The following is a 69008-nucleotide window of genomic DNA, read 5'->3' as shown; positions in this document are numbered from 1 at the left end:
GAGCCCCGACCCTGGACACACACTGAGCCCCAACCCTAGTCATACACTGAGCCCCAATCTTGATCACACACTGAGCCCTGACCCTGGGCACACACTGAGCCCCGACCCTGGTCACATACTGAGCCCTGAGCCTGGTCCTGTACTCAGCCCTGACCCTGGTCACACACTGAGCCCCGACCCTGGTCACACACTGAGCCCTGACCCTGGACACACACTGAGCCCTGATCCTTGTCACACACAGAGCCCTGACCCTGGCCATACACTGAGCCCCGACCCTGGTCACACTGAGCCCTGACCCTGGTCACACACTGAGCCTTGACCCAGGTCACACACTGAGCCCCGACCCTGGACACACACTGAGCCCAGACCCTGTTCACACACTGAGCCCTGAGCCTGGTCCTCTACTCAGCCCTGACCCTGGTCACACACTGAGCCCCGACCCTGGTCACTCACTGGCCTTATCTTTAGACTAGGCTGAGTCCTATCCCTGGCCTTTTCCTGAGCCCTAACTCTGAATGTAGACCGAACCTGTCCAGCAGCTGAGTCCTTATCTCATTCAATTATCCCAAGAATGCCACCCATCACTGGGGCACTCCGATGAAAAACGGTTCACTCAATATAGCTGTTCTCTACTGCTGTGTCCATGGCCTGGAGCTCACATCTTTAAAAAGCAGAGAAGTGTCATCTTCCTTGTGAAGGATGACTGGACAATGCTTGCTTTGCACCTGATGAATTGAGGAGAAATAAGGGCAGGGAGAGGAGGGGGAAGAGAGGAAAGTGAGTTTCTAGAACATTAAGCTGCTTTTTCCATAATGAAGGGAGCTCTCACTACCAACCTGGAGCTCCCTGATAACCAGATGGGAGTGCGGGAGCACCGAGGGACGACCCAGAGCTAGGTGTGCTCTGCTGCCTCTAGGAGAAAGCTTATCCCCTGGGCCTTCCCACAGCCTCATCCAGGTGGGGTCCTACCCAGTGCGAAGAGGTCTGAGGAGACCAGAGAAGCAGGACCAGCCCAGCTCAGACCTTACTGGTGCCTACTGGCTGGAGGTGGCTGGACGCTGCAAGTCAGAGGAGGAGGCTTCTGTAACTGGCGCTCTGGGGATTGGTGAAATAGCTACAAATCCTATCTGATTTGAGGATTCCTTTATTAAGAAATACAAAAATCATCCTCCGGCCCTATAAAGATGCTCTAAACTAAAAAACAAATCGGGGCACCGGGGTGGCTCAGTCGGTTAAGCTTCTGCCCTTGGCTCAGGTCATGATCTTGGGGTCCTGGGATCGAGCCCCACATCAGGCTCCCCGATCAGTGGGGAGTCTGCTTCTTCCTCTCCCTCTGCTGCTCCTCCTGCTTGTGTGCACTCTCTGTTAAGTAAATAAATAAGATCTTAAAAAAGAAAAAAGCTGGGTGAGCGCCTTGACACTTCCAGTGAGGTCGGCCACCTCAAAGAGCAGGAGGGTCAGGCAAAGTGCCCTCCTCGTCCCTTTGCTCCCCACCAAGACCTGGAAGGGCACCCCCTCCCCTTGGAGAGATTGTAGGTATCATGACCTCCACTCTGGATCTGGGAAGATGTTGGAACCACGTGGGCAACGGAAGGCGGTTGAGGGCCTGAGAATCAGTGAGAGACGTAGCCACTCAATGCACATCCACCAAGAACTTGTGGCAACTCCTGGGAGCGTGTGGATTATTCCTGCCCTCCAGGGGCTTGCAATCCGCTGGAGCAGACAGCTGTGTGCGGAACATAAACCCCAGTGCAGTGATGAGGGTGGATCTAGGGCATGTTCTGGGAGGGCAGGAGAAGAGAGGGCATGGTAAGAGATGCACTGAGGGCAGCTGGGAGCAGCAGAGGAATCAGACTTGCACACCTGAAGGAGGCCCTGCAAATGACTGAGCGCCACCTGGCCAGGTAGTGGGGACGTGGGGAGTGTGGGGAGCCATGAGAGCCCCCCGCCTGACCTGGGAGGGGGCTGGTCGCTCTGCTTCTGCTGTTTCCATGTGGGATACCAGCCCACTATTGTCAGATCGTTTGTTTTTTTTTAAGACAATTTTCTTTAGAGCAAAATTGACGGGACTTCCCCCCCCCACCCCAAGAAACCTGGGACTCTGTATTTTTATGTAAAATCCTCTTCAGAACCAAACCAAACTATGTGTGGGGAGCCAAACAGGTGTTCAGGCCACCAATTTGCAAGCGCTGCGTGAGAGGAAGAGAAATGCCCAGGGAAACTGGAGAGTGAATGGGGGTCAGCTCAGCCCGAGCGGGGGGTCCCGGGGCTAGAGAGGTTCTCAGAGCACCTCGCTCCTGCAGCTTCCAGCCTGCAGCCAAGGAGCCCCTCTCTGAGGAAGGCTGAGGGAAGGCCTGGATGGGGCTCTCCACTGAGGAAGGGAGGAACCGGGGACACCCAGCTGGGGAGTGGGCCAGACTGTATTCCACGTCTGGGGTCCCCCTGGAAGATCCCTCCTCTTGCCCATGCCAGATCTGGGGTGAAGCCGATCCTGAGAGGTGTTGGCATCTTGTCTCAGGGATGCTGCGGTGTGCCACCCATTAAAGGAGTGTTAGGCTGAGCACCCCTAAGCCTTGTCCTAAAGCCACCTCTTCACTGGGTAAGCTCTTGCTTCATGCTCCTGGCTCCTCTCACAGAGATCTCCTCTGCGCCCCGCCCCCCCATCCCTTGGGATCACAGGGATGCATCCACTCCTCTCCACCCCACACAGGCCCAACACTGGGCTTATCACTCCTGGGACTCATCCTTTCTTGTTTGCTAGTTTTATGGATTGAAATCTCCATGCTTACCTTGGGTCTCTGGGACAGATCATACCTCTCGACAAGGTCCCTGGAGGGAGCAGTCAGTCGTGGGGGCAAAGAGAGATGGTGGCAAGACTGCAGGCTGTGGGCAGGGGCCAGAGTTTTGTCTTGGCCCCCGTACTCCTGAGTCACCAGCGAACTTCTTCCTTTCCCCACCTCTCCAAAGTGTGCGAAACGTCACAGCCTCCTCTGGGGCCCTTCCCATAATCAGTGGGCTTGGTTCTGTCCCTACAAAGGTCTCCTAGGAGGGCCCTACCACTGGCCCCAGAGAATCCTCGCAGAAGTTGGGATCCGTCGGCTTTTATCCACTGTTCCTCCGTAGGCTGTGGCCTGTAGTGACCTCAGCCCTGTGTTGCCCTCTTGAGGGTGGAAGGTGGGTGGGGCACAGCAAATGGCAGGTGAGCTGGTGCCTGGAGACGGGCTCTGTGACATTTGTAAGATGGCAGGCGGCGGGGGGGACGTCCTGCTGGGTCTGCACCACCGTGTGCTTGCCCGCAGCGGGAAGCTCCTGCCGTCCACGTGATCCGGCGGGGATGGGAGGGACAGCAGCCTGAGCAGGGACCTGAGAGCCTCAGGCAGGTGTGTGAGCTTGAGTGTTCCTGGCAGGGAGTCAGATCTGATCAGGCTTGGTGCCTGGGCATGGACAGCACGGGCCTGAAGTCACCCACCTCGGTCTCCTTGGCTGCCACGGCCCGGGACAGGTGAAGTGGGACACGTGGGTGTCAACAGTGGCTGTGCTCCTCTGGGTAGCCGGCCTCCGGGGCAGGCAGGTGGGCAGAGTCAGGTCTCTTCAAGGTCTCGGCTAGTTGACCCGGAAGGGGCCAAGGGGGCCCTCGCGTCCCAACCCCTGCCCTGGCATGAAAGGAAGGTTGGGTGAGAGAGCATTGCAGGAGGGATGCTTAACCTGTTAGGATATGATGACTTTCGGGGGCTTCAGCGTGTTACCTACCGATGTGCTCATCACGTGCTGCTCTTGTCCATTCATTCACGCCGGCCGCTGCCGTGGGCGCCTCTCCTGCTAATGCTTCCCTGAGCCCTCCTAAATCTATTCTCCAGGTGCCCGACCAGACAGGAAAGCTGGGTTCCTTCTCCGCAGGCAGGAGGATGCCCTGGCTCTGAGGAGGGTGAGGGGACCCTTAGTCCCTTGCTGCTGCCGGTCGCATCTTTCCCAGATGGCGCCAACACACGGCCTCTGCTGGAGCGAGGTCTCTCTCTGCTGCCCACTGAACGGCCACCCCAGACATCTTTGTAACCACCCCCAACCTCCTCCAGCTGCCTGAGTTCTACTCCATTGCAAATGCATTCCATCTCCAGCCCTCCTCCTCCCAGAAACCTTTTCTACACCCTATAGTCCCTAACAAACGCCAGTTCAGCCCAGACCAGAAAGGGGTGGCCATGTATTTGGCCGAGGGCCTCATCTTCCAGACTCTGCTGGGGATACGAGAAGGGGAAAGGTTCCCCTGGACCTGGAGCTATATTCTGCTGGTCATCTCATCCTTGGCCCAGAGCCACAGGGAACAGGGTTGGTTGGGGGGTTGCTTCTAGGAGTCCTGCCTACTGCTCCCGGAGGCCTGAGGGGCTGAGCTGGGGGAGGCAGGGCCTGAGCCCTGGTGAGCCCTGGTGAGCCCTGGTGAGCCTTGGTGAGCCCTGATCAGTTGTACCAAGGGAAATCTGCACTCTGGCAACATCTCTGCTCTCAGGGGTCCTGCCTGGTCCCCTCAAAGCATGTGGGAAGCATGAAGTGTCCATTCAGATCCCCTTTCTGTCCTTAGGAGCTGGTCATTTGGAACAGGATACTATACGTCTCTGGACCTCAGCTTTCTCCTCTGTAAGCTGGTAACAGTCTGAGTTACTTGGAGGGGTGTTGTAGAGCAGGGGAGGCCATTTACACACGGTGTCTAACACACCAAAGAGTAGGCATTCCATAAACAGTTGCTCTTAGTGTAAAAAAACACTAGCAATGTCAAGTCCCCAGTTTCTGACTGTGCAACTTTGAACAAATTCCTTGTGTGTCCGTTAGCATCCTCGCCTGTAAGGTGAAGATTGTGCTTCATCCATGTATTCAGTAAATAATTACTGAGCGACTTGTGACATGCTGGGCATTACTAAAACTGGCATTTACTGTTAGTTAAAAGATGTGGCCCAGTGCCTGGCATATATGAGGTCGTCAATAACTCAGTTTTCTTACACAAGTCACAGCTGGACGGTGGCAGGTAGAGAGGGTGGCACGGAGGAAGGGGACTCAAGGGTGAGGGTGGAAGACTGGGCCTGCCTCAGATTCCCAGACTCCTTCCCACACTTACACTTTCCCCCTTCAGCCAACACGGCCTCACTTTGCCTCTAAGCGAGGTGTTGGGGAGGGTGCTGGGGCCTCTGAAGAGTTTGCTGTCCTTTCTGCCCCTTGGTCCCGTCAGACCACTTAGATTGTCCGTTGCCTGTAAAATGGAGACCGTGGTGTCTCTTTGTTCTCAGACACTGGGGACGTGGCCATGTGCCCACCTCAGTAAGAGTGGTCTCTTCACCAAGCTGTTCCGCCGCCTCATGCTCCTGGCTCCTCTCCCGGGCCCACACAGTCTGGACCCAGTGTCACCTCTGGCTTCTCAGCACTGGAGCCCCCCCCAACCCTTCCCTGCTGACTTTGCCCGGGCCGCAGCCACACCGGACCAGGTCCTCTCAGGGGAACCGTGGGTATGTGTGTGCATAAGACCTGACACACGAGGTCTACGATCAAAGTTGATCAAACGAATCCACAGTGGATGCTCCTCTGCAAATGGGGCTTGTTCATTCAACCCTCCACCGTTTATCCAACTCATAATCCATTTGGTGCCAAACCCCGTGTCAAGGGCTGTGGCATTTACGTCACCAATAGCCAAGCTCGCCAAAGACTGAAATGTCATTCACAGGTTTTCTGCTCTCAACACCTCCCCATCCCCACCAGGCCACCTGACTCCCAGCCCCCCAGCCCCCTCCTTTACTCCCGGAGACTAGAGCCCTGGCTCCACCAGATTTTGGCTGCAGCAGAGGTCAGAGTGTCGCGCCACTGAGTTTGGGGTCAAATCCTGTGGGTAACTCACCCAGTGCCCTTAGACAAGTTACTTAACTTCTCAGAGCTTCATTGCTCTCATCTGGAAAATAGGCGTGAATAAAACTGCTTATCTCGTCTTTGCTGCACGGAGTAACTGAGATAAGGCACACGCTTAGAACACTGGCCGGTACAGGCTCGGTGAACGTGAGCTGTTTAGGACGGTTGTGACGAGCACAACTCCTCTCTGTCACGAGCACCCACCTCCCTGCCCTTCTGCACTGTTTGGCACAAGCCTGAGCACCTAGTAGGTGGTCAGTGAAATAAGACTTCCCAGAAACGGGGACATCTGATGGACCTGCTGGGTGAGGAGACCCGGAAACTGGTAGAGGTTCGAAGGAGGGGGGTAGCAGCGAGGGGCTGTCCCTGGAGGAGCAGACAGGGTCTCAGGGCTGGCTGTGTCTGTCTCAAGGACCGGGAGCTCGTGACATGTGGGAGCCGGGCATCCCACAGTTCAACAGCTCTGACGGCCACGTGCTGTGTTTGAAGTCCTAATAAGCAAGCCACGGGGATCCCACCCCAGTGTCGGGGAGGCCCACCCTGGCTGTGGCATAGTTACAAGAGGAGTCCGTTACTCCTTTGTTTTCCAGAACCTATACCCCCTTTTCCTCTTCCAGGAACCCCTTGTGCCTTTGGCCCACATGAGGCAAATCGCCAGGTGGTGAGGTGGGGGAGGGCTGACCGAGGTCAACCGTGGCCAGGGGTAATCACAGAGCCGGAGTGGCTGGGTGGCTGCGGGGGAGGCTTCTGGGAGACGGTAGGGCCTTGCCTGGGGGTCTCTCGGAAACCTCTGGCTCTGGGCCTCGGTTTCTTCCTCGGTGAAATGGGGACCTTCTGTAGGTTGCTTTTCCCTGCCCGTTGTAAAGACCAGAGACTAAGTCTAGGAACAATCTTGCCATCGGGGAGGAGAAACAGGTCTGGGAAGTGGATGTCTTCCCTCAGGGCGAGGTGTGCTCAGACCTGGGCGGGGACCACCTGGACTGCAGGACCCAGCTGCTCCTTCCTCAGGGGCGCCCCTGGGGTTCATAAGCTGAGCCACGTCCTGTCGGTGAACTGCCTGAGTGGCCTGGGGCTGCCAGAGAGGCTCAGACCCCTGGCTCCCAGGCCAGGTCCGGGCAGGGTTAGCGCGGCCCACACACCTCTGGATTTCCACCCCCGAGGCGGCACGTGGCTAGAGCTAGACTTCTGACCTCAGCCCAGGCCTGAGGGGAGATCCCCACACTGCAGTCGCCCACCCTAGGCCCGGCCCACATCGCGGGGAGCATCCCTGGCCACTGCTCCAGACTGGCCTACAAATTCCCTGGGTCTCCCCACTGCTGGGGCTGGACAGCATCTGCTCGGGCCCCTCCAGCGGGGGCACTGGTGCTGCCAGGGGCAGAGACCCCCTCCCAACGGTCCTGGTGGGCGGTAAGCCTGCCTTCATCGAAATGTGTGGCATGAGGACCCCACAGGGTGTCCTGTCGTGCTGCTGCCACCACCTCCCTGCTCTGAGGGAGGGGCCGTGTTTCGAGCTGAAGCAACCTCCTGGCCTCAAGCTGCCCTGGAGGGGACAAAGCAAAACAGTGACCGAGGGATGGCTCCCAGTTTATAGAAGTGGCTTCTTTCCTGCGTGGGGGATGGCTCCTGAAAAGCACTGGAATCAGGTTGGTGGGGGGGGGGGGGGGCGGTCACAGGGACCACAGCACATGCCCAGTGCCTTGGCGCTTACCAAGTGCTTTTGCATTTTCCTATCTTGTCGAAGCCCCACAGCCGCCGGTGAGGTAGGTGAAAACGATCAGCCCCACTTTACAGATGAGGCGGGTAAGCTCAGAGAGGCAAGAAGACTCCCCCAAGGTCACACAGCTGCTGGATAGCGGGGCCAGGTGCAGCCTGGAAACCACAAACTCACGGGAGGCACAGGCTCTGTGACTTTGGGCCAGCTACTTAACATCTCTGAACCTCAGTCTTTTCGTCTGAAAAATGGGGATAGTAATCCTTTCTATCTTACCAGGTTATTGCGAAGATCAAATGAGACAGCGCTTATAGGACATACTCGGTAAGGTGGCGGCACAGACCTGGCAATGACTGTGAGCAATGATCAGGATTAGTATCCCAAGGATATTCAGATGCTGTCCCTGTGGAGGCCACACCCCAGAGGACACCTCATTACCCGTAGGCTCCCGTCTCGTCTCCATTCACCGTATCTGAGAGCTGCTAACGTGGGTTCGGGGTCCTTGTGTGAAGAGGCAGGGCCCAAGCAAGGCGCTGGATTCCTCTCTGGCTCTGCCTGCCTGGAGGAGGAGCTGGGGAACCTGCCTTAGCCCTGGCGGACAGCCCAGGGGGGCTCGCGGCCCTCTGGTCAGCACCGGGCCGTGTCACGTGCTGGCTGAGGCTCTGCCCGGAGTCTTCCATCCCTGGAGGATGGGAACTGAGGATCGGCCGTGGTTGAGTCTCTCCCAGCCAAGCTCTGTCCAACCCAGCCTGCTCCTCCAGGGTCTGGGGAAGCCCAGCTCCGCAGCACGGAGGCCTGGCCCAGGGGAGCAGCTTGCTCCTTGTCCGTCGCCTGGGTCACCCTGAGATGGAGCAGGGGTAGGGTGGGGCTTCCAGGGAAGTCTGTCTTTGGGAAGCAGGAGTGAAAGTCTGCCTGGGAGTAGTAGAAGGCATGGTGGGGGGGGTGGGGTGGCTGGTGTCAGTGATCCTGGGCCCAGCTGGGGTGACGCCAGCACCTTGGCCATCGCTCCCTGCCAGCCTGTCACCTGTTGTTCAGTCCCCTCCAGGACAGCCCCAAAGGCCTCCGCTGTGCTTAGGGGCCGGGGAGCGAATCCCAGGGGAGGCCTCTCTCACCTGTTTCACACGCCCCTGGATAACCCTTTCAGGAACCCTGCAAGGAGGGAAGGGCGGGCGGTTCTGGCCGCCCAGGGGGTGCCTAGAGGGGGAGGAGGCATCTCTGCATCTAAGACGAGCTCTGTGAAAGCTCTGGGGCCTTTGGGGCTAGATCCTTAGCATTTTAAAATTTTATTATGACTGCGTTTGTTTAAATATATATATATATGTATATATATATATATTTATAGCTCTATGTGCCCACTGCCCCCCGGGCCCCTCCCAAGCCCCTAGTTTTTCCCCTTGGCCTTCTGTTTGGCAGCCGTGTAGGGCAGCAACGTCTGAGTGCTTTTGTCGGACACCGTCTGGGTGCTACTGTTCCTTGTGACCCTCCGGGTCTGCTCGGGGGCGGCGGGGCCCGGGCGGCAGCTGGTCAGCGGAGGGCGCCTGGGCTTGCAGGGGGCGGGCGGGGGCTTGGGGGCGCCCACCGGGGCCTCGGGGCGGGGGGGCTCTGGGGACAGGCCCGCCTCGGCCGCCGCCCCGCCATCCGCCTCCTCGTCGTCGCAGCACAGGGCGTGGTAGAGCACTTTGTCGCTGAAGCGCACCCTCTCACGGGTGCCTGGGGTCCGCTGGGGCTGGCCCTTGGCCGGGCCGCCGCCGAAGGCCTCCTCGCTGGAGGAGTCCGGGGTCTCCACCCGGGGCCCGTTGGGGACGGGCGTGCCGCCGTTCATGAGCCGGTAGTCGGGGCCAGCCCCCGGCCGCGAGGGCTCGGCGCCGTCCACAGAGTCCGATGGGGTGGACGCGTCCAGGAAGGAGCAGAACTCCCAGCTGTCCGAGAGGATGTCGGCCGTGACGAGGTCCAGGTGGCCCATGTCGAAGGGGCCGCCCACGCCCGCCTTGTCGCTGCTGGAGGTGCTGCTCACAGTGGCTGTGGTCCAGTCGTCTGGCTCCAGTTCGAAGTCGAAGTCTGAGGTTAGCTTATCGATCTGGCTCACCACCTGGCGGGGCCAGGAGAGAGGGGTGAGGGGCCCTGGCCGCACCCCGCCAGGTGCCCACCCACGACCCCCGAGGTCTCGCTGCACCGGGGTGAGCAGAGCTTGCTTGGGCCATCCCCCCGCGTCCTCTGCTTCCTCAGTCTCCCCTCCTGGCCCTGCACCCATCCACTCACACACCCACTCTCCCAAAGCCACAGGCTGTCCTGGGTGCAGCCCCGGTGCTCAGAGCTCGGTTTTCCCTTGACTGGGAGGTGGCCTTCCACAGAGGGCTGACGCTGCAGCAAGGCCACTCAGCGGAGAGGACAGCGGGCCATACCCCTTCATAGAGGAGAGGATACGGGGTGCCCATAAGGAAGACCCTCCCCAGGTTTTCCAAAGCATCCTGGGCCACCCTGTGCCGCCGGGCCGCGCCTCTCCCCCGGGGACACCCTGGAGCCACCTCCCTCCTGCCCTGCCCCTGACAGTGGAGATCAAGCGTGGCTGGTGGGGAAGGAATAGGACAGCATCACTTGGTGAGCAGAGAGGAACCCCGGCCCTGGCCGAGCTGGCCAGAGCCAAAGCCGCTCCTCACGGGCACCGGGGGGGCAGCCAGCTGCGGAGGGCACTGTACCCCCCCGCCGCCCCTGCCTCCCTACGGGTGGCCCGCCTCGGGACGCCCCCTCAGCACAGAAACGCGGTGAAGGGAGACCCTACCAGCGACGTCGGGAGGGAACAGAGTAAGAGGAGGAGGAATGATGATTCAGAGCAAAGACAAAAATGGCAAAACGACGACAGCAAAGCAGAGGGACGGGGAGACCCAAGGACAGGACATACACAGGGAGCCACTGGCCCAGGACCCCTCCCGGCACCTTGCTGGGGTCTCTTCCTGGGGGCAGCGGCCAGTTAATGAATTAACTACGAAGTCTAACAAACTTTTACGAGGATGACTACTGTCGGGGATGTGCGAGGAGCTCGTGAGGAGTGGGGTGGGGAGTGCCCCAAAGTGCAAGACCAAAGCAAGGCCAACAGCCACGAGCCAGGAGGCGTTGGGGTCAGCGGGACGTTTACTTGGTCAGGAACGGGGGCGGGGGCATCCGACAGTGACCTGGTCATCATTTTCCCTCTGAGCCTCAGTTTCTCAATCTGTAAATGGGGATGCTGTGCGAAGGGTTTACTTCCAAGGTTCCTTCCATCTCTGATATTCTAGGACTCTGTGTTTATAGGGATGACTAGGGAAGCTGTTTGGGGCTGTCCCTGCCTAGGGGTGCCCATTCCACATGGCCCCAGGCCCGAGGGGTGCTGGGAACACTTGGCTGAAGCCTGCAGAACCGGGGGAGTCCAGACACTTGGGTTCCAGATTAAGCTTAGACATCATTCTGTGTGTCTTCAGGTAAGTCACACAACCTCTCTGGGCCTCAGCCACTTAAGCATGGTGACCCCAGCCCTGCCATCCTCACCAGCGCCTCATGAGGGACAATGAGAAGGGCAGTGAAGAGTCTCCGTGGGGCTTTGGTGATAAAAGTGACATCGTCTCCCATCTCTGAGAACCTACTACGTGTCAGGCTTTCTACCCAAGAGATCATCATCTCCTGAGCTTCTAGAAGATGGGCCAAAGTCACCAGAAACTAGGGGGAGCCGAGGCTCCCACCCTCCCCCGAGGGTCCCCGTAAGACTGCACACCACCATGAGCTGCTGCTGTGATTTCTGGGCTTGGGCAGGCAGTGGGGACAGGGCCCCATTCTCCAATCTGGCCACCCTCCCTATGCCCGCCACCCGCGAGTGACTCCCCCTATACCTCAGAGAAGCTCACATTCCCCCAGGAGCCCTTGCTTAACCGAAGACCCACTTGAGGGGTGGGGAGCCCTGGCCCAGGGCAGGGGGCTCTCAAACTGGAGTGTGCGCCAACCTACTCCCCAGAGTCTCTGATCAGTAGGTCCCGGGTGGGGCTTGAGAAGGAGCATATCCGACATGCTTCCAGGTGCTAGTTCAGGGGCACACTTTGAGAATCGCTGGCCCCGGGGGCCTGGGGATTTAAGCCGGTGAAGAGATAGCACCTCAGGGCATTGCCAGCCTCAGGGGAAGCCCTGTGTCTCTGGGGCAGTCACATCCTCCAATGAGTCTCCCAGATCCAGCTGAGCCTGAGTCTGTGGCTGTGGCAGCACAGGGACACGGCTAACAGGACTCTGGGTGGATGACCAGCTGTGACCACAAAGGGTTGGCTGAGGCCAGGCCAGGCCCAGAAGAGGGGCTCCTAATGCCCCGTGAGGAAGATCTGGGGTGCATAGGGCAGGACCCCCAAGGCTGTCAGGCTTGCACACACTCCTGTCCACCCAAGAAGTTCCTGCTGGCTGGCTGCTCAGGCAGGCTTCACGTTCGGGGCCCTTCTCTCCTCCATTAGGTCGTCCTTCTCTGGTTTCATCCTGGGAGTGTGGACGGATGGGACAGAGGGAGGCTTGGTGTCAAACCCCAGGTAGGCCGCATCGCATCTAAGGAGCTTGAGGCAGATGATTTTCCTCTCTGTAAGTCTTGAGTTTCAGTTTCCTCCCCTGTAAAATGGGCTGACCCTCCTCTCCTCACCAAGGTGATGGGGACTAACTAGATATGAATGTGGTTTACACTGCAGAGTCCGCACAGCCCGGCACTTAAGGACCCAGCCTCTGGAGTCCGCCCTAGCATCTGGTCCTGGCCTCACGGCTGACCGGCCCTGTGGCCTCAGCCAAGTTACCCAGCATCTCTGTGCCCAAGTGTCTTCATAAGGGGGATTTCTAGTAGCTCCTGCTTGATGGGGCTGTTGTGAGGATTTAATGGCACGATGCATGCAAAGCAGGTGGAGCAGCACACACTATCAACGCCCTCTGTGCACCCGTGGGTGCTAATATGTGACCCAGCCCCTGGCACCAGGCCCAAGAGCAGATGGGCATCAGCTCTTTACCAATGGAGTGACATTCTGAGGGGGACAGTTCCAGCGCCTGTGGTGGAGGAATGGGACATACTGGGCATTTCAAAGCCCAGCACGTGGGTGACATCTACGTTCCCTAAAGCAGGTCTGTCTCCAGACAGAGCAGAAGCAGAAGAGGTTCTAAAAGCCGAACGGTAATGAAGCTCGAAGCGAATCTGGCCCAGACCGTGAGGGACGGGAGCACCCACATGATGAATGACCTGAGTGAGGACCAGAAAGTGGAGTGATGGGCCAAGGGTCCCTGGACTGCACGCAGGGCCCCTGTACCTCATTTCATGGGGCCGGTGGGGAGGGCAGAGGGCGGGCAGGCCCTACCTCACCTGCCTGTCTGCTCCGGATGCCTTGAAATCTGTGATTTCTCTCTGAGATTTAATAATCATTTTGCCTGCGTGTAATTTGGGATTGTCTTGGAGTGCGGGGAAATAATTATATATACAGAAAGAAATAGAAGGGGGAGAGAGAGAACGGAGAGAGAAATGACAGCATAAAAATGACAGGATCACAGAACCTCAGAGCCAGGGGGACTGGAGTAGCCATTGGCTTCACCCCGTCACCATGCTTGCTGGCGGGGAGGCTAAGGCAAGGCCCAGCAACTGGGAGGAGCAGAGCTGAGGCCCCGGGTCAGGAGTCCTGGCACCTTAAGGACAAGAATTACTGGATTTGGGGGGTGGGGCAGGGCTGAGGGCCGGGACAGACCTGCTGGGGGCTCCAGGCCCCATCTCAGGGGCGTCCCCAACCACGGTCCTGCTCTCAGCCGTGGCTCCCTCCCCTGACTGTACCTGTCTGGTGGCCGCTTCCTGTCCAGTTCCCGCTGCATTCGAGGCACTTGGTAATCAGCCTAGAAGGACCGCAGCACCCCTCGGCCTCCAGCACCCCCTGCTCCCCAGACTCCTGAGCCTCTCAGACACAAGCCACTCCCAACGCCGGCCACGGGCCCTTGGCTGCCAGTGGGCAGCCGCCACTGCCAGGCCTGCCTCCTCGCCAGCGCTACGCACTGCACCGGGCCCACGTCCGCCCCGGGCCTCACCCGAGAGGCTCCCTCCTTGGCTACTCGCCCCATCTCACTCCCAGAGGCAAGTCTTCCCTGCCCTTCCATTGCGGACAGGGGCCCTGTCATAGGCCCTGAAGGTATTCTGTGCCTTTCCTAAAAATATTTTCCAGTTTTATCACCGCTACACTTTTATGTGCAAATATGTTAAATGATTGACATCTCCCCAGGAGACGGTAAGCCCCATGAGGGGTGGGACTGGGGACGTCTTGCCCACCACGCCCCCCCCCCCCCAGATTGGCGCACTCATTACAAATACAGCCATTGGGTGAGTGGGTGAATTGAGACGGGGCTTATAAAACCTGCTGGGGGCTGCTTTTCTGAGGAGTTCCACAGCCCTGTCCCGCCTGCCCCACCCCTCCCTCCCGCCCTGGCTGAGGCCCCACTTCAAGGAAAGCACATCTGCGTCCCCTAAGGTCCCTGAGCCAGGACGGAGGGCCCGGGAGTTCTGGGACTCCCGGGTCCTCCATCCTGGTGCCTCCCTCACCTCTGGCCCCTTCACCTCACTCGACAAGCTGCTACCTCCTCCCCTCCCTCCAAGCTCCCTAGGCAGCTGGTTATATAACTGGGGATCTGCATTATTTATGACCACTGATTATTTTTTAATTCTGTGATTATGTTATTTATTGTCTTCCTGGGGGGGGGGGGGGCTGTGGAGCTGGGCAGGGGGGAGAGAGGGGACTGTGATTCATGACTCTCATCCTGCAATTTGGCCTAATTGGCCAGGGAGCCTTGAAAATCTGTCCAAAGGAGGAGAGTGCAAAGGGAAAAGGGAGGAAAGGAAGGTGAGGGGAAAAAAATAATAAGAAAAAAATCTGCACAATTCTTGCTGAGCTGCGGGTGATGGAGCTGACCCACTTTGGCACAGCTCCGTGGTCCCCAGCCTCTCCTGCCCCAGCTGCTTCCTGGCCAGGCTACATCCATCTCGTGCCCGCACGGCCCTTGCTTCCCAGGCCACCCCATACACAGCGCTCAGCCCGTGGGACTGCGCAATTGCCAGCGGGCCTGCCCCCCGGGGAATATCAGGTGGGGAGACCCTCCAAGGCCACCGCTAAGGTGAGCAGCTTGTGACCACCCGAGAGCCAGTGATGACATAGCAGACGCTGGTGGTGAGCCCGAGGACCATTTTCAAGCTCCCACACTGAGTGACACCTTGGGGAGGAGGAGGAAGCCAGGTAACTGCTTAGGATAAGCTCAACATCTGGGAGGGCAAGGATGAGAGTCTCTACCCCCGCCCTTGGGGGGGCCCCCCTGGCTGGTGGGGAACAGGGAGAGCAGGGGAGAGGCAGATTCCCACCCAGAATGACAAGAGGAGGTTCCTGGGGAGCATGTTGGGATTCTCACCGAGGATTAATCCGAATTTCATACCATGGCCCGCAAGGCTCTGTGTCATCTGACTCTCTGCTCTCTCTTTGACCTTTCCTCCTGCTTCTCTCCTGCTGGTTCACTCCACTCCAGCTGCCCTGGCTTCCTTGTTGATCTCGAACATGCCACGTACACTTCCACACTTCCTCCTCAGGACCTTTGCACTAGCTGCTCCCACTGCCTGGAAGGCTCTTCTCCTACATATCCATTTGTCTCGTACCCTCTTTTCCTTTGGGTCTCTGTTCAAAAGGCATCTCAGTGGAGATTCCATCCCCTTGTCACTGTCACTCTCCTCCCCTTTCCAAGTCAGAGAGGGTGGCACTGCCTACTGCAGGAGAGGCCGAAGGGTGCTGGCCAGGAGGCCTGGCTCCTGCCTCTGCCCACTCTGATCATGGCTAAGAAGCCGACAGCCCTCCAAAACAACAAGGTTGTACCCAGAGTAGGGGGCAGGCCAGTGTAAGAATGTCTCATTAATAATACCTAAAAGACGGGCTAGTTTTGTGTCCATCCCTGTGCTAAGTACTTTATAAACAGCATCACGTTTCATTCCTAGAGCAAACGTGGGGTTGGTTGTGGAGGCATAAAATTCAGTATCCTCATTTGCCCGAAAATGGAAGCCCAGACAGGTGAGGTAGCTTTACCAAGTTCACACAGCTAGGAGCGGGGTGGACCGGATTTGCACCAGAGGTCTCTGGCCGCAAGAGCCCACGCTCTTAGCCTCTGGGCTGTACTGCATCTCTACCTAAGTGAAGATGCACAGAATTTTGCGGAGCTTTGAGAGCCTGCTGGGATTGGCCTGGCATCCTGGAGTGTTGGGGAACCTAGGAGAATGAGGGCTAATTAATGATTGACTGTGACATCCCTCTGCAGCCTTTTTTTTTTGTTTTGTTTTGTTTTGTTTTCAAAGCACTTTTACATTCCTCACCTCACTTAGTCCATTAAGATACTTTTTCCACCCATGGGACAGAACCTGCCCCTATCCTGTGGGGAGCCGGTGAGAGGGGCAGCAGGGGTTTGGGAGGGCGGGGGAGGTTTGGGAGAGGGAACCCCAAAACCTTTGGCTGTGTGCTAGACCCCCTTGCCACATGCCAAGCCCCAGATAAACCCTTGAAGAGCACTCTGAGATGGGAATAATCAGCATCCCCGTTTCAGAGATGAGCAGGCTGAGGCTTAGGGGTTTGGGGAGGAAAGGCTTTGTCTCTCATCTTTCTATGAATTTTAGGTTGTATGCTCAAGAGGATCATGGGAGTCTGCCAGGGTCAGTGGTATCTGGGGCCAGGGAAGTGAGCAGCAGGAGGAGGAAGAGGATGGCCGAGGGGTAGAAAGCTGGCCTTGCTCCTTCAAGCGAGCATCCTGGGCTGCTCCCTGGCAGCCTCACATGTGCATCTTGTCTTCACATCTAAGCGCTTTGCTCTCCTGAGAGGGAACCCGGCTCAGTGAGTCCTGAGCTGGTAGTGTCTGCGGAGGGGGGTATGATGAGTGAAGAAGAGCCTGCCACCCTCTCGACCTTGGGTCTATTTAGGCCCAGTGGAAAACCGCCATACAAAGGGACTGAGAAGAACCAGCTAGATCCAGCTTTAGAAGCCCCCTTGGAGGATCAAGAGCCAGAATCACAGGTTCCAGGGAACAGAGGTCGGCAGCCCCTCACCCCAAACCAAGGCCTGGCCCTCCCAGGGGGTAACCCATGTCCCTGACAAATCCCATCCCACAGGAAGTCAGCTATGGGGTCTCTTTTTCTGCCCGGGGCCTCCCAGAGCCTCACCTGCCTTCCCTGACACTCACTTCTATCCACCACCCCGTGTCCAGACCTCGCCTGGGGGGTGGGAGAGTTCTGAGGCCTGCCCCCCTCCCAGCTGGGTGCCATTGGCAGCGGGCAGGCGGTGGCATACGGGGTAGATGCTGGTTGCCATAGCAACCTGCCAAAGTCTTAGGTGGAGGCACATGGCCTACAGGGTGTATAGGGGGAGGGAGCTCATCTTTCTCTGTCCGGGCTCAGGCCTTTGGGCAGCCTGTGAACCTGAAGTTCTGCTGTTCGGGACACGGGGTATGAGTGTTTGTGCTGAGGAGGGCGAGAGGGAACATCTAAAAGATCTGCAAATAAATCCTAGTGCTTCTGATCCCCCTGCCTCATCCCCAGAAGGGCAACCCCTCAAAGCATCACAGCAAGAGAGTAAGCTATCATCTCCAGAAGACCTTTGCCAAAATGCCAAAAGGTCACCTGCCTGCCCACCTGCTCCAGCCTCAGAATAGGCTACAGGAACCTAAGTTCTAGTTAGTTCTGCCACTGGTAGGCTGTGCCACCTTGAATAAGCTCCTAGCCCTCTCTGGGCCTCAGTTCCTTCAAACAGAAAATGGACAGGGCTGGTATGGATGACCTGTGAGATGTCTTTAAGTTCTGGATGACTATGCCCGGGGCGGGGGTGCGGGGGAGCGACAGGGGAGGCGGATCTTGGGAGATGCTCCTTGGGAGATGCTTGATTGGGAGTAGGTTCTGGGCTGTATGATTTCCAGGCTTAGAATCAATCCTGGCTCTTTTCTGGGTGGGCTCCTTTCTTGGCATAGGTCCCATGCCCCTGCCCAAGGCTGAGACTCTGGATGGCTCCCACCACCCTGAGAGACCCACAGAGCATCTAGAAAAAGATGGGGTGGGGAAAGATGAGGGGGCCTGGGGGAGGAGGGGTTACTCCGAGGCATCTGGCCTTTGGACCAATGGGGTTGGGGGAGGAGGGGTGGCTCAAAGGCCTCTGGCCTTTGACCACAAGGCTGATTCTGGGCTGAGTGGCTGCCCTGCCCCACCTCCAGTTCATGTCCCAGCCTCTCCACAACCCCTCTGCTCCGGATACAGCTCCGTTCAAACATCTCCTGCTCCTTGGCTCTCAGGCCAGGCTGGGGTTGGCACCCACCATCATCTCCTCTCCTCGGTCCTCCTGGAGACCCCCCGCTCTTGCACAACTGGCTGGGGAAAGCATGAACCCATAACTCCCGTTAAATCACTCTCTCTGCTCTCTCTGCAGGGGCCCTGGTTACAGGGAGTTGAAATTTGCCTAAAGCCCACCTGGCTGGCATAATGGCACCCAGTGGGCAAATTCAGGCCAGCGGCTCAGAACGCTGGTCATGCATTTTGGGCTTGAACACAGCCCAGGGGGCAGGGCTGAGGACATGTGTACCTCATTACCCCAGCGATGTGGGAAGCAGTAATTAAACCGAGCTCCGCTTAGAGAGACAGAAAGGGACACACATCCCAGGATCTCTCAGTGACTTTTCAAGCCTTGGCAAAAACATTCAGAACTGTGGCCAGGGACACATGCCTTTAGACGAGACTCCTGCCCTCCACCGACGTCCACAGGAACTCTGGTTTCCACTAGCAGCCCCCTGGACTCGTTCCCATCTCAGGACAGGGAGGGCAGAGCTGGCTTTAACTTCTCTAGGATCAAGGGTTCTGAGTGGCTGTGTGATTTCTGGAGAATGCTCCTAGCTGGACCTCCTTAGTAGGGTCATCGGCACCCCCGCAGAGCCCCTTCTGAGCAGCTCAGAGTCTAGGAGGCAGATGGCGGGGTCAGAAGCCAGCTTGGGCCCCAGGAGAGTATCTCCCACTAAGAGGCTATGGTGGGATTTAGTCTATATTTGTCACCTTGGCAACCCTGAGTGCTAACCACAGAAATGTGGTCCCACAACACGCTGCCCAAGCCGACTCTACAACACCAGGGCCCCTCTAGTCCTGGAGTATGCGGAGATTTCTAGCAAAGCAGATCTGGGGAAAGGAGAACAAGGAGAAGGAAGCATCCAGCAAAGCGACACATGTGCACACAGCTTTGAGTACACACACACACACACACACATACACACACACACACCGAAACACATATGTGAGTCTGTTTTTGTGCCAGGCTCAGGAAAACTGGTCTGGGGTCGGTCTGGCCCCTCACTCACCTCCCTGAGCTCCTTGGCCACCTCCTTGAGTTCCTGCAGAATGCCCTCGAGCTGCCCGATGACCATCTTCATGCGCTGTCGAATCCGCTCCCGCTGGCCACCACTGCTGGGGTCGTCACTGGGCTGCCCGAGGTCCGGGGTGCCCCGAATGTTCATCCTTTACCACGTCGCTGCAGGCCTGCCCATATTCCCCCCAGCCGGGCACTCGCTGCGTCTGCCTCCACAGAGCCCCCCTCGGCCAGGCACAGCTCCACATCTTAACGGCCCGCCAGCCCACCCTGGCCCTGGGTGGCCCTCACCCGGCCCCTGCCCCCTGCCCCGCCGCCTCCTCTGCCTCTGGGCGGGGAATGGGACACCCCGAGGACGACAGAGGATGACAGAGGGGATCGAGGTGAGGACACAGGAGAACAGGGGGAGGGCCTTGGGTCTCAGGAGTGGTCTCCAGGACTTGAAGCCACGACGAGACAACGCCGAGCTGATCTCTGGCTGATCCCAGACTCAGAGACAGGGGGATGACTCTGCAGGGACTCGGGGTAAGAGATGCCCTTGGGATGGGGGAAGGCGGCTGTAATCCCTCACAACTCCTGGGCAGTTGCAAAGGCAGAGGTCTCCGAGAGCGACTGACACCTGCAGAGGGCCGTGGCTGGGGTGGGTCTTCCAGATGTGGTTGTGGAGGGGGTCCAGGCTGGGCAGCTCCGCGAACCGAGCCGGACGGACGGGAGAAGGGCAGCCCCCTGCAGAGAGAGCAAGCCTGGCGTCAGCCCTCCCAGGCTGCAGCACCAGCCGGCACTGCCGCTGCCTCCCTCCTCCCGCCGGCCTGCACCCTTCGTCGCGGCAATGGGGTATTTTTCCCCCCTTTGTGGGGAGGGCTGGTGGAGGCACCGTCCGCGGCCTAGCCCCTCCCCTGGAAGGAAATGAAGGAGCCCCTGCTTTCGAGGCAGAAGTCTTCAGCCTGCCGGGGGGCGCCCTGCCCCAGCCCCCCCCCAGCAGCCGGGCCTGCTCCGCGGGTCTGCGAGCCGGCCTGCCCGCCGGTGCCCCGGGCCGACCCTCCCGCCCGCGGCCCCGCCTTCCCTCCGGAGCCCCGCTCCGCGGCCCGGACTCACCTGCGGGGGGCGCCGGCCTTCCTTCCGAGCAGCGTCGGGGGCCAAGCCCCAGGGGAGGTCGGGGGGCCCCCCAGGCTCCCTAGGGCGGGCTTCTGTGTCTGGAGTCTGCCCCTGGCCGCGGGGGGGTCCCCAGGGGCGCCGCGGGAGACATCGGGGCGGTGGGGGCGGGGCCTCCGCGCTCCCGGGACGCGGGCAGGACCGGCCTCCCGCAGGACGCGCGGGGGCCCGAGGCCACAGGTGCCCGCGCGTGGGCCGGCGTCGGAGGGCGCGGAGGGCGCGGGGATCCCCCAGCCCACGCGGGCGTCCCCGGGCTCGGCTCGGTGCGTGCAGGTCCGCGGGGGCGGGCGGGGCCGGGGCGCGGGGGGCGCGGAGGGGGGAGGAGAGGGGAGAGCAGGGGGCGCGGAGGGGAGGGGAGCGCAGGGGTGCGGGGAGGGGAGCGCAGGGGTCACGGAGGGGGAGGGGAGCGCAGGGGTGCGGGGAGGGGAGCGCAGGGGGGCACGGAGGGGGAGGGGAGGGGAGCGTAGGGGTGCGGGGAGGGGAGCGCAGGGGGCACGGAGGGGAGGGGAGCGCAGGGGTGCGGGGAGGGAGGGGAGCGCAGGGGGGCACGGAGGGGGAGGGGAGGGGAGCGTAGGGGTGCGGGGAGGGGAGCGCAGGGGGGCACGGAGGGGAGGGGAGCGCAGGGGTGCGGGGAGGGAGGGGAGCGCAGGGGGCGCGGAGGGGGAGGGGAGGCGAGCGCAGGGGGGCGCGCGGCGGGCCGGGCCCGGGCGCCCGGGGCTCGCAGCCTCCGCCGCGCTGCGCTCTCCGCCCGGCTCGCCGCGTCGCCAGCCCCCGGGCGCGGGTGAGGCTGCGGGGAGCGGGGGGCAGAGCGGCGCGGGGCCGGGGGCCTCCCTCCGCCGCCTCGCCCGGCCCTGCGCTGCCCGGCCCCGCGGGGCCCCGCCGGCCTGGCCCGCGCCCTCGGCCCCTCGGCCCCTCCGCCCCTCCGCCCCGCGGCCCCTCCGCCCCTCCGGCCCGAGCGCCCCTCGGCCCCGCCGCCCCTCGGCCCCGCCGCCCCCGCCGGCCCGGCCGCCCCCCGCCGCCTCCCGCAGCGGCGCCCGCTCGCCCGGCCCGGCCCGGCGCTGGCGGAGAAGGGCGGCCCCGCGCGCCGGGAGGGAGCTTTTAAAGCGACACACACGCCGCCCAGCGCCGAGCGCGCCCGCCGGGGGCTCGGCTCCGAGTGACGCTGCGGGCCCCGCGCCCCGGGCCGGAGGCGCCCTCGCCCGGAGCGACCCCGCGGGACCCCGGCGCCCCCCCACCCCGCCCCGTGACCCCGCCCCCACCGCGGGGCGCCCGAGCGCCTCTTTGGCCTGAGCCTTCCGCACCCAGACCTTCCCCTCTGCCCCTTCCCACACCCCAACCCACCCCAGGCCTCGCCTGGAAGCGGAGAATTTCAGGAATCTCAGAAATCTCAGAACACAGACAGGCTTTACTGAGCACCTACTGCGCGCCGAGCTCTGCGCAAGGCCCCGCGGGGAGCTGGAGGCCCTGGCGACAGGTATGCCCGGGACACAGCTCATTGCTTCGGTTACTCTGTGCATTGGCTCGACATTTGTTCCACGTATTCGGCGCCTTCCCGGTAGGCCCCACGCTGGACTCTGGGGCTTCGGGAAGGAGAGGCAGCATTGCTTACAGCTTACAGCTCCTGGGGGAGTAGGGGGGGTCAATGCAGGACAAAGGCAAGTTCTGGAATAGATGGTAAGGGATTGGGGAGGGCGGGGAGCAACCCGGGTCAGGGGCTGGCAGGCTCTCCCAGGAGGCAACCCTTGAGCTGCATCTGGAAGGAGAAGTAGGAGTTACCCAGGTGACTGTCAGTATGGGGGAGGTGGGGATGAGCGCTCCTGGCAGGGAGGAGAGTTAGGGGGGAGGCTCCGAGGCACAGGGGAGGGGAGGGGAGTTTGAGCCAACTGTGTCCTTTGGAGATGCCTATTTGACAGCTGGAGGGGGTGGGGTGGGGGGAGTGGGTTGGAGGAAGACCAGATCCTGGAGAGACTTGGAGGCCACAGTCAGGCGCTAGGATTTCCTCCCAGGGGCAGAGGGGAGTGATGATGTCAGGGAGGAGTCTGTTCCTGCTCACCTTCTCAGGAGATCCCTCCCGTGGTGTTGTGGACAGGAACGCTGAGGGCCAGGCCACAAGGAGGAGACCAGTTAGGAGGCTGTTGCAAGAATTCAGCTGGGTGGGGGGTGGGGGTGGGAGCAGAGATGGAGTGGATGGGATGCTTTGAGAAAGAATTTTGGAGAATTGGACAGGACTTAGGGACTGGCTGAACTTTGAGAGGGAGGGAGAGTCCAGGATGCCTCTTACAGCTGACGGCTTATAGCTTGGGAGACTGGGTGGACGGTTGTGCCGCCAGTTTCATGAGAGAGCAGTGGGGAAGAACCGGTCTGGGGTGAAAATGAGCAGTCCAATTTGGGACACGTGGCGATACTCCAAGGACAGTCAACTGTATGGACCTGTTATGCCCGGCCCGGAGAGGTTGGTTTGTTTTCAATTGAATCATCATTGGAGGCGACGAGATTAAGCAGGACGATTGTGTAGACTAGTACCAAAAGCAGTAAGTGTAGGCTGGAACTTTGGAAAAGAGCCCCCGAGTGAGATGGAGCAGGAACAGTCAGGGAGTTAGGAGAATAGAGAGGATAGGGCATCTTGCAGGCCAGGGAGGACGGGGTTCAGAGGAATGCATGCTCAGCCGTGTCAAAAGCTGCAGAGAGCTGCTGGGAGAAGGAATGGAAAGTGCTCACTGGCCTTGGGACTTAGGAGGCCACCGGTGGTGTGGCAGGGGCAGGTTTTTGGGGGGGTGAGAAAGAAAAGGAAGGTGGCAGGAGCCCTATCATTGGGCATTGGGTGCTGAATGGTTCGTGAGGAACAGAAGTGAGTCTAAGTGACACTTGGCTGCCCATTCTTCATCCCCCAGACTCTGGCAACCACCCTTCTTCTATTTTCTGTGTCCGTGAATGTAACTACTCTTGGCACTTCACAGAAGTGGAATCCTATAGTCCCACCAACCATTTTCATAGAAGCTATGATGCTAAGGATAGCCAACATCAAAAATGGGCTGAGCCTGAGAAAACAGAGGAGTTTCTAGCTTAGGTCCACAGGACCATCTGTGCACGTCCAGGATGGGGGAGTCGTGTTCGAACTGGGAGTTATTAGGAGACAGTGAGCTTGGTTTCAGAGGATGAGATGGAACTGCTTAATACCTACTTGATTCTGGGTCTCAACAGTGGAAGTGAGTTATTTGGGAAAAGGGAGATGACATTTCTTCTGCTGCCTGGGTGGATTGAATGTTGAGGACCCCCATGCCGTGGGGGGATCCCCAGGAGGGCAGCCAGACGGAGAAGCAGAGGGACTGGTGTATATGTCCTGTGAAGAAGGGGTAGGCTGGTCAGAGCAGACCAGAGAAGAGGATCGTCAGAAGATGTCTGATTATAAATCTCCAAAGGGCGACCACAGGCGAGAGACAATAACTAGGCTCTGGGTGGTGCCCAGGCCTGCCTTCCTCAGCATTTGGAGTCTGACCCATTCTCTCTTCCTTTCAACCTCCCTGGGCACCTGCCCAGATGTCCCATCCTTCAGAATTCTGCTTAGATCCATACTCCCTCCCCCTGCCACCTCCGGACAGCCTTGCCTAGTCCTTAGTTGGCAGAGAGAAACAGAAGCATTTTTTTTGGCCCTTAACCGAATGTTTCCGAGGATGTTCATTTAATGTGCTAGCTGTGTGACCTTGGGCAAGTCACTTAACCTCTCTGAGCGAGGATAAGGAGCCCATGAACATTTTATTTTTCCCTCTATTGGCTGGCTTGCCAAAAGGGGAGGGGGAGCTGTTTTTCTAACGTCTCTTTGACTCGGAAAAATAGGGATGATAACAATACCTACTTTCCAGGGTCATTGTGAGCTTGGAATAAAATAACGCGTGTAGAAGTACTTGGCCCAATGCCTGGCACCTGGTAGGTGCTCCGTGGATGGTAGCTGCTCTCAGCTCTTATTAACGGCTTTGTGTCTGAAAGCCTTATTTCTCTGTGAGGCTCTGACTCCCCAAGATGGTGTCTGTTTCGTGTCTGCCCCCATCTCTCGCATGGACCAGTGTGGTGGACTGTAACAGTTAGTGACTTTTACCTCTTTAGCCTGTTTCCCATCACCCTACTTCTGGCATCCCTTTCCTTTGGGAACCTCCCCGTTGTCACCGAGACCTAGTGGGCTGCCCACTGCTCCCACTTTTCCTACCCCATGGCCAGCAGGTGGGCATGTGACCCAGACTGCGCATATTATAGAACCTCACCCTCTAGCGTCAGGGGTCAGGGATCGGCCCAAGAGGTAGGCAACACTACCCAAGCAGAGCCCATCAGACTCTTTCCCCAGGATTGATATGTGGGTGCTAGGGGAGGGAAGCCTTCTTACTGGGCCGCAAAGGCTGCTGACAGCCAGGAGTCCAGGGTAACAGAGTGGGGAGGAGTTTAGAGAGCATGCTAGGGGCATTGAGTCCCAATCTTGGCTTTTACGGCCTGGCAGTCTTTCTTTCAGCCCTGGGAGCTGCAACAGCATCCTGCCCATCTCAAAGAGCCAATAAATCCCTCTTATTGCTCCAACTTGTTTGGTTGGGTTTCTGTCTCATACAACCAATAAGAAGCTGACACATTCAGGGAATATTAGCAAACAGGTGACTGGCTAAATGATCAGATTCTGGAGAGGGTGGGATGTCAAAGATCCTGAAACCCAAGGGTTGGGAGCTGTTGCCCTGTAGCCGTAGAGGGGAGAGTGGGTATTTGGGAGGTTATTTATATCAGGCAGACTTGGGTTTCAGTTCCAACTGTGCCATTTACCAGCTGTGTGATCTTGGTCAAGTTCCTTACTGTCTCTGAACCTCAGGTTCCTTATCTGCAAAATGGTCAAAGGAATAGAGACTGCATAGGGTTGCCCTGAGGATGGAATGAAGTGACGAAGCACCAAGCACTGTGTCCTAGGTGGGGGCACAGGAGACAAGAAAAATGGTAGCTGTTTTTCTTAGCTCGCAACCCCTTGCCACTCATAGCATAGGACTGAGGTTGGCACACAGGTCACAAGGGAACCACGATTCAATCTGCAAGCTGAATGCTCAGAAGGAGTGGGGCCTGGCTTTCCACTAACCACGTGACTCGCTAAATCTTCCCAAGCCTCAGTTTCCTCCTTTTTTTTTTTTTTTTTTTTCAGTTTCCTCTCTTTGTCAACACTTTCTTGATGGATATCTTGAGGGCTAAATCCACGTAACATGTTCAGCACAGGGCTCAGTAGGTGTTCCATAAATATGATTGTTATCGATGTTTGCGGCCTAGGGAAATTTCTGAGCACAAAGGTAGGATCAGTGGATAATGTTACAGGCGAACTTTCCATGAGAAAATCCCCAAGTAAAGGAGCGTCCGTATCTGAATCTCCCAGGAAAGGCCATTTCGGAATGAGGAGGGAGGACATGTGTTTTTCTGTAGCTGGACGGTGGTAGGGCTCATATCGGGGAAGCCATATCTGGGAGCATTCCTGTCACCTTCTTGCTCCCTGTGATCTCCCCATCTAAGACAAGGTTTTCTTTTTTTTTTTTTTAAGATTTATTTATTTATTTATTTATTTGTTTATTTATTTATGATAGACACACAGAGAGAGAGAGAGAGAGAGAGAGAGGCAGAGACACAGGCAGAGAGAAAAGCAGGCTCCATGCTGGGAGCCTGATGCAGGACTCGATCCCAGGACTCCAGGATCGTGCCCTGGGCCAAAGGCAGGCGCTAAACCGCTGAGCCACCCAGGGATCCCCCAAGACAAGGTTTTCAAAAGATTTTTCTACACTGGCTGCCTCTTCTTCCTCACTTCTGATTACTTCAAAAAGCTTTATCACCTGGTTTCAGCTGCCATTGCATTGTTGGAATCACCGTCACTGAGCAAGATCTTGTTCTTGCTAAGACCAGCAGACACTTTTTCTCCCCTGTCCAAGGTGACCGCTTTGTGGCCCTAACCCTGAGAAGCTGGTCCACCCTCTGTTCTATGACATTATAGCTCATTTTCAACTGATTGTCTTCCCAGGCCTCTGAGCACTGCTTCTCAGTTGGCCTTTAGCATTCTTCTTCTGGGGCGCCTGGGTGGCTCAGCGGTTGAGCGCCTGCCTTGAGCCCAGGGCGTGATCCTGGGGTCCTGGGATCGAGTCCCACGTTGGGCTCCCTGCATGGAGCCTGCTCCTCCCTCTGCCTGTGTCTCTGCCTCTCTCTCTCTCTCTGTGTCTCTCATGAGTAAATAAGTAAAATCTTTTTTTAAAAGAGGATCCTACTTCTTCTGGTCCCTGGAATGTTGGTGATCCTTGGGGGTTCTCTTTTTTTTTTTTTTAAGTTTTTTTTTAATTTTTATTTATTTATGATAGTCACAGAGAGATAGAGAGAGAGGCAGAGACACAGGCAGAGGGAGAAGCAGGCTCCATGCACCGGGAGCCCGACGTGGGATTCGATCCCGGGTCTCCAGGATCACGCCCTGGGCCAAAGGCAGGCGCCAAACCGCTGCGCCACCCAGGGATCCCTATCCTTGGGGGTTCTCACTTGGACTTTCTTCTCACTCCATACACCTTCCCCAAGGGAAGTCTTCCACATTCCCTAAAGGTTTCCGACCTCCAGTTTGTTATTTCCAGAAGAAACTGTTCCAAAACTTCAGATCGTATTGCTACCTGCCTACTGGACATTTCCATGAGGATATCATGCAGGCACCTCAAACTCAGTGTACCCACATCAGAACCCATTGTCTTCCCCCTATCCCCCACCAAATGTAGCCCCTTTTATCACCCCCCATCTCAGAGGATGGCGCCACCCTGCAGCCCACCATGCAAGCTGGAAACCTGTGATCATCCTAGACTCTCACTTTCCCGCATCCCTTGGAGCGCTAAGTCCTGTTCATTCTACCCTCTTAACACTGTGTAGACAGGTATGTTCTCTCTGCTAATGGCCAGGCCCTGTCTTGAACCCCCTGGCCCCTGAATTAGCTGATGGCCAACTAATGGGTCTGCCAACCTTCAGATTTATTCTGTGGAGTCCACCGTGACTGGTATCAGTTTTCTGATCTCCCTGTTTACGACACTCCATGGCTTCCCATCCCTACAAGGCAAATCCAGCCTCCTTAGTTTGGTGTTCACCTCTTTTCGGGAGTTTGCCCTTGTTAGTCTCTGCAGCCTCCTCTCTGTAGCCTCTTGCTCCCTTGGCTTCTGCCGGGAGCTCCTCATGCACTGCTCCCTTTATACTTGCTCTCCTCTTTGCCTGGAATGCTCCCCTGCTTCACCCTTTTCCTTGACACCAACCGCCAGAACTACCTGAAACATTCCCCCAGCGTGTGACGTCTCTCCTCTGCGCCACCACAGATGCCTGGTCCTCCGCAAGCGCTTGCCATGTTGCATTGTCATTGTGAGTCTGACCCTCAGAATGAGCTGCCAGAGAGCAGACACCTCCAGGTCCTCCAGATCCAGCAGAGTCTGCTGTAGTCAATTCTCCAGCTATATTTTTTGAATATTGAATCTCTAAAATACCTGTTGTCTCACATCTTCATTAAACAAAATATCCTTAAGGTGGAAAAAGCTGGACGGAAAGAGCAGGGCACATAGCTCAGGGGTTTCCCCAACACACATCCTGAGCCTTCCCACCCCTGAACCTCTGATGCTCAGACCCTGCCAACAGCATCAGTCTGCCCACAGTATGGGCAAACTGTGTTGTTATCAACCCCTCCTGCCTTCTGGAGAATCTTATGCTGTCCATTACCCTTCACTCTCTGCCCTCCTGTCAGTTAAATCATACCCCCATACAAAAAAAAAAAATCCTACCCCCTGCACACACACCCCCACCTCTTTCTCCTGGGCCCTTTCCATCAGCATTTACACCTGCTTTCTAACTCTTCCATCTTAAAAGTAAGATCTCACTTCCCTCTCCAAGAACTGGCTCATCTTTCCTCTCTCCACAGCCAGACTTACCCCAAGAGTTGTCCCCATGCCCGGCCTCTTCTTCCCCAGCTCCCACTCACTCCTCTTCCTTGGCAATCTGGCACCCGCCTGTACCACTCCTCTAGCCAAATGTTAAATGCTGAGGTCACCTGTGACCTCTAAGAAGCCCCACCCTCAAGTCCTGACCTGACTTCCCACTACATTTGGTAGTTAACCACCTCTTTTGTCGGCCACCTCTTTCTCCTCAGCTTCGGGGGGCACCAAGCCTTCCCGGATTTCTGTGGGGGGCGTGGGGGGCATATCCACCACGGGCCCCAAGCTCCCTCTGTCTTTCCACCCTGCCCCCGTCAAACGCCGCAGTGCTCCAGGCTCAGCTGTACATCCTGTTCATCCTCACCCCTGTCTCGTCCCCCTCTGTCCTGCCCCCACCCCCGCCCAGCTCGTGGCCCCTCATCCCCACATGGCATCTCCAGCCCAGACTCTCTCCAGGTTCCAGACTCATGGGATCCTCTGCCTCCTGGGGAGCTCGGATTCAAAACTGAACTCGGGATATCTCTGAAGCAAGCCCTCAGCTCCTCTATCTCAGCAGCTCTTACAGAAACTCTGGGAAGCTTCTTTTATACCTTCCTCTCCTCACACCCCCCCCCCAACATCAAATCCACTTCCGCTCGTTCTGCCTCCCGCGTGTCTCCCAGTCTCCCTTCTCTGCTGCCACCGCCGTGTCTGAGACACTGTCATCTCTCCACCAGGCAGTGAAATCCACCCCTACCACGTGCTCGCTGGGCCTTTCAAGGCATTAGCCCCGTGGCAGCCACAGGGATCTCAAAAAACTCTGAGTCAGACGTATCATTCCCCTGCTTAGAAACATCATGTGTCTCACATTTTCCTAAAATCCCCAATGCGCAGGAGCCCCTGGCTGGTGTGGCTCCTGCAGCTCCCCCCCACCTCCCCGCCCTCTGTCCTCACCTCCCCGGACTCCCACCCATCAGCCCTGCTGACCTTTCAGCGCCTGGGATGCACACAGTCCTCTAGGCCGGGCACCTGCTGTCCCCTCTGCCCGGGGCACTCTCCCCCACCTTCAAGCAGCTAATGTCCGTTCATCCTTGAGGTCCTGGCTGAAAGGTGGCTTCTCAGGAAAGGCCTATGCGCCCCCCCCCCCCCCCACCCCCGTGACACCGGGTCCCTGCTAGGTTTCGGATCCTGTGGCCGACTGTGGTGCAAGGGCTCAGCAAGTCCCGACAGGCAGCTGAGGAAGTTCAGGGCCGCCAAGCAACTTGCTTAAGGCCACGCGGCCCATCAGTGGCTAAGCCTCCTCTTAGCCCCTTTTGGACGTCTTGGCGCCTGTGCCGCCGGCCCCACAACACGCAGACTCCTTTACCAAACCAGGGGGCGCGCCTCCTCCGAGCTGCCTGTTCAGTGGCCGAGCCCAGAGGCTCCAGGGCAGAGGCTGCGCCGTCCCAAGCGTCCCTGTGCCCTGGGCCTGGCACCTGGCCAGGCGAGGACACGGAGTCCCTGGGACGGGCCTTCAGAGAGTGGCCTGCGCCGCCCTCCCCGCAGCACCATCACTCTCCAGCGTGCCGGGCGTTGAGCCTTCTTTCCCTTTCCATCCTAAGCTAACTCTTCACGGAAACTTTGACTACAAAGAGAAAAGCAATAATAATTACTTGGCGAGTAATAATCGACAGAAGCGCAGAAGGAAATAAGACCCAGCCTATAGGGGCAGCCCGGGGCGCTCAGCGGTTTAGCGCCTGCCTTTGACCCAGGGCCTGATCCTGGAGGCCCGGGATTGAGTCCCACGTCAGGCTCCTTGCCTGGAGCCTGCTTCTCCCTCTGCCTGTCTCTCCCTCTTCTCCATCTCTGCCTTTCTCTCCCTCTCTCTTTGTGTCCCTCATGAATGAATAAATAAATAAAATCTTAAAAAAAAAAAAAAGACCCAGACTATAAAACACAAGAGCCTAGAGATGGTTGAGGCCAAGAGGCTGGGCTCCATATGGTCTCTTGGGGATCACTGCCCCTTTGGCCCTTGGGCGTAGTCTGGGCTCAGTCCTGGCTGGGGGGCACCTCCCTGGGCTCTCTCACTGGCTGACAAATCTCTAAGGGGACTGGGATCTCCAGTGATGGGGAAACAGAGGCCCAGACAGAGGAGTGGAGAGTGGGCTTCGGTGTTCAGCCCCAGACCCAGATCACACCTGCGCTGGCTGAGCTGGTCTGTGTAGCCCCTGCCCCTGCAGGGGCTAGCCCTGGACCTATAGGGGGTAAGAATGGAGGGGAGGGGGCCCAAGTGAGTGGAGGCAAATGGGCACAGCTGAGCCAGAAAGGGGGACTGGGGGGGAGGGGAGGGCCCGCGGAGCAGGGGGCAGGACGGAACAGCAGGTTCTTGTCAGGCACACAATTTAATTCTGAGGCTGTATCCCTCGTGCCTGAGAGATTTTCAGCTTGCAATAGTGTCATTTACAGATGGATTTGCAGTGGTGAATTACAAGTTTGTAAGCAACAGCTTCTCTGACGCCTCGAAAAAAAAAAGCCTTATCCCTCTGCAAATTATAAATTCATAACTAACACTTTTATCCAACTGAATGCAAAACAAATTCATTACCAGCTATATTATTCCATTGAATACCAAGTGAATGAACTGTGCAGGATTTTGTGCGGATTAGGGATACGTCGGGAGATGGGGACCAGACAGCCCTTCCTCCGGTCCCTCTTCTTTGTGTCCCTTCAGGCCCACCTCAAGCTACCCCCAAATGCAGGTGGAATTGGACGGGGCACACCGCTTGGATCAAAAGGAGGCTGGAGGTTATGGTGGTGATGGTGGCGAAGATGGTGTGTGTGTGTGGGGGGTGCACCGAAACACAACCACCCTGTGGGCGCGAGTGTACATCTTTTGCATGATTATTAAAATTGTTGTGGTGTTATCTTAAGATACTATCTGGTGAATGCCTAAGTCCTTGTGAGGAGCAGGACACCCCCCTGCAAAAGGAGATCATTGTGAACGGCAGTGAACGGCAATCGTTCACTACGCAGGAAGACTCGAGTCCTCTGAGCAGACTCCAGACTGGAGCAGGAATTCCCAGTGTCTCCCCAGAGCGTTACTCTCAAAACCACGTTCCAAGGTGCTGAGCATGTGGATGGGTGACCCTGGGGGCAGGGGGTGCGTCCAGACCATGCCTGCAACATGTGGGCCCTTTGGGGTCTGTGGCGGGAGCGGGGGGTCATACTTTTTAACTCAGATAATTTAGTCCCTGACTCTGGTGTATTCCCCATGTGCGGTTCTCGAAACTTAACTTTTCTCTTTAATGTTTATTTTAGAAAATCAGGAACGTACAAATAAACAGAACTAAAAAATATGTATACGTCCTGCCAGAAACAACCCAAAGTGGTTGAATGAATGGAAAGCTGTTCATTCAGGAACTCTCATCGCTTGGAAGACTTGTCTCCACGTTGGCTGTGGAAGAGGAGGGGAGATGGCCCATGCTGTAGCTGTGCAAGCAAGGGCCAGGGACCGCAGCTCCCGAAGGATCCCCTCCACCCCCCACACTGCCCCAGAGTGTTCCCAGCCTCCATGTCCAGTCTCAGCCTCTCCTCCAGGCCAACCTCCCTGCCTCCCTCCCTCCTATTTCTCTGATCCTGGTGCCTCTCTCTGCATCCTGCTCAGGAGCCAAATGACTTCTTCTTATCTCATGCTGAATGGTTTGCAACCATCATCTCACTAAACAGTTGACCGAGGTATTTTTTTTTTTTTCTAAACAAAGACAGGTTCCCATCTGAGAACAATTTCTGGTGCCAACTGTGAAGATAAACTATCTTTACCTTGTTTTATGAACAAATATTTTTTAGAAAGAGAGGGTTATTCTACAAATGCTGATATCAAACCTGCTTTTGTTCATTAACAATGTAGCGTCTGCATATTTGTATGCCCATCGAGAAATCTATGTTCTGTTTTAATGTAATGGCTGCATATTAGTCCATGTGATTTTTAAAAATTTTTATTTATTTATTCATGGTAGACAGAGAGAGAGAGAGAGAGACAGGCAGAGGGAGAAGCAGGCTCCATGCCGGGAGCCCGTCGCAGGACTTGATCCCGGGACTCCAGGATCATGCCCTGGGCCAAAGGCAGGCGCTAAACTGCTGAGCCACCCAGGGATCCCAGTCCATGTGATTTTTTTTTTTTTTTAGTCCATGTGATTTTTTTTTAATCTCTCTCTCTCTCTCTTCTGCTATGCACTTAGGCTGTTTCTAGTTTTTGCTATTATAACAGCACACATCATCCTTGCACATTAATTATTTCCTTAGGTTCTTAAAAGTAAAATTTCTGAGAAGGCACTTTCCAAAGGCTATTGTCATATCATTGAACTACTCTTTTTTTCTTTTTAAATTGAACTTCTCTTCAGAAAGTTCATGCTGATTTGTATTCCCGGCAGCAGCTTGTGTTATTGCCCCCTTACTATTAGTTCTAGCTTTGTCTCAGTTATGCTCCGAGGTGCCACAGGAGGATCCCCATGGCCGCTCTGGTGACACACGGCAACCAGTGAGTGACTCCTTGAAGGATGAAGAGACTCAGGAACAAGAATGGGGGCCATGTGACCCACCTGCCCCTCCTATAGATCCTTTGATGGCCTCCGTGGAGGGATTTGAAATTGATTGATTGATTGATTGAACCATTGATTTTATGAATGTCCCTTCCAGTGATGGTGATGGTCACCAGTGCAGTGTAGCGATGGGTGGCCATGCGGTGAGTGGCAGGTTAGGGTGGAGGTGATGGGGAGTGCAGCGTTGTCATGGAGCCGGTGGGGGCGGCACCGCCCACAGGAAGGCCATCACAGTGGCGGCAGTGGGGACCGCTGTGTCAGGGAGGTGAGGCCAATGGTGATGGAGGCTGTGAGGCCGTGAGGGCAGCAGTAGCGGAGAATTGGAGGTGTCCCTGTGGTGGTGCGGGGCTGCTGTGGAAAAGTGCAGACGGAGGTGGTGCAAGTGACAGTAAGAGTATGCTACAGGATTACACAGATATACCACCGGGGAAGAGGTTGTCTCAGGCCTGGGGAACGGTGTGAACAAAAGAAGCAGCGTGAGACTAGTGCCAAGAAAAACGAGGAGATCCACTGGCCAGCAAGGTGGTCGAGGAGAAATTTCATGGTGGTTGGTACTGGGGAAGGTCTGGAAAGGGGCAAGAGAAATCTGGACTCCAGGAGGGCAGTGGAGAGACGTTTTGGATCCTGGGGTGAAGGTGGACCGGAGACGAGTTCCCTGTAGGACAAAGGAGGAGAATCTGAGGAGCCGAGCAGTCAGCCACGCTGCTGAACTCGAAGGGGAACAGCAGGTGGACTAGACCCTCTAGGGTGCCTGTGAGCATCCAGGGGCCGCCAGCAGCCCGCAGGAAAAGGGGGAAGGGTCCATGGCACCGGGTCCGACCCACAGGTGGGAAGGGCCCCTGACCCCGGCCACTCCTGTGCCAGCCCCAACCAGCAAACCCCACTCTCACCTTTGATGGAGCGGGAGAAAGGTCTGGACCAGTGGTTCCGGCCGCCCCCACCTCTTCCGCAGTAGCTCCCAGCACCCACCCTGAGTCTGATAGGCATTTACTCGGTAGCGCTGCCTAGGAAGAGGCCCTCTCCTGCTTCTCTGGATGTAGCACGAAGCCTGCTTTGACGTGTGCACAAAGCTGCAGGATTCTTTCTTTCAGGGTAAGGACACCTGGAAAATCTCAGGGAGGCAGAGCGCTGGTATCTGAGCAGCCGCATCCTGGGGATGAGGGGTTACTCCCTCCCTGGGGCTGGGGCTGGTCTCCTCTCCCGCGGCCTGCTGTCCTCCTCACTCCTACACAGAAGCCCCTGGAGCCGGTGGGTGATCTCTAGGCGAGAGCGCAAAACATACTTTTTCTCCTATTTTAACGATCTCAGTGACCTCACAAGGTTTCCATGGTGACAAGACCAAGGAGTCAGGGGGGCCTTGGTGAATTAGACCAAACACACCCACCCCCCAGGACCTTCTTCCTGGTGCTGGGCTTCAGGAGTGGACTCTAGATCATCAGCCAGCAGCAGAGGGAAGGTCATTCTAGGCACCAGGGCAGACAAGGCGACTGAGGGGGGTGGAAAGGGCACAGCAGAGGGGCTGCGAGGAGATTAGCACCTGGTGAGGAATTGGGGGCTTGCCATCTGAAGCTTGGCTTTGCAGGGAGCAGCCAGGGCCCAGGGCCCAAGGACACAGGCTGTAGAGTCCAAGTGACCCAGGTGTGAGTGACACCCACGTCCTATGGCTGCGCATCTCCCGAACATCGCAGTCAAGGCACCTAGCGAGTGCTTGATACATTCCTGTTTTCTCCCTCCTGCCCTTTCCATCGTCTGCACCACTGGGCCACCGCAGCTTCCTGAGGGGTTTGAAGTGCCACATTGCCCCCCACCCCGAATTTCTTGCCTGCAGGCACTGAATAATTCAATCTTTACATAGCGCAGCGATTGAAATGCCCCATCCGTGGTCCTACTGCTGGAAATTCCACCACAGAAGCCCCACGGCTTTGCACCCAACCTCCCTGTAAATGGCACCCTCTTACCTGGGAGGTGATTCGTCCCATCTTTGGTCCCTGGACAGGGGCAGTAGTGCTGGGGGACGGGGACAGCAGGTTTTTTCTTTTCTTTTCTCCTTTTCTTTTCTTTTCCTTTCCTTTCCTTTCCTTTCTTTTCCTTTCCTTTCTTTTTTTTCTTTTCTTTTCTTTTCTTTTTTTTCTTTCTTTCTTTCTCTTTAGTGCAGATGGAGCCTGTGAGTGAGGGCGAAAGAGAAAGAGAAAGCAAACGAGAGGGTTTGCTCCCCTGAAATCCTGGCCAGCGGTCATGGCTTTGGCTGCGGAATTTCTCTGAGGGAGAGTGATGGAAAGCCCAGAGATTACCAAGCATCTGAGAGGAGTCAGACATGGACATTGTGCCACACTTTGCACCGTGGAAAACGGCAGAGAAATCTATAAGCTTTGCTTTCGGAGAATAGGTCCCGGAGGTGGGATAAAGTGGGTCCGTGCACCTGCAGCTTAGCTGGGTGCCTCCGGGGGAATCGCGCCACCTCAGGCAAGACAAGACCCACTTGCCAGGAGTCTGGGGGCAGAGAGCTGGGGAAGGAGCCTGCCTCTGGCATCAGAGGGGAGCTTGGAGGTTGGCTGGGTATGTCTCTTTGCCTTGACAGGTTCTCTGGGGAAGTCAGCTTTTATGAAGCCTGAAGAACGATTTGTAATTGGCCCATCAAATATTCAGAAACACTTTTTCACCTAGAATCTCACTTGCTGGGAGTCTGTGGCCTGTAGTGGCTACGGATTCTCCGTCAGCATCTGCAGTCCTCTACCCCATGTCTGAGGCAGCCTGGATCTCCCAGTGGGCAAATCCCACCTCTCAATGGGTCCAGGCCCACCGCATCCTTGGGAGGCATCTGGGTCTCACTGTCCTGAGCTGCTGTCTTCTGGGGCGACCGGAAATTGGGCCCACTGGCCTGGGTCTTCTGCTAACAGGGCAGCTTCCAGCCCAAGCTTAACAGTTGCCAATCCTGGGAGCTCTACGAGACACCCTCCTCCTCCTCCTCCTGTCTCTGCTTTCTCCAGCTCCATCCTGTGTCCCATCCCCCCCACCCCCCACCCAAGGCTTGGACCTTATTCTTGAACTTTGAGTGCCCTTGGGCTGCTTCTTCACTCCATTTGCTCAGGATGTGCAGAATCACTGAAGAGAATTCATGTTGGGTGTAGGGGAATAGGCGAAGGGAATTAAGAGTACACTTGTCTGGGTGAGCACTGAGTAATATATGAAAGTGTTGAACTGCTACATTGTACACCTGAAACAACTATACCACTGTCTGTTACCTACACTGGAATTAAAAAAAAAATTCACATTGGGGATTTTTTCTTCTTTTCTCTTTTACATTTCCTAACTGGATTTTGCTAGTGTATTTCTTGATACCGTCATCTTGCTGACCTCCTCCATAGTCTCTTTCTTGTTTTTCAGTTTATTCTCTGGAGTGTTCTGGATAAACAATCATATCATGAACAAATAACGATAGCGATTTCTCCTTCTTCCTGAATGTTATGCTTCTTTTTATTTGCATTTTTAATGTACTATTGCATTAGCTAGAACTTCCAGAACAATGCAGACTAATTGTGGTAATAGCAGGCAATCCCATCCTACTCTGCCTTAAATATGAGCACCTCTCTGTGTTTTTATCACCAAGAATGTTGTTGTTGACTGCGGAGAGGTTTTTTTTTTTTATGATGTTGAGAAAATGTTCTTTTATTTTTATTTCACTAGGAGTTTTCATCAGAATGGATGTTCAGTTCTATCAAATGCATTTTGGTTTTTGTTAAGATTGTCAACGAACTTTTCCCTCTCTGGAATTGACGTGATTAATCATATGGGCCGATTTTCTCACGTGTAGTTGCCCTCACCCCGCTGCACTTCTAACACAGCCACCTGTGAAGTGGGGAGGAGATCTGTTGCCCAAGAGAAGTCTGGTTGAGTAGCAGCTCTACCCTGTGCTCTGAATCCCATGGCCCTGAGCACGCTTTGCCCCACCCCCACCCTCTACTCCAGGATGTAATCCTGTGATGCCTAGGGGCTTGAGCTGCGGTTCGGAGATGTGGATGGGGTGCCGGCTGGTGCCAGAGTGATCTTCTAAAGGTCGGTCAGATAGATGACTCCCTTCACTGGCTCCCCATTGCCTTCAGCAGAAAATCCAAGCTTCTAGCCGCATGGTCCTGGCCTCTTACAACTGGCCTTTGCCCAACACCATCCCCTGGCCCGCCATCTCCCCATCTTCTCCCCTCTAACCACGTGGAAATTTTGGCAGGTGGCAGTGGTGTGCCTCTGGGCCCTTTCACAAGCTGTTGTCTCATGTGGAATGTTCTTCCTCAGGGAGGGCTCATCGGTCTCTCCGGGGAGCCTTCCTGACCCCACCTGCCGAGTCAGGAGCCCCTCCCCAGGTGCCACAGTCTATGAGTTCACTACCTCTGGTGCTTTCCAGGCAGAAGGTAGTTCTATGTGAACGGTTGTCTCCAGGAGCTCCAGGAGGCCAAGCAAGGGTCCTCCTCCCAGCCCAGGGCTTGCCCTATGACAAGTGTTGGTCTGCCAAGCCTGGATCAAACACCCTCTGAAGACAACCGTGAGCACAGTCAGCTGTCGAGACTCATGAACGCACCCCATCTGTGCCCCCCAGGGCTCACTGCCCCCCCTCCAACGGTCCTGTGTGTGTGGAGAGGCTCACAGGCGGCTGCAGCTCCCTGGAGCCTCTTTTAAAAATGCAGTCAGGCTTGTTTCCTCCTCGTAAACAACGACTTAGCACAACGTTGGGTCCCACGGGAGAGTGTTCCCCCAAGCAAAGGAGACACAGGAAGGGGAGGCCGAGTGGGCCAAGGAGGGACCGGGTGACTGGGCATAGATGGGAGGCAGCAGGCAAAGGGGGCTTAGATGGGCTGCAGCCCCCGGTTTCCTGCACGGCCCCAGCTCTGGCATCTGATCTGGGCCTCGGCAACAGCTCTGCCTCTTTCTCCCCACTGGGCCTCAGGCTCATGCCTGGTCCCCACGGAGGTGTCCTCAGCCCACCTGGAGAGGATCCATTTTCTTTTTTTTTTTTTTTTTTTTAAATTTTTATTTATGATAGTCGAGGATCCATTTTCAACTCTGCCTTCTCCCGGCCACCAGGCGGCCAGTTAGAGTTGTCACCTCTGGTAACAGCAAGCTGATGGCAAATGGAGGGCCGCTAAGCCTGGGGTGGGGTGGGGGTAGCTCACTCTGCCCCTCTCTTCTGCCCCCATCTACTCGCCCGGGCAATCCTGGATAAGAATCTAATGAGATCAGGTGTCGTGGCCCCAAGGTCACTGGGGTCAGGTCGTGGAGTCAGGCGGAGCTGGGTTTAAATTCCAGCTTCCCGTCTGGCTTGCTGTGTCATCTTGGGCACACGGCTTAACCTCTCTGAGCCTCGATTTCTTTACCCATGGAGCAGTGCCCGCCCGCGGAGCCGTCGTGGGGATGAACTGAAGTGACTGACTGACTGCAAGGTGCTCAGCACACGTCTGACACACGGTCGGAGCTCAGCCCACGTCAGCCGATGTTACACATCACAGGGCACAGCAGGCTGGGCACAGCGGTCGCTTCACACAGCCTCGTCTGCCATCAGGGGTAGGGAAACTGAGGCCCAGAGAGGCACAGGACAGCAGGCTCCTACAGGTCCTCCTCAGCCTGGCCTTGTGTCTGTGGAGGAGACCTCTGCGTGGAGCCACTGTTCCCATCACAAAGGCCTTGACGCCCGCAGTCTTGGGTCTTGGGCTCTGCCCTACAAACATCTTGGCAGCCTCATTAATTTAACAAACCTTTGCACCGTGCTCACTAAGTGCCCAGTGGAGTTAGATGCCTTTTGTGTATACTAACTTTTTACTATCATTACCCTCATTGTACGGAGGAGGGAACGGAGCAGCTCACCCTTGCCCGAGGCCGTCCAGCTAGCGGGTGGGAGGGCCACCCTCGGCCAGCAGAGACACGCCAGCAGCCGGTTTCCCATCCTCAGGGGAGCCCAGCCCAGGCTGGGGGAGAGGGGAGGGTCATGGGGGTACCTGGGGCATCCGAAGCCTGTCTTGCCCCACCTTCAAAGCTGGGGTGGAGGAGGCAATCTTGTGGAACTTGAGCCCGAGGCTGGCGTAATGGGAACACGAGCTTCGCCCTACAAATGCCCGTCACTGGATGCCACGTCTCAGGCCACAGCAGGTATTTCCCTGGAGAGAGGACAGTGAAAACTTGGAACAAGAGAGCTTTTTATTATTCAGAATAACCACACTATTTAATTTACTATTAATAATAGCTCTTGAGTCAACCTGCTCTTGAAGGGAAGTGGGAACTGAAAGGATGTCCCTCTCTCCTCTCCTGCCTCCCCTCCTTAGAATACTAGGAACATAGTCTCGAATGTTCGCATTGTGGGGCAGGTTGGTGTGGGAGGTAGTGTGGCCCAGCAGTGAACCCCTCTTCTTCCTTCCTGTCCAGCTGTGCTCTGCAATTCTTCTGTGGGTCCACGGCAGCCACCACCCCTCTGCTGGCAGGACCCCTGGAAGGACGGTGTGGCTTCTGTCTTTAGGCTGAGCTGAGGGCAGGGCCAGGGGCTTCCAGCTGAAGCAAAGGGAAATGTGGGCTCAGCAATCCTTGCTGCCTTAGCACTGATGGGAGCCATAGGGACCATAGGTAGGGACGAGGAATCAGTGAAGCCGGGATCCCTTCGGGGGCCCATGTTTTGCTCTCTGCATCCAGTGTGGGTGCAGTGTCAGAAGGAGCCCATGCAGAGAGGAGCAGAGCCAGGGAGGAGACCGGAACCTGTGCCAGAGAGTTTGTGACTTGGAGTCCAGAAGGCCCAGGGGGACCTGAGTACTGCCTTCAAGGAACTAGAGGGGTTTGTTTTCTCCACCGTCCGTCTTCACTGAGGGCTCCTCTGCCAGGGGCTGGGAGTGTGTGGCCCAGTCTCTGTGGGGCTCTCAGGGTGGCAGAGACAGTGGGCAGGAGCATGACTGAAGCTGGGCAGGGAGCGCTTCGGGATAGAGCTGTGTGGTCCTGATGGGAGTCATAGGAGACAGTCAATTTGCCTGATTTGGAGCTAGATGGGTGTCCTGGCTCCCAGAGGCAAGAGCTCAAGGACTCTCCTCTGGAATTGAGTTTGGCCTTTTGGGGTTGGTTTGCTTGTTTATTTATTTTTGAGAGATTGAGAGAGAGAGAGAGAGAGAGAGAGAATCTCAAGCAAGGTTCACACTCAGTGCACAGCCAAGCAAAGGGGTCAATCTCAGGACCCTGAAATCATGACATGAGCCGAAACCTAACATGACATGAGTCAGACGCCTAACCGACTGAGCCACACAGGTGCCTAAGCCCTTTGGCGCTTATTCAAGATGGCACCCAGACTCCTGGGCACCCACTGTCCTTGACTCTGCTGCCTGTATTAGGGCCCCTGTGTGACCTCGGGTGAGTTAAGTGGCCCACTGGGCACACATCCCAGAGGGCAGGGGTCATGCTTTCCCTTTCTTTTAACTACCCAGCTACCCAAGTACCTAGAGCTGGAGGACCATGGTTGACCTCCCAGGCTGTGGGATGAAGGTCCCAGGCAGCACGGCAGCATCTGTTCTCCTTCCCCGAGAGATAGCCAGCAGCCTCCTCTCCTCTCCTGTCCACCTCTCCCATGGGCTGAGCCCTAGACATCTTTCGGCGATTGAAGACTGCTCTGTAACACTGCCATGGGGTGGATTCAGACTGGCTGATGTGATACTTGAGCTTTCTTAGTCTGCCAGAGTCAAACTCCACATACCTGCACACACACACACACACTCCTAAACATGCACACTCAAACACATGCCGGCTTTCATCGTGAGGGCCCCACTCTTTATTCAAGGAGCGGTCTCGGGTGTCTGAATGGATGCTTGAAGACTCCCTCTTTGCAATTAACACGCTGCTGCAGTATTATTAGCCTCTGATAGGCAGGTCTGCCTTTGCCAGAGACTATAAATATGTGGAGCCAATGACTCAGCAAATCTGTTGCTATTTTTCTTACAGATTCCGTGTGGATCTGTGTCTGTGTACACCATGGCCCCATCTCCCAGCAGCTCCCATGGCTTGTATCCATGGAAACGCAATCCTCCCCAACTACAGTACTCCGGCTGACAAACATGGGAGTCTCCCCAGCCCCCTACCCACTTTGGAGAGGAAGTGTGGGCTCCCAGTGAGCAAGAGGGTGGCACAATGGAGGACGTGGCACTTTCTCTGTTGCTTTGAATGTCTGGCAAAGCCAGTCTCCAACCCCTCCTCCTCCCCCCACACTGATCTGTGGTCAAGGCTTTGCCACCTGTTCAAGAGAAGTGGCCCAATGAGGGAGCCCTTCCTGAGGGCTCTCATGGGGGTGAGGTTGGCAGGGCAGTTCCTGAGAGCTGTGGGTCATATGGCAAGGGAGGCAGGGAGGACCTGATGCCCTTGGCTGTGGGGGACACCAGCCATTGGGAGACAGAGTAGATGACAGGGCAGTGGCTATGAGAGGGAGAGGGAGATTATGTTTGGTACAAAACCCTGTCTCCTGACCTTGACTCTGTCAAAAGAACCTGTGAGTTGGATAAAAGAGCATGAGCTCTGGAAGTCCTCGGTCCCTCCTTGCCTTCCGTAAACACTCACATCTGCTGACTCCATGCCAGGCCTGTGTTGGGCATGGGAGTACAGGGAAGAATTGGAATCAGACTCTCCTCCTTGGGGACTATGGTCTAAGAGGAGCAAACAGACTCAACATCAGGTCAGGATTGAGCAGTGGGCCACAGCAGGGTGGGCAGAGCAGCTGCTGGGCCAGGAGAGCTTCCTCGGGGAGCTACAGGTCATAGAACATGCCAGAGGATGAGGCAGGGTACAGAAGATGCTAGGAGGCAGCATGGTAGTCCTGGGGAGCTGGTGAGACTCACACAGAACTCTAACTCTGGCTCCTATTAGTGGTATTCCCATGAGAAAGTGAACTAAGCTTTCTTCCCTATGAAATAGGAAACCACAGTACGTCCCTCATGGGGCCCGGTGAGAATTAACGCAAGTATCTGGCCCTAACTGTAGCAGACTTTTATTGTGCTAACTATATGCCACAACCATCTACATGGCAGTTATTTTCTTCCTTTCGGGGGCTGTTGCCCTATGTCAAATGAGGAAGCTGGGCCAGATAATATCTAGAGGGCCAAACACCCTGACTCTCCCTGTCCTCAGTTTCCCCATTTTCCAAATGGGAAGAGGAAAGTTCCAGGAGGTTTCAGAAGTGAAGGAATGGATCATGGAATTATTCAAAGAACATGAGCAGTCATTTATTAAGTTCAGCTCGCTTCTCCTCCTGCTTGGGGAAAACAGGGCCAGGCTGATGTCACAGTTCCTTGGGATACAGAAGAGCAGGAGACCTGGACTCACCCTCAGAACGTCTGCTATGGCTGGAAAGGCAGGGAGGATGTCCAGTTCCTGGAATATGAGCTCTAAGGACCATTCGGGCCACCTCTGGCCTCCAGATCCTTGTTCTCAAAGCTCCAGGGAGGCTGGGGAACAGAAATGATTGAACACCCTCTTTGTTGGCTCCTAGCAAAGTCACGCTGACCCTTCGAGGTAACTACTATAATTAGAGAGTTTAAGGACTGGCCTGAGGTCACCCAGATGCAGGTGGCAGAGCCGAGGTATCAATCCAGGTCAGCATCAACCTACCGCCCACAGTCTCTCCACCGCTCTGCACCCCACCTTCTGGAGCTCTGGTAAACCTCCTCAAATCCTTTGGGAAGTAGAGGAGTTATAAATAGCATGTGGGATTGTGAAGTGAAAAAAGCAAGTTGCTGAACAATATATACAGGATGATTGCAGTCGTGTAAAAAACAACCTGGAGTTGATATGTCTGTATATGTAGAATGTAAAGGAGCGTAAACGCAGTCTGAAAATAAATCTGGAAGGGGCTCTTCCCCATTGTTTGAACATCTCTGAGTTCAGACAATGTCTGAGAACATTGTTTGTTCATCTCTGAGTAGAAGAGTAGAGTGGAGGTGGGGTGGAGGGCATCTTCCCTTATGATTCGACGTATTTCTGAATTAGTTAACTTTGTCACAAGGAGAAAGTATTAATGTCTTACTTGCGTGATAAAACCATTGTACCGGGAAGGATGACCAACTCCCCCATGTCATGAGTGATGACCCATCTCCCCCTGTCATGAGTGGGGCAGGCAGTGACTTGGAGCGGGGAATAGTGCTGGTTGGAGAGGATGAGTTTAATGACCCAGGTGGCCTGATTCACAGGAACTTTTTAGTCAGACATGGCAGGACTTTGCCAGGAGAATCTTGTGCTCAGGCTATCTTTACTGAGTTAGGATGAGTGAGGGGTTATTAAAGAGTAGGTATCACTAGATGGGGACCCTTAAATCCATAGGGACAAGGCTTAGCCAAGGTCAGAGAGCCCTAATGTTTGGTTGATGAATACACCTGCTTAATTAGCAAGCCTCAGAGAATCATGAGCTTTATCTTCACATGGGCCTGGCTTTGACTTTACACAATGCCATAGATTTTCTGAGCCTCAGCTTTCCTGCCTGTAAAATGGCATCGATACATCTACCTTGAAGCATTTTTGTGAGGGTTGAATGAGATCAGGTTTGACAATGGCCCTCTTCATGGTAGTTGCCCAGTGCTCTTCCCCTTTCTTCATCTAAGGGATGCTGTTCTGGACTCAGACTGTGCAAGTAAGACAGAGGCTATGGCTTCAGTCTTAGCATGGCCTTATAGAAGGCCTTAGCAGACATTGAGCACATTCTAGGTACCAGTGATTATGCCAAGAGCTATCTGTACAACTCACTTAATCCTAATTCTGCTCCCATGTCCGAGATAGGGGCTACCTGTTATTATCCTCACTTGACAGAAGTGAGAATTGACATGTCAAGGTTATGCTGACCTGGTAGAAATGACTTAGAAGGACAATCACCATTTTCCATCATTGGGAAGACTTTGTGTAATAAGGTATATTTATTTTTCTTAACTATTAGGTAGAATTCGCCAGGAAAATCCTCTGGGCCTGGAGTTTTATGAGAAGTTTGATTACAAATTCAAATTCTTTGAGGGACACCTGGGTGTCTCAGTCAGTTAAGCATCTGACTCTTGGTTTTGGCTTAAGTCATGATTTCAGGGTCATGATTTCAGGGTCATGATTTCAAGTCACTCAGTGAGGAGCCTGCTTGAGATTCTCTCTCTCTCCCTCTGCCCCTCCTTCTGCTCTTGCTCTCTCTCTCTCTCAAATAAATAATCTTTTAAAAACCCAAATTCAAGTTTGTTGAAAGTTTCAGAAGCATCTGTACTCTATTTCTTCTTGTGTCAGTTTTGGTAAATTTGCAGCTGTAAACATAAGAAGATAATGGAATTCCTGCCAGGCAGGGTTATTCGGCAGAGTGACAGAGCTTACTTACTTATGTGTTATAACAGAGCAGCAAACCCACTCTAAGCCTGGAGCACACCAGGCCTCCTGACATTGCATAGGATTTGGGCATCCTAATGTGCCCCCTGCTCTCCATCAAAGCAGAAGGGCCAGGATAGGAGCCATGCCTCCCCCATTGGATTTGGGGCCTGAGTTTTTCTCATGCTAGAAAGACTTGGGTCAGGGCAGGAAGGCCCTAAAAGGTTGGCACACGAGACCAGAGGGGCCATCCAAGGCCGAGACAACCTGGAGGGTCAGTGGAAGCAAGGCACTCAGGACCTCCACACAAAACTACCCAGAAGCCCTGGTTTTGAAATGTTGAGTGCCCAACTGGTACTTGGGTAATGCTTATGGAGGGAGGGAATGGGAACAAGGGTATGGGGGCAGGGGCTAGATGGGTGCAACCAGAGGTGATGTTCCCTACCCCTATCTCCTCTAGGATCCCCAGCTTCCAGATCTGAGTCCTGGAGGGGTGATTATAATCACAGGCACTGCAAGGTACCCCCACAACCAGTCCTCCAGCTCCAGAGCCTGGGCAATGTGGGGTCTGTATCATACTCACCTCTACACTTTAGCTTTAACTCTCCTTCCCCATTGAATAGCAGGGCTGAATGGGGGTGGGGGCACAATGACAAGAATGAGAATGTACTTTGCTGCTTTGGTTCCATGCTTGTATCTCTTCCCTGTTCTGTGAAGCTAGAAGGAGCTAGGCCTGTGCTGGAAATACTTGTCCCTGAGTTCAGCCTTTGGGGACTGCTCCCTGGGATCCCTTATGCAAGGATGTTCTAGGCCATGCGGCAGCTTGACACAGCAGAGCTGCTCCAGATAGCATTGGGATCTTTCAGAGAGCTCAATATCCTTGGAACAAAGGAAGGAGCAAATGAACGATGGCTCGCTGAATGACTGAACGTGTATTGCACGTACCAGCACATTAAGGTAAAATGCGTTGTCTGGTGAGAGGCTGACACACACATGCAACAATATACCTTTGGGTGCTAAACACAGTGCTAAAAGTGGTCCAGGGTGCTGTGGGCACAGAGGAGGAATGTCTAATCCATACTGGAGGATTGCAGGGAAGACGGCAGCAATGATTTCTTGACAGAGGTGGCAGGGGCTGAGTCTCAAAGGATAAATAAGAGTCGGCTGGGAGGCTGGTAGAGCTGAGAGAGACAACAGGGAAGAAGAAACGCGCTTCGCACAGGGAAGTGAGAGTTCTGATCTCAGGGCTATTAGTGAAGTTACTGATGTTCAATATTCAGCCTTATTTCCAGGGCATATCCTGCTTTGAGAGGATCCTGGACTCACGGTGCATTGAAAGGTTTTGTTTTTAAAGATTTTATTTATTCATGAGAGACAGAGAGAGAGAGAGGCAGAGACACAGGCAGAGGGAGAAGCAGGCTCCATGCAGGGCGCCCAACACAGGACTTGATCTGGGGTCTCCAGGATCACACCCTGGGTTGAAGGCGGCGCTAAAATGCTGAGCCACCCGGGCTGCCCGTAAAAAACCTTTCTTGCCTTTGAATAAAAGTTTATAGGAGGTTAGTGTCAAAATCCCAGTAGAGAGAATCTGGCCTCTTTGGCCACTTACGAAGTGGTTTCCCTTGGAGGTTGGAGAAAGCATGCAGACAAGTGGGGGTAGCAGAGTTATACCACGAGTTGGGAGTGACACGAGGGGTCACTGCTCGTCCAGCCGTGTCAGCCTCCCACCGCGTCAGAGGACACATCATCCTCACCAGGATCTTCTCTCCCCTTGAGGTTATCTGACAACTCCTGACCCTTCATAGCCCCGAGCCCAGGAAGCAACTTGTGATATTGTAGCAGAGAAAGGTCCTTCAGATCCTCTTGGTGGCCCCATCCCAACCATCAGATGGAGAGCAGATCCATTCTGGGTCTGGTGAGCAATGCCCAGGGCTGGGCATCAGAAAGCCTGTGTGACCTTGGGCAAGTCAGTCAACCTCTCTGGGCCTTTAGTGACACCTTGTGGCAGCATCTGCTTGAAACCACAGTGCTTGGGTGAAAAAGAGAAAAACCTCCTGCCCCTGTGTCCCTTTTGCCACCCCCAGGCCTGTCTCTCCTCAGAGCAGAAGGGCAGGCTTCCAGAACCTCTGATCCGGCCCTTCCCAGTCCCCCATCTGTCGTCACATGACTTAGCCACACTAAGCAAGCTGGCCTCCACAGGGCAGCAGTCCCACCTCAGTCCTCTAGTCTGGAGTGGCAGGTGTCAGCGCTCTGTCCTGCATGGCACTTGGGAGCAGGATGGGAGGGCCATGTGCCAATCACAGGAAGGCAGACAAATCTCCCCATTTTCCAGAAAGAGCAAGTGAGTCCACAGCCGAGCGAGGTTACCACCTGGGTTGCCAGCCTCAGCCTCCCATTCTCTGTCCCTTCTCCAATAGGTGCAGGGTTTCACCCAGAAGTAACCAGGAAGGGTTCCCTGCTTGGTGTGCACGTGTGTGTGAGTGTACGTGCATTGCCATGCACCCTGGGAACTTCCTCCTGGAGCCCCTGCAATGGCAGGATGGTTGTCAGTGGTCCATGTTCTCGGCTTCCCTTCCTGCCCCATGAAGCCAAGCCCCTCTGCTCTGATCCCCAGCATCCCGACCTGTTCCTACCCAGAGATGTGCTGGTTAGAAGGGATCTAATAAAACGGCTCCGAGAGGCAGCTGCTCCTGACTAATCAGGGTGCCCAGAGGGGACTGACAGGTTGAGAAGGGCCTTCCAGGCCCAGAGCCAACCGCTAATGGTGGAATTTCAAACCAGGTCTCCGTGGCCCAAAACATTTTCTCTTCCAGCCTGCCAGGCCGACCCACCGGCGCAAGGAGGCAGGTCTGGGCGGGTGGGAGAAGCTGGCCTGAGCTAGCCATGGCCCCGCCTGGCCACCTGGGGAGTACAGGAAGGGGGCCCCCGGGTTGCGTAGCCAGGAGACAGGGCTTGGAGGACTTGGTTTGGGGCTCTGCAATGCCTGGCCCAGCTCCATAGCATCAAGAAGATTAAGGGTAATCGAGTGACTGCTCTGGGCAAGGCGCTTACTACTTGGAAGTTAGAGGTTGGCCTGACACCCTCGTATTCAGTCTGCTCTCCCCGGGATTTGAGAGTCCCTCAAAAGGCAGGCAGCCCCTCCAGGCTTTCCCCGGGGCCGATGGAAGGGGCTCACCCTTGAGCAGGTCTGTCCCGACGCACACGGTGTCCCTTACTCCTCCCCAGCCCACGAGGTGGGCATCATCTCTATTCCACTTCACAGACGAGGAGGCCAAGGCTCAGAGAGATGGGGACGATTCCCGCTGTACCGTGTCCTGGGGCAGCTTGCTGCCGGAGGGCAGGTGGCCTAGACGGTGGCATAGGCGGAGGTGGGGCACACGGGCCTCATCCCTGGCCAGGCTGGGCTCCAGAAACCAACTCCCCTGTTGGATCAGAGCCAGGAATGTGGGCTTCGGGGGTCCGGGCCCAGGCCAGGCTCCCGGCATTGCTATGCACTGGCCCCTGCCACCCCTCGACACCGTTCCCACCACTGTCTGCCCCTCAGTATTCAGTGGCTCCCCATCACCTTCAGGACCTGCTGTCACCTCCCCTATGTCTACCCTCTTCAGGGCCCAGGACAAGTAAGCTCCCACTTTTGGCCATCAGGATACCCCCGAGAGCTGAGCTTTCCCCTCCAGCTGAGCACTAACAGGGGACCTTCCCACTGGCCTCCTGATTGTGTGTGATAGGGGTGGGGGCACAGCCTGGACTGGGAGCCCCCCCCCCCCCCGCCCTCCGCGGGCTTTGGAGGGCCCTCATTATCACCCTTCCCTGTGAGCTAGGCCTTGGGGTGGAGCCAGCCCTTAGCCTTTGAAGGGAGGAAGACTTAATTACCTTCTCCGGCAGAGGGAGAGGATCATGAAGAGCCCAGGAAAAGCCTGACAAGGCCGCTCCTGCCCGGGGCCCCCTCCCCGCCAGCACCCGGACTGCCCCCACCCCCACCTCAGGCTTTGCACCCCGGTCCACCGTGGGACCCAGGCAGCCATGGCCCTCGTGGGATGCACAGACCACAGGGACGACCCCGTGCCTGAAACCCCCTATTGGCACTTCCCGCTGGGGTCACCCCAAGTGCTTCTATCTGATATGGAAGGAGGGGCCAGGATCCCCTAGACCACACAGTGATCCTGGGACCCCTCCGATGAAGAAGTGATGAGGCCAGACATAGGGCTTCTGGTGTGTGTGACAGATCCCTGATGGAAGGAGGCAGAGCACGGCTTCCCAGAGGACAGTCAGCTGCGGGGTCATGGCCCTGCTTCCCGGAGAGTCTGGCAGGGGCCTGCGCCTTCTGCTGCCCGTGGGCAGGAGCCAACGCTCGTGTGCCCGGGGCCCTCAGTGGGCAGGGAGGAGGGCTTCGGGAAGAGGGGGAGGAGGAGGGCGAGGAGGAGGGGGAGGAGGGGGAGGAGGAGGGGGAGGAGGAGGGGGAGGAGGGGGAGGAGGAGGGGGAGGAGGAGGGGGAGGAGGGGGAGGAGGAGGGGGAGGAGGAGGGGGAGGAGGGGGAGGAGGTGTCAAGAGTGGGGGGAGAGAGAGATTGGAAACCGGGCAGACAGATAGAGAATATCCTCACAGGGCGGAGCCACACCCAGGACTCTTCCTTGTGGGTGACACTGGACACTGCACCTTTAGTGGGGGGCACTCCTCTTCCCTTCCCCCCGAAGTGTCATCAAGCTCAGCCCGGCGTGGAGACCCACCCTAAGGGCTGGAACCCTAGTTCTGCACACAAGGCTCGGAGCGCACCCATTAGGCCGATGCCAGACCGCTGGATGCCTCTCCGGCATCGTGTGCACCCCCACTTTGGTGCCTGAGCCCCCGGCTCCCACTTAGCGCGACTCCTTTCCAGAGAGGCAGCCTGAGGGGTGGGGGCGCGGCCCGGGTGCTGGGGTCCCTCCTGCTGCGGACTAGTTCTATGCTCCTCAGCAAGTCCCTTCCCTCGTCTAAACCTTTGGCGGTCTCTCTCCTCTGTGAGGCGGGGACTGTAACAGGGTAGGCTTGTTACGAGGTTTAAAAAAAAAAAATACGTAAGGCGCTTAGCATAACGCTTGGCGTGGGGCAAACACTCCCAACTGTCAGTTCTTATTATGGTTATTATTATTAATCCCCTTGGGTGGTGTTTCTCGACTTTAAAGAACTCCAGGCTCCCTTGTGATAGACATACAGGCCTCAAACTCCTCCCTTTAATGGTACAGGATTAAAATGTCAAAGAAATAAAAGTTTGAGGCCAAAACCAAATCAAAGTGCTTATTAGATAGAATATGCTTTTTCAAACAGGAGCGCTGTTTGAAAGCGCTCCCCCCGCCCCCCCCCCCCCCAACACACACACAACTGAGGCTCACTGTGGGGAGCTGGAGGTAAGAATAGTTTGGGCTGGGTTTTGTGCCGCTCTCAGGCCAACCAGAGAAAGGCCGGCCTGGCAGGGACCTGGGAGCCGAGGTGGCAGAGGGCCCCGAGCCTGGGGCAGCTCCCTTCTGGTAAGCACCTCTTTCCCCTTCCCCTCAGAGGCCTCTGGGTTCCAGCCCAGCCTCCCAACTCCACAGTAATGCCTTTGAGGGCAGAGCGAGAGCTCCCTAGAATACAGACACCTTGGGGCCCTCCTGATGCCAGCAGAAGTCCCATTCTCATGCCAATGGAGAGTATGGAAGAAGAATGTGCCTCGGTAGGGCGCCCAAGAACGGGCCCTGGGGACAGGGACAGGTCTCTGGGGTCCTTTCCAGATTGGCCTCCCAGGACCCAGCACTGGCTCTAGCCCCACACCCAGCAGTCCTGGTAAGTCCCCGGGCAGGCTGGGTAGGTCGCACAGCTCCAATTGCCCATAGAGCTGGACAACTGCCTTCCTCATCTCCCCATGCAAACAACAATCCACTTGACGACAACACCTGCCTTATCTCACCCCTCCCGCGACAAAGGTGCTTCACATACTGGGTTTGCTCCTCCCGGAACCCTCACCATGGAAATGAGGCTCACCAGGGTGGCACTTTGCCCCAGACCTTGGAGCTGTGATGCCAGGATCCAAATCCAGGTGTGTGCACCCCAGGACTCCGGCTCCTAGGCCTTTTGGCTCCGTCCTGGGTTCATGGAGCTTATGGCATTAGAGTTTCATGGGACACAAGGTAGCAGCCAGGAAGCCTGGTAGCTGAGGGAGGGTGGCGTTTGATGTAGGCATAGCCAGGACCCAGGTGCCTGAAAGGGACCCAGGGATGGTGGCTCAGGTCCAAGTGCAGCGTCCTTCAGTGCTGAATCTGAGTTCCCAACCCAGGCCACGGTGGGGTGGGGGAGCGACCAGAGTTGGGCAGGAATTCTTAAAGGAGCTGACAGGGATTTTAGTAAGGTGGTCTGCTGACTGCTCACGGGGACGCGGTGGGCAGGCCCCAGACCTAGAAACCTCTGCCTACTTTTCAGCTTGCTGAACTCCTACTCATCCTTCAAGGCCCAATTAAAATACCCCCCCACTGTGAGGCCCTCCCCGACTCCTCCAAGCTGACTCCCTCCCCCATTGCTCCCCCTTCCCAAGCCTCTGTAACATCACTTAGATGTAGGCCTCCCTCCTCCCCCAGCCTGCGAAGCTCCTGCAGAAGGATCCGTGCCTGATTCACCTCCGTGACTCCGGCGCACAGCACGGGCCTGGCACTTGTGCGCCTTCAGAAGTGTTTACAGAATGAATGAGTGATTGTGCAGGGTGGTCCGACTGAGAAAGCCTGTCACCTGCATGCTTGAAACCTAGGCAGGCAGGCGGCAGCGAGTGCGGGAGATCTCCATGCGCCCAGCACGACCTCGTGCCTGCTGGTTGCTGGTTTGCACCAGAGCCTCTGTGCACAGTTCCGGGTGAGCTTGGCTTCTCCTTGTCTTGGAAGGGTCCCTCCTCGAGCGCACCCCTGAGACAGTTTACTCTCTGGCTCAAGGCCTTGCCCAGGGCCAGGGAAGCCTGCATGGCCCATCAGCAAATGCAGGCTTAAAGCACAGGGGAGCCAACACCCCATAACAACCCCCAGCCAGTGGGGGACAGGAGCCTGCAGGCAGCTGCTCCAGCCTCTCGCCTTCAGGTGGACAGTTCTGGAGATGATCTGTGCGCCTCTCAGAGGTCAAGGCACAGGAACCTCGAGGACGCCCCATATGTGGGCTGATCCCCTTTCCCTGCCTGCTGTCCTGTACCATCAAGCTTTCTGCTCTCAAGTCCTGGTCTTCGGTTCCAATTTTGGAGAAAACCTTTATCAAGACGGTGAGCTACACAGAAGAAATTTTTTGACCGAAGACTCCTTCTCTTGCTGGCTCTGACCCTGATTCCTGGGGCTGCCTGTCCAACAAAACCCCGTCTTAGCTTCTAAGGGATCTCTGGGGTGTGTGTGAGGCTCCGTAGAGGAGAGTTATTCAGGGATTATTTCCCGAAATTAAACTCCACGGTCCCTGAGGGAAAGAGTGGATGGGGCCCAGCGATGCTGGGGTGGGGTGGGAAGTTGCTGGGGTTTGATGGGAAAGCCATTTTGCCTTAATTGTATTGTGCACATTAAACCAACAACTACAGGAGCAAAGGCAGGGGGTGGGAGGAGGTAGAGTGGGAAAATGGCTGGAATGAGCTGGCAGGGGAGGGGGCAGGTCTGAGGATTCAGGGGGCAGAGGGGGTTGGGGTTTAGGGACTCCTTGGCCAGGCAAGGACACCCCACCCCACCTCTTACCAACTGGAGTGTAAAGGAGGTAGTAGAGGGAGGGTAGGGACTGGACCTGTGCTGATTTGACCTTCCACTGAGGCCAGGCATCGTACCAGGTGCCTCGCTGGAGCTCACTCACTCATAAGCTGCTTTACATGCACCACCAGATGTAACTCCTGCAGCAAGCCCGGGAGGTGAATGCTATTGCTATTCTAATTTCCCACGAGACAACTGCACGGAGAGGCAAGTAACTTGCCCAAGGTCACACAACCCCATCCACTCCAGCTGGGGGGGACGCCTGATTTCTACAGTGAGGGGCGAGGGAATGGAGGCCAGACCCGTGGTGAGGGATGAGAAGTCATGTTGGAGAAGCCCTTGGCTTGAGACCCGTGGGCGGAGGCTAGAGACCTCTAAGAGGATCAGAGGCATGAGGCAGGTTTCCTGGAGGAAGTAAGGAGGGATCGTGATGGGCTACTTTCCCTCTCCGGACCCTCTGGAAAAGAGTTAGTGGTAACCCTCTGCCCCCTCCTTCTAGCAGTGAGGACCCGGGAGCCGGAGCTGTAGGGTGGGAATGTCTGATGGTGTGTGGAAAGGCGATTAAGATCCTCTCTGGGAAGGGATCAGGCTAGCAGGAAGCCAGAGAGGGAGAAGTCACCGTCTGGGGGGCGCAGGAGGGTGCCTCTCTCTGCTAGACCTGCCCAGGCTCCTGGAGAGGAGCTCTTGGGACAAGAAGTCAAGTGGGCCAGGTCCCCAGTTGGCAGGGCTGGTGAATTAGTCGGACAGACGTGGCCCTCCCCACCATGCCCATGGAAGGCCAGCCACTGCCATCACAGAAGCCTGCCTTGGGCAGCTTGGCCCCAACCTGGCTGTCCTACCGACTGGATGCCTGCATGGTGTGCCTGCCAAGGCCTGTCTCCCAAGATCTGGAGCTTGACCCCTGGAAGAGCCCCTTCTGGATCCCAAGCCTCCAGCCAAGCCTCTGTCCCCTTGTCAGCATCTCACATGACCTAAATGTGCCAAATCCTTACTGAGGAGACTGTGGTCTGAGTAGTTCCCAGGAGTCCAGCGTCGACGATCTCCTCAACAAATGGCCGTGCTGGTCAGTGTTTTGTATGGAGACTTCCATCAGGGCCCTAGTGTGCGACCAGGTCTGGGGGGGGGGCGGGCTGTAGCCAGGGTCAGGGCTCGTTGTGTGACCGTGTTCAGAGTTCAGCCTGGGGCTGCTGTCAGGCATGAACGTTCCCAGGAACTGAGTTCCTTGAAGCAAGGTTCAGGGGCACAGGGACAGCCTGCTGGGAGCAGTGGAAGGTCATCCTTAAGAGAAGGGGCTGCAGCATCCAGATCCAGGGTGCAGCTCAGTCCCAGGCTGGGTGCAGGTCCTGGCTCACCTCTGGCCAGTTCTCACCTTGGGGAACGTCCTTAGCCTCGAAACCTTCTGTGGCTCTGTCAGTGAGTTGGGGCCTTGTGCCTTGTGGGTTGGGAAGGCTGAATGAGACGGAGCTCTGGGGCTGACACACACTGAGTGTCAGGAAACATAAGCCTCTGCCCAGGCCTGTCATCGGGGTTCTGCAGGCTCTGGGGCTCATGGTTTTGCAGCTGGCCCCAACACTCCCCCCTGATTCAGAGGAGGCTCAGAGAGTCGAAGGGACCAGCCTCTCTGCTCCTTCATGGCCAAGAGAGCCACTGGGTCCTGGAGAACTTGGCTGGAGGCAGGAGGGCTTTGGGTTGAAAAGGTTTGGGGACAGGAGAGGAGTCTCATCCCTTTGGTAACCTGTGACTTTTCTCAGAGGTCTCTGGCACTCTGCATGGCTGCTGCCTGTGTCCTCTGGGGTCAGCTCAGCTCTGTAGCACTTCTCAGACCCTCCATCATAATGCCCCAGGATCCTTTCATTCCCCTTGGCTTCCTCTTTCCTCCCCTCTCCTCCATTCGGATGTCTTCTAAGAGGACAAAATTCCAATCACCAGGCAGCCTTCTCTGCCTCATCCAACAAAACCAATCATCTGTTCTCCATTTTTCCAAGAGCAGAAAAAGGAGAAAAGTGGGCTGAATGGCAATGAGGAGATAAGGAGGAGAAAGATGGGTTGGCCAGAGACAGGCAGGGTGGTCCTTTGGGACCCTGGCCACTCATCTCTGGCTGGAGAGGAGCCATCCTGCCAGAAACGAAGGACAAACTCAGTAACCTCGGATCCCTCCACTTCCTGTTCTGGGACCCCAGTCTTTATTTTCTTAAAGATTTTATTTATTTATTTTTGAGAGAGAGAGAGAGAGAGAGAGAGAGGTGGGGGAAGAGCGGGGGGATAAGCAGGCTCCCCACTTAGCAGGGAGGCTGATGTGGGACTTGATCTCAGGGCCCTGGGATCATGACCTGAGCCAAAGGCAAAGGCATAACCGATGAGCTGCCCAGGCCCCCAAGACCCCAGTCTTATCAGGGAGGCATCATGGATTCCAATCCAGCCCACAAGGGAGCAGCCCTCCCTGGCCCTGTACGTTGCAGGCTGAGTGGCCTTCGGCAAGTGACTCAACCTCCCTGTGCTCTAGTTTCCTTTTCTCTAAAGTGGGCTGTTGTGAGGAATAAATGAGCACTGGGACCTAGACCATGGCAAGTTCTGCATCATCGTCAGCTATTCCTATGCACATAGTAGACTCCGAACACTTTTTACAGCTCACTCCTATCAGGAAAAAATTTAAGGACCCCTTTATACAGAGCGATATTAATTCATTTGTAGATTATATGCGTCTGTCTCTGTGCTGATAGACCCTACGCTATAAAACATTTTAAGAGGATGCGTCAGAAAACCGAATGTAAATGGGAGCTCTGATACTTTCTTCCCAACAGGCCGATGGCTTCGTTCGTGCTCCCACCCGGGGCCGGGCACGGTAGCTGGGAGACCACTTCGTGCAGAAATTGTAGCCGTTCGGGCAGCAGCCCCTTCAGCAAAGCTTGTGCCAAGCCCACATGAGAGGAGAAGCTCCGGGCCCCACGTGGGAGCCAAGGAGTGCTAATGGGGGTGATTAAATCATTTGCAATAATCCATTTGGAACAGCAGCCGTGTCTAACACGGGACTCGATGACTGTTTCACAAATAGAAAGGTGGCCAGGGAGGCCGTCGGCGGGACACACTGCAAGGGCATGGGGAGGTGCGTGCAGACTCACCCTCGCTCCTCAGTGTCTTCTTGCTGCAGCTAATGCACAGGCTCGGTGCCCGCCCAGGGCGATGGCTCCGGTGCCCCTTTCTTGCCCAAGGGCACCTGTCCCCAAGTGCTCGCGTTCGACTCTTCCTCACTCCTTCCCTCTCTTCCTCCCTCTGTTTCTGTCCTCAGATAACGGCTGTGCGCCCAGCCTGGTTCCGTTCTGGGTTTGCCAGGCAAATCATACTCGGTTTTGTTCTCCCTGCATCAGCTCCCCTTTCTTCTGGAAACCACATCATCTTTTTTCCTTTTCTGAAACTTCCCTTCTCTCAGGATATGCGATCTGGGCGGGTGGGCCTCGCCCCCCAGCACCACTCCCACCCTGGTTCTCAGAAGGGGCACATCAGCCAGGCCTAGCCAATCAGAGTCAAAGGGGTGGTCACGTGGCCTGCCCCGGGCCAATGGGATCCTGCTCTGGGATGTTCTCCGGAACCCTTCCTAAAGAGGAGCCCTCCCCTTCTATAGCTCAGCTGATGGAATGTAAACTGGGAGCTGCGGAGGACGGCTTGCCACCTCAAGGGAGGCAGGTACAGAGGAAAGCATTCAGATTCCTGGTGACCTCAGGTGAACCCTGGCTTCAGCTCTACCTGAAACATTCCTTTATATGAGCCAGTAAATTCCTTTTCCGTGCTTAGACCTTTCTAAGTTTGGGGGTTTTTATTTATTTTTAAAGATTTTATTTATTTATTAGAGAGAGAGAGAGAGCACATGAGCAGGGGCGGGGAGGAAGGTCCAGAGGGAGAGGGAGAGGGAGAAGCAGACTCCCGGCTGAGCAGGGAGCCCAAAGCGGGGCTCGATCCCAGGACCCCGGCATCATGACCTGAGCCTAGGGCAGATGCTTAGCTGACTGAGCCCTCGAAGACCTCTCTTCCTTCCCTCACCAACCTGGCCTCCCCTCTCGTCCCTCTCCTCTTCCCTCATTCTGTTCCAGTCACACTGGCCTCCTTGCCCCTTCTCGGCGAATGCTGGGCACACCCTCACCTCTGTACCTTTGGCCTTGCTGCTCCTTCTGCTTGTTACAGCCCTTGGGCCGGGACAATGCTCTATGACTGCTTTTCTCTCTCATCTCGAATGGTACCTTTCTTCTCCAGCCAGGAGAAAATAGCCCCCTCCCTAAGCCCCTTCACTCCCTATTTGCCTAGCCTGCTTTATTTTTTAAATTTTTTTTCCATACCACCGGTACCTAATTGCTCTCTCGTTAACCATCCATCTCTGCCAGCTACATCATAAGCTCCACGAGAGTGGGACTTTGCTTTGTTCACCAAGGAATCTGCAGGCCTAGAGCTGAGCCCAACACATGGCAGGTGCCCAAGAAACATTCGCTGAATGAATGTGTCTCCCTCATTGTCCTGTGAGGCTGAGCCCTGTCTCTCTGTGGCCTAGACTCCCAGGAGAGGGGCTAAGGGCTCCTCCTCCATCTCTCCCACTGGTCAAGTCATCAAGTTAACAGCCGGCTCCCTCCGCCTTGCAACTCTGATCACATTGCAAATGACTTGTGTGTGCCTGGTGGGGGGCGTCTGTCTTCCCCATCACCCAGCCCCTGCCTGCTACATCCCAAGTGCTCAAAACAAGTTTGTTAATGAGGCTCCAAACAGCACTGGCCGAGGCAGCCCCTTCCAAGGTATCCAAATCAGTTTTGAAGGAGCAGGCAGTTAGTTTGCTCCTAATTACCAGCCTCACTGTGGACATCCTCTGAAGATGCCTCTTTCCTAATTAAAACAGCAGGGTGGATTGTAGGCTCTGGGTAGCATCCTGTTCCTCTCCTGGCGGGAGCTAGAGGCAGGCAAAGGTGTTTCATTAGAAAAGAGCTGGGGAAGGGGGCTGGTCACAGTGACCACCACCTCCTAAATGAGTTATTTGGAGGCTGGTAATTTAGACACAAGATGAGTCAGCAATGGAAGGATGAAATAATGAAATCCCTCATCTGTCTCCCCATCTTGGGCACCGGCCTCACCTGGCCGCTCCTCCTCCCACCAACTCCCAGCATAGCTGTAAACTCCTGCTAAGAGGCAGCTCTGCAGGCGCTGCTCATGCGACCTTTGGCCTCCAGCATCTGTGGGCAGAGAGGTCTTGGCTCAAGGGTGGGCCTCGGACTGTGTGGAGCCCCTGTCCTTCCTGGAAGAGATAGCATCTTGACCCAGACCAGCCGAAGTCGGGGTTTGGGGGCTTATTTGGCTTGCTGCAGTTGCTGGCTGTGACATGGCTCACTTATTGCATTCCCGTAGCCTTTCTCCCCTTTTTCCTTAATAATAGAACTTCAGTTTTATTGGGGTAGCAAGATGCCCAGCTAAAAGACTTCCTGGCCTCCCTTGCATCTAGAGGTCACCAGTGATATAAAAACAGAAATTGTAGGGTGGACTTTCAAGAATACTCCTTAAGAGGAAGGTAGACAGGTGACACATAGTCCTTTTACCCGATTTCCCTGGTTTCTGCCTCTTGCCTAGAATATGGGCATGATGGTTGGAGTGCCAGCAGCCATTTGGGGCCCTTGAGGATTAATGCTGTATGCTGAGGGTGGTGGGCCAAAATATGGGAGCCCAGATTCCTGATAACCATGAAGCTGCTACACCAACTTGATCTGCTTACATCCAATCTTCTCCATTGAGAGAGAATAAGTGTCTAATTTGTTTAAGCCATTGTTTCCCAGCAGCTGAGTGTAAATTCTAATTCATGCACTGACCCCTTTGAGAATGTGACAAAAGATGGTACCCGGTTCCATAGGCCCATACACCTGCAAGCAGGCACGGACATTCTGTATGATTTTGCACACAGTTTCTGTGGGAAAGAAGCGATCACCGATATTCTCTAAGTAATGAGTTCAAACATCTCCTTGGTTTACCACCTCAGATTTTACTGCGGTTCAGTGTTTCTGGGGCCTTGGGGTACGTTTGGCATCTAGAATCTGCATTATTGACAGCCTTTTTGCTTCTAGTGGTGTGAGGTCAAATTTCAGCATCATCAAATAGAAGAGAACCCAGGACCCACCATCACCAAGTCCTCTGGGGAGGGGCAGCTGGGGCCCCGAAGAAGCAACCATGACCCCGGCCACCCTGACCTTTACCTGGCCTGGCCCTGTCACTGGTACCCTTACACACGTGTCTTCCACCCACAGATCCCGCTGCCCCGGAGCTCCCCAAGCATCCTGGGAGTGGCATTCAAGGCCAGCTTGTTGACTCATTCCTTTGGGCCTCCAGGAGAAGTCTGCCCCAGGGCAGCCTAGGCCAGCTCACAGGGCCCCTCCTCCCATGGCTAACTGCTCTGGAAAGTCCTCCTCCCCACACCTGCCTTCCCTCCTCCACACCCCATCCCTCCAGCCCCTGGATGACAGAGGTCAGAGAGACATAAACAACCCATGGTTTCCAATTAATTTTTAATTGCAACCTGAAATTCTTAATTGCAGCTGGAACGCTATTGCGGGTAGAAGGGTGATGATGGGTGGAGGTGGGGGTGACCCAGTTAGAGACGCTGGCCCCTGCCGGACCGGGCGCCGAGCCAGCACAGGAGGGGGCACTCTGACCAATCACCCCAAGCCAGGGCAAGGCGATCGATCGCACCACAGGTCTTGGGCATGCCCCCTGGGCGACAGCAGTGGGCTGGCACTGTGGCCTGGCCTTGGGGAGGGCGGCCTGAGATTTGTCAGTGTCTCATTATGGTCACAGACAGTCCGGCAGGATAGCGCGGCTGTTAGAAGCCTCCCCTGGAGCAGGGCCTGGCAGTGGAGGGAGCTTCCTGTGGCGGCAGGCCTCCGGGGGTTCTCAAAGGACACCAGGGCCCTTCCCAGGGAGGCCCCCCACCCTGCACAGAAGCCCTGGAGGTTGGAGCCCAGGCTGTAGTCACTTGAGGGGTTGGAGGCAGGGCAAGTTGGAAGTGGGAGGACCAGCTGTCCCAGTCTGTCTGAGACCGACCAGTTTCCTGGTGTGTGGGATTGTGGGTGCTAAAACCAGGACAATCTCTGGCAAATGGGGGGGGGGGGAGGTGGTCACCCTGGGTGGAAGCAATTAACCACTTTGACACAACTAACTTGGGAGAATGAATGGCCACCCTCAGGCTCCCCCTGGGAGGTGGGGCCTCCTAACTACAGGAGTGAGGGGCTGTCTCTTCTCCTCCCACCTCCAGCCCCTTGACCTTTAGGGGCCATCACTGTGACCTACAGGGTCTGTTGGTGCCACTCTATCCTTTGCTAGACACACTGGTGCATCCCCCCTGGCCAACTATACTTTACCCACATGGTAGGTGTGACAGACATAAGGCCGCCGGATATCTGTTCTGGCATAAGGCATATGCCTGGCCCAAGCCTCAGTTTCCCCATCTGCCTTCCTCCCTGCCTAGGAGCAGCCTGGGCCAGGTCGGGGTGCGGCTGGAGGGGCCAGAATGGACAGGGCCTCTGGCAGCCTGTCCTGCAGGAGGCCTCAGAAGGTGGGAGAGGCTCACCCACCTGTTAAGGGGGTAGCCTCGCAAGCAGAGGTCCACTGCACCTCTCAGGCTGCATTTGCAAGCTCTTCAGGGAAGGCAGCTGGCTCTCCACGGGAGCCATCACCTGACACCTGACAGCTAATGACAGCAGAGAGCCACAAGTTGGCCAGTCGGCTTCCCTCTCTGGGCTTGCATGCAAGCCTGCTGAGGGATGCTTGGGGCTGCCCACAGGGGTGGGGGCCGGGTGGGGGCTGAGACTGGCGGCAGCGGGGCAGGGACATGAAGGGCTGGAGGATTCTCAGAATACAGGTTTTTCTGGGAAGTTGGGGGAGGGTCCCTCGGGCAAGTTCTGTTTGGTGACCCACATCTGGCTCCCATTCACTCGCTCGCTCACTCACTCATTCATTCAACAGAGGCCTCCTGAACAGACACCACCTACAGTCCCCATTCTGGTCACAGGGGGTGGGGGTGTGGGGGTCAGGAATGGGATCTCAGACCCAAGGCGCTCCAAACTAAAGTCCCCCCGTAGCATGGTTCCCAGACCCCCTTGGCCAGACCCCCTCCCCAGAAGCACCCCCAACTTCTTCTCCATCCCAGATCCGCAGCAGGGCAGGTGCAGCAGCCTGGGGGCCTGACCCAGCCCGGGGACCTAGGGGCTTTGGAGCCTGAGGAGAAAGACAGGGCCTGCTTACACCTTGAAGTCATTCCCTCAATCTCCTTGGTCCTGAACGAGTCCTGATATGGCCAGAGCAGCTCCTCTGTCTGCAGGAGCCCCTACCCCCGGGCTTACCAGGCACCCAAGTACGCAGGAACCTCTCTGGGATACCTCAAGTTCCACATGCCATTTCATCAAAACTTACCTGTCCGGCTCCCTTCCCTCCAGGCTGCCCTTGGGAGTCCATGGGCTCCGGAGATTCATGCATGGAACAAGCAAATGTACATTCATGACATGATCCTCCATACACATTCTGTACCTTTGGCGCCTCCAAAGCCCTGCCCTTGACGAGCCTGGGGTCAAGGAGAGAGAAGGGCCTGCGTCCTCACCAGAGGGCCATTTGAACATTAAACCTGAGTACCAATGAACCCCTATGATGTCTGGGGCACATAGAACTTACTCATTTACTGCTCATGAGAACGCTAGGGAGCAGATACCATCATGTTCCCATTTTACAGATGGGGACACGAAGTGTGGGGAGGTCCCTTAACCTGCCCCTGATCATCCAGCTGTGGGTGGGAAGCTGGCACATAAACCCGGGTCTCACCCCTGAGCCTGCGCTCCCAAGGCCCACACTGTGCCCTTCTGAGAGGCACGTAGGTCAGAGCAGGGCAATGAGCATGGCCTCTGCTCCTGCGGGAGACGGAGTGAAGGCATAGTGTGGGAAGGACCTTGTGGTTTGCTAGGAAATGAAGAGCAAGGGTACGCTCAGGGGCGGACGGCATGAGTGTAGGCCCGAGGTGAGGGCTACGGGCAGGGCCTTCCCTGAGAGGGAAGGGAGTCCTGACCTGCTGCGGGAGGGGTGCCGAGGACCCCCCCGCCTTCCCGCCACCCGGATGTCTCATCAAACTGGTCTGGCTGAGGCAGAGGGGAGAGGCTGGCTCTTTAAGCTGCTAAATTGGCTGCAAGGCGACCTCTGCGTTGGCCTGACTTTTGCCTGTGAGTCTGAGAATTGGGCTAGAAGGGCCTTCACGGATCGGGTGGTCCAATCTGCCCTGGACAGGTAGGAGATGGGAGGCCCGGGGAGGGGAGGGCAGCTCCTGGTCTCCCCACCTCCCTCCCAGGGGAATGGCAGGCAAGAAAACTTGTCGAATGTTTCCAGCATCTAGGAGGAAGCGGCTCCAGGCTCAACTTCTTCCAAGAATTCTCTCGAAGTCAGCTGCACCTGCTGACCTCTCATTTCTTGAAATGGCTCTTGGCCTGTGGGTCCTAATGAACTTATTGGGATCGTAGGAAAGCGGGGTTTCGGCCTCCAAGCTTCCACAGGCCCACTGTTCCTCCCCTGCCACGTTCCGAGTCCCCCAGGGGGCTGAGCCCCATCCCAGAGCAATCGGGCTGGAGAAGAGGAAGCCACCAAGCCCTAGTCTACAGGGGAAGCCACAGCAGGGTCCCCACCCCCAACCTGCCTGTCCTTGTCACCTGTATGGACAGAGAGATGACTTCTGCCCTTGGAGTCAGATGACCAGGCTTTAGGTATGAGATTAGGTGCCTCTTCACCTCCATGACTTCATTCCCCACCCCCACCCCCAAGGGCAGCCCCCTCCCAAGCCCTTACTGGACCATCTCAGGGTCAGACGAGCGTCTGCAGTGACTAGACCAGGGCGTCTGACGCACTCACAGGCTGCTTACTCTCTGCAGCATCGCTTTATAGCCTGCCTGGCCTGGTCTGAATTTGTGTCCCCTTTTTTTGGCCAGCAGCGCCTAGTTGCCGAGGTCCTGACGCCAGGCCTGAAGCTGGGTGAGCCGCACAGAGGCTGCGCAACTCGTGGTAAGCCGCCTGGGCCCAGGACAGCACTTGCTCTCTGCTGCGGCTGCTGGCCCTTCTGTCTGGGGCGGCTTCGCCCCCCTGCCCTCCCTCCCTCTGTGTGGAGTTTCTTCTCCTCCTTCTCCCTCTCCCCCACTTCCTTGTATCTAAGGATTGCATGAGTCACTTCACTTTGCGCTGCCAGATGTCGGATGCCGTTGGGCTCAGAGTGGAAGCCAATTTTTTCCCTTTACTCAAAGAGAGCTCGGGGCTGATGAAAGCCCCCAACAGAGTCATCCTGGATTTCTCAGGACGGTGGGGTTGGCTGCACCCTCACTTCTCCGGGGGTCTGGCCCACCCTCCATCCCTAGCGTGCGAAGGCCACTTGTCCTGCTGGCACCGGGCAGGGGCCGCCCAGGGCAGGCTGAGTCCGCGCCCATCATCCAGCCCCTCAGCATCGCTCAGGTCCCCCCGCCCAGGAAATGTTCCATGGGAGCTCCACGCTGGTGCTGTGGGGAGACAGGAAAAAATAAAGAAGGCCCTCGCCTTCAAGGAATCGGCAGTCTGTTTAGGGAGACGAGATTCGTATAAACAGTGGTTCACGTTTTCAGCCTGGATCGTGCTTCTGCTTCCACACACGCCCTCATTTAGCTCTCGCACTGCTTCAGCGAGGCGGTGTTCTCACTCTGCATCCAGAAACATGAGGATCTCAGAGGTCATGTGGTTTGTCCAAGGTCACATGGTGGGGGGGGGGCTGAGCCCACCCCAAGGCCACTGGACCCAAACCTCGCTATGTGTGGCCAGGTTTTCGAGGAGGCAGGGCCGTGTCCTCTGCCCACCGCTGGCCCTGGGCTCTGCTCCTTGGCCTTGAGGGTGTGTAGTCATGAGCAATGCTCCAGGTGCTCGGGGGGCCAGAGACTGAGTATGTTGGGGAGTATGGAAGCAGGAGGTGGGGAGGCTTTCTTAGTCTGGGTTCCCTTGAAAGCAAAACGTGAGACCAGGGCTTGAGTAATCGTAGTGGATTTAGGATGAGTCTAGAAGCAGGAGGGAGGGAGTAGGGTTGGTGCGAGAGGAGTGTAAAGGAGCATTAGCAGAGAAGCCAAAATGGGGGGCGGTGGGCAGGTGGGCTCTTATTTTCCCAGGTCCTCTGGAACCACTTGTCTGTGAGGTGCAAGGCTGGACCGGTTATCCACTGGCTCCCATCCCCCATTGGTCGGGGGCTGTCCTGGCAGGGTGTTCACCCCTCTGCCCTCCCGGATCACAAGCCCCATGGGCACCAGGAGCATCAGAAAAAAAGGGGGGGTGGAGCCTGGCAGCAGGTGCTTGAGGGGGATGCTGAGTTTGCAGAGAACTATCCGCCCCTCAGCGGGCCTGAGCCAGACCTGGCTTGGGCTAGAGGGGAATGTGGGCACTGGGTTCTGAGCAACCAGATTCTGGGCACCGCTGCTGCCACACCAGGCCCTGGCTCGGCAACCCAGGGGGCCAGCCTTACTGAGCAGCTCTGGGCAGGTGCCTAGCCGGGTGCCCTGCATGCGTGGAGAGAGCACGAGGGAAGAAAGGACACCTGCGTGCTCCCAATTCACTTCGCTATGGTCATCGTGAGGCGCCTGAAGGTCCTCGCGTCCTGGTCCTGCCGGCTGGCTGCTCAGGGCCCAGCAGCACTCCCAGCCGCCCGTCCTGGGCGTCCACACAGGCCCGGCACCGAGCTGCTGCCTAGGGAAACTGCCCTGCAACATTTGTGAGTGCTGGCGCCCCAGCCTACGCTCCTGGACGCCAAGGGTGGACTGTGGGTCCCTGGGCTCATCCCAGATGGCACTGGGTCTTCAGGGGAGCAAGAAATGAAGGGAGAGCCTCCCCTTCCTGACTCGGGCTTCTCCCTCCCTCCCCCACCCCCCTCTTCCACTCAATTACTTACCTTTGGAATGGAGTGGTTTCACCTGCCGAGGGGTTGGGGGAAACTATCCTGTGTCAGAAAGACACATTCCCCCCCTAAACTTGTACTGTGTTTTTTATTGTCTCCCATGGAGGAAGAGACGTATCTTCTAGTTTATGTTTCTGACTCTGTAGCTGGAAACAAAAACAAAAACAAAAACAATTCTCTCCCTCTACATTTTTTTCCGCCAAACTTCCCCCTGGCAGCCTTTTGGCTGGGCCCGTAGACGATGCCCAGAGCTCGGGGCTGGAGGTTCCTCTGCTGTGTGCAGGCAACCAGGAGGAGCCACAGCCTGAAGCTGGCGGTGGGCCGGCATAGACTGGCACAGGAAGGGCCCTCGCCTCTCAAGCCAAGTCGGCTCCAGAAGGCAGGGATTGGCTGACACCATAGGGCAGTCCTCCAGGCAGAGGGAAGGTTGGCCAGCAGGGAAACAGAGGCAGCCTCCACCAGACCCAGTGCAACTGCTATTGGGGGCAGCAGGGACCTCTCCCCTGTCAGCCAGACACAGAAGCTGCTGTCACCTCCTACATGAAGCCTTCCTGATTGCGCAGGATAAACAGAACCCTTCGATCGCGTGTAGTTTCCCTGCTGGAACCTCTGTCCAGATGGCTTTCTGTCTGCGTCTGCTGTGGGATCATTTGCAGTCATGGTTGCCTGGTAGTTTGGATCAGAACTCCCCCATCAGAACATTCTGGTTCAGATCCTAGTTCCTCCTTTCCTCGCTGTCTGACCTTGGGCAAGTTACTTAGCCTTTCAGAGTCTCAGTTTCTTCAACTGTCAAATGAGGTGTATTATAAGGATTAAATGAGACCACCTGATTGATTGATTGATTGATGGTTGATTTTGAGACCACATGATTTAAAACCATACCCTGCCCCCCAACTATCCTGCTTTATTTTTCTCCATAGCACTCACCATTGTGTCACATCCTACCATGAAGGCTGCCCTTGAGTCTGGGAGCCCTCTGAGGACGGAGACCATGCCTTGCCATCCCAGGGTCCCCAGTGCCCTGGTTCATAACGGGCCTCCTTGGGATCTGAGGTGGCCACAGTCCTACTGCAGGAGGCCAGAGAATTGATGCCTTAGTCTCTCACGAGGGTAGTTCTCAATGGAAACGGTCCTGGCAGGTACTGTGCTGTGGGCTCCCCAGCCCGTCTCCTCAGGAGATCGGTCCTGGGGAACCAGGCCCTGGTTGCCTGCACACTCGCACACCAGCTCACCCTGCAACTCACTGGGGGTTCCACTGAGCTGCCTGGTTCCAGCTGGCCAAACAATGCTCTGCCTATGAAGTGGACCAGGGGGGCAACTGGCTTCTGCGCCCGGCAGACATAGCTTGATTTCTGGAAAGTGGCCGTCGGCCAGACCCAACCCTGTTGGGCCTTACGTATGACGTCTGTAGAATGGGCATGGGTGGCGATTGTGACTCGGAAGCCACGTCCTCCTGGCAGCCCCTTGGGGGTACCTCTACCTTACCTTACACCCTTTCTCGCCTTATATTTGTGTGACCCTCGCTGCAGAGTTGGGAGAAGCTACCAGGAGCTCTGATGCTCGTTTTAAAGATGAAGTAACCGAAGCCAAGAGACAAAAAGCACCCCAGGAGGTCCCCCAGCAGCCTGGGACCGGCCGGGTCAGCCGGGCACCAGCTCGGGTTCGTCTCGGGTGCTGTGGACGGGCCACGGGGGGCTGTACCTGCTGTCAGCCTCCCCGCAGCCCCCCCCCCTTGGGGCGTGCTGTCTCTTCTCCTCTGCTTTTTAATTGCTTGGAAACAGAGCTGACAGCAGCGGGAACAGCTCAGCCGCTGCTGGTCTCATGACTGGATGCTTTTGTTTGTTCACAGAATCATATTTTTACACTCAAGCTTCTGCTAATTTATGCCACAGCCTGAGCTCTCCGTTGCTGAGGATCCAGTTTTGGGGAGTGGGGAGTCAATTCCTGGGTTGATTTAGTCATCTCGGAGCCTATCAGAAGCCAAGCAGGGGACAAATTAACAGCAACAAAAAGTAATAATAGCCAGGCTCAGTGTTTATTTTCTGGCCGTTCCCTCCTCCGTGGGCCCACCGCGCTCCCTTAGCGCAAGGGAGGCTGCGCTGGGAAAATTAAATGGCCCTTCTTTAAGTTGGAGCAATTAGCCGGTGCTGGTGGCTGCTCAGCACCTATGGGGGCTCATCCCAGCTCAGCTCCAAGGGGAGAGGAGGTGGGGAAGCCTGAGGGCTTGCCTCCCAACACACACACTCACACACACACACACTCACACACACGGAAACCACAGCCTGCGACATTGCTCTGTGTGAAATGACGTTTAGGTGCAGAGCTGCAACACCCTGTAGGAGATTGGGCTCACTTGGGAGCAATCAGGGAGGGCTTCCTGGAAGAAAGTCCGTTTGGATCTCAGAATGGGAGGCCATAGTCTGACTCTGACCCATAATAGGCCAAAGGTAGAAACGGAGGCAGAGCTGCTACGAATAGAAGAGAGGGTTGGTGAGTGGGCCGGGGACCTGTTTTGGAAGCCTAAATTTTTGCATAATCTTGCTTGAGATGGACTCTGCCCCAGCAAGTAAAGTTTGAGGAAAAAACGTTTGTATCTACTGCAAATAAACCAGGGCTGGAGCTGATGAGAGGGTGCAGGAGGAGACCGCTGCTGCAGAAAGCCCCTGTAACAGAAGGGAATTGTCTCTTAATTAGTAACGGAAGCAGGAAGGGACTGAGTAAGGCCCAGAGAGGTCAAGGTCAAGCAGGCAGGGAGAAGAGACAGGGAGCAAGGGGAGGGGGGGCCAGCCCTATGCTCAGTGCTGCTGGTAGGAGGTGCCCCCCACAGTTTAGTTCTTGGCTACCTCCTGTGCCCTGTGCCCACCAGGGCCACTCGTGCTTGATGGCATCCTCCCAGCCACCCGTCCTCCCGCCCCCCAGTATCCCTTCCATCACTCACCTCTTCGCTCAACCACCCATCCATCTACCCACACTCTTAACCACCATCCGTCCACCCTCCTCCCGCATCCAGCCCCACACTCAGCCAGCAGAAAGGCAGCCGGCGGGGCACAGCACAGGGGCTCCTCGTCAGCAACCTGTCTGGCAGCCTGGTGGCATTACCTTGTGAAGGTACAAAGGATCGGCGACCAGTCTTGGGGCCGAGGCAGGAATCTGCTTCGGTAAGCTGGGTTCAAGGAGATTTATCAATCTGTAGACTCACATTTACCAAGCTCACAGGGACTGATATTTATATACACACCCTGATGCCAATTTATTAATTTATAATAAGAAATGCTACTCAAGTGGAGCGGATGTTTGCCTTGGCAGAGCGGAATCTCTCCCAGTAGGCGAGCTACACGGGAAGTCCAATTATTATAAAAAGTGCTGGGTTAGTAATTCACAATGAGACACAGAGCTTCTGAGGGGTCTGGGTACTTGCATACTCCCCATCTGTCTTCTCTCGCTAAAAGCAAGTGACACGAGAAGATTGTCATCAGAAGACCCCTCGGTGGGCAACCCCGGGGGTTTAGCACCTGCCTTCAGCCCGGGGCATGATCCTGGGGTCCAGGGATCGAGTCCCACGTTGGGCTCCCTGCGTGGAGCCTGCTTCTCCCTCTCTGTGTCTCTCATGAATAAATAAAATAAAATCTTAAAAAAAAAAAAAAAGGAAGAAGAAGAAGACTCTTCGGTGAATCTGAATTAGAGCTGGGGCAGGTGGGGAGACTGGCCTGATGCACATGCCCCGCCCTGGGATCTGATCTCTGCCAGGCACCCTCTACCCCCGGGGAGCAGCAGACTTGGCCCGCGAGCCTAAACCAGCCCACGGACAGTGTTTGTACAGCCTGCAAGCTAAGAATGGTTTTTACATTTCTAAATGATTGAGACAGAAGCAAAAGGAGAATAATATTCTGTGACATGTGAAAATTGTATGAAATTCAAATTTCAGCACCCGACTAACTAACGTCGTAATGGCACGAGCCCATTTGTTCACTTCCTGTTATCTGGGGCAGCCTCTGCCTCATTAGCACAGAGCTGAGAGGTTGAGCAGAGACCATGCACCTGAAAAGCCTACCTAGTATCCTGCCCTTTACAGAAAAGTTGGGGGACTTCTGTTTTTGGCCAGTCCTCTTTCTCCTGTGCCCTTTATCTCCTTACCGAATTACTTGTCACCCTCCAGCTCTGTTGATGAGGATGTTCAGAGATCATCTGGTCCGTGGAAGCTGCCCAAGTGGACTGGTAACAAATTCTCAGGTGATTTCTCAGTCTGCACGCACGCTGGCACGCCATCACACTGTGGGAATGTTACCCACCCAGCCCCAGCAGGTGCACCAGCGCCTCGATGTGCTAACGATGCAAGATGCTTGCTTATCTTTGTGTTCGCCAACTGTTCCCCATTCACCCCCAGCCTGCCATCCAGCATCACTCCATTTTCCCAAGCCGGCCTCGTTAGCCCGCCCATGGTAGCACCTACCTTTCCATCTCTGGAACATCCGGCCATCCATCTATTGGGTCTCTGGTCTAATCAGGCAGGGTGTGGTGCGTGCATGTGTGTGTGCACGTGTATGTGAGCTCACATGTGTGCGTGTGTGTGTGTACTGAGTGACTTAACTCGACACACTCCCAGCTACGTTTGAGACTTTAATCGGAGGTTAAAGGCCAGTGAGCAGTCATGGTCCCTGCAGATCGAGGTTCAGGTACCCTGAGTAGGGCTGATTGTCTCCAGTGGGAATTTTCTCTAATTGAGAACAAACAGCATCCTGTGACCCCGTGGCCTTGAAGTATCATCTGGAGTTCTAAGCGGCAGCCATGTGGGAGAGAGGAAAGGAAAAAAGGAAGTAAGGGAGAGGAGGGGAGGGGAGAGGGAGCAAGGAGACCCAACAGGAGCCAGGAGAGGGAGGGTGGGGGAGGAGAGGGAGGCGCCCCCAGTGGGAAGCATTCAGATGGCCCATTGATTTTGTTTCTTCCAGGGCTCCTTTGTCCAGGGCCCTGGGGGTGTGGGCAGGCTTGTCTGGCAGTGCCCAAGGGTGGTGGGCACAGCTGGGCGCTCAGGAGGCCAGTGCCCTGGGCACTACCCTCCCACAGTCCTGCTGCCCAGCTGGGGACTTGGGTTTCTGGCTCCCCTGGAGGGGTTGGGGAGCGTCTGTGCAGTTTAGGGACCCTCAGAATGACAGGCCCCTCTGAATGGGGGGAGCGGGGAGGGCTCTCTGCAGTCCCAGAGGCCCCCTGCACCTCCGATCCGGCTCCGCTGGCTCCTGTTGACCTCCAACACCAGGCCAGGGGTGGGTAGTGCCGGCCACGCAAGACGGCCCCGGGCGGAGTGGCCACTAACCCGGATGTCTGAGACCCTACTCCAAACGGCCAGGAGGCAGCATGCCCCACCCCGCTGCTTCACCAGCCTTCCGGAGGCCCCAGGAGGCCTAAGGAA

The 69008-nt window shown here is 56.2% G+C and overlaps 2 protein-coding genes and 1 long non-coding RNA gene across 4 annotated transcripts; 1 reads left to right on the top strand and 2 right to left on the bottom strand.

Moving 5' to 3' along the window:
• Window positions 1–8858: 8858 nt before the first annotated feature.
• Window positions 8859–19593, bottom strand: INSYN1 (inhibitory synaptic factor 1). Its single transcript, XM_026019730.2, has 2 exons — window positions 18962–19593; window positions 8859–9683 (listed from the first exon to the last, which is right to left on the bottom strand). The coding sequence occupies exons 1-2, from the start codon at window positions 19115–19117 to the stop codon at window positions 8976–8978; spliced, it is 864 nt and encodes a 287-aa protein (XP_025875515.2). The 5' UTR covers window positions 19118–19593; the 3' UTR covers window positions 8859–8975.
• Window positions 19594–19708: 115 nt separating this feature from the next.
• LOC112906893 (uncharacterized) lies at window positions 19709–35893 on the top strand. Of its 2 annotated transcripts, XM_072746005.1 has the most exons (5): window positions 19709–20384; window positions 21468–21595; window positions 30751–30851; window positions 30951–31141; window positions 31338–35893. In XM_072746005.1, exons 1-5 carry the CDS (start codon window positions 19876–19878, stop codon window positions 31357–31359), a joined length of 951 nt encoding a protein of 316 aa, XP_072602106.1. In that variant the 5' UTR covers window positions 19709–19875; the 3' UTR covers window positions 31360–35893. The 2 variants fall into 2 exon arrangements, 1 of the variants encoding a protein (XP_072602106.1); XR_011999288.1 differs by lacking the exon at window positions 30751–30851 and having other exon boundaries at window positions 20045–20384.
• LOC140597460 (uncharacterized) lies at window positions 21507–25675 on the bottom strand. The gene is made up of 2 exons (XR_011999291.1): window positions 22175–25675; window positions 21507–21742 (listed from the first exon to the last, which is right to left on the bottom strand). It is a non-coding gene; the product is annotated as an uncharacterized lncRNA (long non-coding RNA).
• Window positions 35894–69008: the final 33115 nt, after the last annotated feature.

Source organism: Vulpes vulpes, unplaced genomic scaffold (assembly GCF_048418805.1).
Source record: "Vulpes vulpes isolate BD-2025 unplaced genomic scaffold, VulVul3 u000000678, whole genome shotgun sequence".
In the NCBI taxonomy this organism is placed as follows: Eukaryota; Metazoa; Chordata; class Mammalia; order Carnivora; family Canidae; genus Vulpes; species Vulpes vulpes.
Note: the sequence above shows the minus strand (reverse complement) of the source record. Positions and strands in the feature narration are given on the sequence as shown.

What these genes read in the sequence shown, in the direction of transcription:
- INSYN1 (XM_026019730.2), bottom strand. Translation starts at nt 19,117, where the DNA reads ATGAACATTCGGGGCACCCCGGACCTCGGGCAGCCCAGTGACGACCCC. An exon ending in TGGCCAAGGAGCTCAGGGAG is followed by an intron (nt 9,684 to 18,961) that starts GTGAGTGAGGGG and finishes TGGCCCCGCCAG; the next exon opens with GTGGTGAGCCAGATCGATAA.
- LOC112906893 (XM_072746005.1), top strand. Translation starts at nt 19,876, where the DNA reads ATGAAGGAGCCCCTGCTTTCGAGGCAGAAGTCTTCAGCCTGCCGGGGG. An exon ending in GCGTCCCCGGGCTCGGCTCG is followed by an intron (nt 20,385 to 21,467) that starts GTGCGTGCAGGT and finishes AACCCACCCCAG; the next exon opens with GCCTCGCCTGGAAGCGGAGA. An exon ending in TCTCAAAACCACGTTCCAAG is followed by an intron (nt 31,142 to 31,337) that starts GTGCTGAGCATG and finishes TGTTTATTTTAG; the next exon opens with AAAATCAGGAACGTACAAAT.